At 42.5% G+C, this 72,089-nt stretch overlaps 1 protein-coding gene across 2 annotated transcripts; it reads left to right on the top strand.

Moving 5' to 3' along the window:
• The first annotated feature begins 27,902 nt into the window (after window positions 1-27,902).
• On the top strand, window positions 27,903-52,940 carry EDA14 (embryo sac development arrest 14). Of its 2 annotated transcripts, XM_087700624.1 has the most exons (8): window positions 27,903-28,156; window positions 28,280-28,370; window positions 29,027-29,118; window positions 29,211-29,304; window positions 29,426-29,505; window positions 51,862-51,948; window positions 52,172-52,271; window positions 52,365-52,935. In XM_087700624.1, the coding sequence occupies exons 1-8, from the start codon at window positions 28,101-28,103 to the stop codon at window positions 52,455-52,457; spliced, it is 693 nt and encodes a 230-aa protein (XP_087556750.1). In that variant the 5' UTR covers window positions 27,903-28,100; the 3' UTR covers window positions 52,458-52,935. The 2 variants fall into 2 exon arrangements, with proteins under 2 accessions (XP_087556750.1, XP_087556751.1); XM_087700625.1 differs by lacking the exon at window positions 51,862-51,948 and having other exon boundaries at window positions 52,365-52,940.
• Window positions 52,941-72,089: the final 19,149 nt, after the last annotated feature.

Genomic DNA, 72,089 nt, shown 5'->3' with positions numbered 1-72,089 from the left:
CTGACAAGATAGGACAGTATCTTGTCACTATTGGCTTTCAGATTTCCAAGGCAGATTTCTCACTTTATGTGAGAAAAACAAAGAAAGGTATTATGCTACTTGTCATTTATATTGATGATTTGATTATGACAGGTGACAGTGATGAAGATATCCTTCATGTGAAAATGCTATTGAAGCAGAAGTTTGAGATGAAGGATTTGGGAGAGCTGTGTTATTTCTTGGGCATTGAGGTGATTAGATCACCAAGTGGGATACAGCTCTTGCACAGGCAATATGGATTGGACATGCTGTCCAAATATGGGATGACAAGCTGTAAGCCTATTTCAGTTTCTTTGGAGCAGAATGTGAAGTTGAGCGCAGATGCAGGTGAGCTTCTCGAAGACCCTACTATGTACAGACGCAGAGTAGGAAGTTTGATTTATATGACTATTACCAGGCCAGATTTGAGCTATGCTGTTGGATTGGTAAGTCAGTTTATGCAGGCTCCAAGGAAGCCACATTTGGATGCGGCTAGATGCATACTCAGATATGTGAAGTCCACATTGCAGTATGGACTATTTTATGAGACTGGGGTTCAGATACAGTTGCATGGATACACTGATGCTGATTGGGCTGGTAGTATTTCTGATAGATGATCTACCAGTGGATATGTGTTCTCTTTTGGGAGTGCTGCAGTCACTTGGAGCAGCAAGAAACAGCCTACAGTTGCCTTGTCGAGCACAGAGGCTGAGTACAGGGGTGCAGCAATGGCTGCATTTGAGGTAGCTTGGTTGCATAAGCTAGTTTATGATATGCATTAGCCTACAGATGGGCCAATTGTCATTTATTGTGATAACATGAGTAGTATACACTTGGCAAATAACCCATTCTATCATGCTAGAACAAAGCACATTGAGGTGCATTATCACTATGTGCGGGAGAGGGTTTTACTAGGTCTTATTGATCTAGTTTATGTCAGCACAGAGGATCAGGTAGCTGACATATTTACGAATGCATTGGGTGCAGAAAGTGAAGTTAAGAGTGTTTCATCTAGTTCTTGAGAACTCGTAGCTTCTAATTGATCTCTATGTTGCCCCCTCTTTTCTAAATTCCGATGATCGATTTTAGTTGATTTCAAGTGTATTGAAGCTTTTGTTCGAGAAGAACATGACTTGTGAAGTAATGAATTCATTATGCTCTCTGCACTAGATTCTATATCCTTGTGTGAGACTAAAGTACTAGAGGCTTGTTCTTTAGCTAAAGTGATAGTCTTGGTCACATCCAAGGGTTGTGAATGTATGGGTTCCATCTCAGAATTGGAAGTAGTAACTTTCGATTCAGTGGAGTGGTCAATTATGACAGTCAAAGATGACTAAGTCGAAGCAGTCATGGTCTTGGGAGTTCCATATTTGTTTGTGACAACACTCATAGAGGGAGGTCATCGCTCTTTTGATGTTTTTGTAGTTGTTCCTCCTTGTCGATCCTTTTTCTTAGATTGAGCAGCTACATTTGCTGCCAAGTTTTCTATTTTGGTTTGGGTGACAAAGGTTCTTGGTTTTGAGGAGATTTTGGTTGTTTTGAAGAACCAGCAACAACCTAGGGTTGTTGCTTAACAGTTGAGGACTTTATCTCATCTATCCTTGGACTTCCATTTCAGCTTGAGCAACCTCACATGGAAGTGGTTGCTTTGGCTCTAGCTTTTCCTCCTTGCTCGATGACTTTTTAGACACTACCACTTCCTCGTGTGGATGACCAGCAACTTCAAGTGGTTACTCTTTTGGAATCGTGGGCTCAAGTGTCACAGCCATTTGGAAAAATAGCCTAAATAATATAATAATTAACTATTCAGTGAAAAGAATCTTTCACTTGAAAAAGGATCATATGCCTATCATTAAGAAAATATTGTAATTATGGTTTATTTCATGATATTTATTGTTATTTCATTAATGATGCATGTGATCGTAATAACATAAAAAAGGTAGACGGTGTTAGGGAAGGGAATATTTTATAAATTTTCCTTGAAAGTAACTATCTTCATTTCATTTTGCTAATGATAAACATACACATATGAGTTTTATAATAATTTATAGAAAATCATTTAGATAATACAATGAAATAATCAATGCATTAAATTAATAGTAAATTATATAAAAATATATATATTAGACACGCATAAATTAGGTACATAGTAACATAATTCGATGTTTGAAAGATGAAAAAAAATTGCACTTATGATTTTTGATTGCCTAGAATAAAGTTTTCAGAAAAACAATCAGCATTGGACATAGCTAAATGAAAATTGTTCTTTCTAGATAACATTGAAGTTCGGCGTACATCGTCGATTAAACCATAGAATATGAGTAGAATAAAATAAAAATTATTTTGTTTTTGAAAATACACGCAATGTTAATATTAATGATTATATTAGTGAGAGCGTTAATATCATGAGTTGACCCATGTATGAATAAGCGAGTAAACCTAACCTAAAATATCAAGAATGTTGAAGTAAAAACAACTATGAAATACTCGACAACCCTGAAACTATCAATATCAGGAAATTAAATAAATATCATAAGTCTGTAGAACTTATTGGACATTGAAAAGAATTTGTCAATACAAATTCTAAAGTTTAAATAGACTTGGAAAAGTATTTGAAAATCCTGCTAGCGCAGGTTAGGGCAGGGTGGCGCATGAATTGCATGCCATAGGTATAAATGCCCATGTTGTCTTTTAGGGCAGAAATACCAAATTATTCATAAGGATAAAATAGACTGCATATTTGCAAAATAGCTTGCAGATCCTAAAAAAGAGTTGCAAGTAGAAAGCAAAACCCTAAGATTAAGGTGGAACCTTAAAAGAGAAACCCTAGATTTGGGTGGGGTTGCTTCCTATGCTAAAAACACTCGTTGTTGTTTCTTTTTTTATTTGTGCATGCATTAATGGTTGCACAGGAAAGATTGATTGTGCTTGCAGCTGTTAGATCTAATTGTAAATATATAATCAGGATAATAAGAGGAAAGATCGTGCATGCCTCCCTCATGGCTAAACACGGAACCCTACTCCAAGGGGGATTGTTTTGTACCACCATGAGGAGCTTTGGACCAGCCCCGACGGTGAGAGGTCACTCGGTGAGAGGAATCTGTTAGCCAGGAGGAGGTAGGAGTGCCAGGGGGGACTCTAGTCGTAAATCTCTTGATCGCTCCTGGGAACTACCTTGCCCTCACACGAATCAGGATGAGATCGTAGAGTCCCCAGTCCTAGTGAAGGGATGGAAATCTTGGAAGGTTTGTTTTCTTTTGCATAGATAGAAGGGATTTTCCGATGAATGGAGGTTTGTCTTCTGTGTAGACAGAAGGGAAAAAGCATTGTAAATAACTTTGCGACATATGTTTTACCAAAAGATTGTTTTCTCTATCTTTGTGTTGTGCCGTAAAATTATGTGAATGAACTTGTGATAACGTGTTCATTAACAAAGTTACTTTCATATATAATAACTTAATGTGGTAGGTAATTAGAAAATTAAAGAAAACCATTTGTGGGAAGCGGGTGGGCGAGATCCCTGATGGATTCGTCCTACGGATGGATGGTCCCGGTAAGCTAGGAGCTTCTCTTAAGAGATTGAATGAAACATTAATTAGGAAAAATTAGGTAGAACCGAGTGTTGATTTACCTAGGGTTAGGTCTTAAAACCTTGATCAATAATTATCTTAGGGAAAGGTGCAACGGTTGTGCTAGAACTATGTTAAGATTGAATCCTAACCAGTTGCTGGAAAAAAGTGTTGCACTCCATGAACCAAGGGTAACTACAATCGCTCCAATCAGACGAGAAGCCCTTGTGGGACACCTCCGATGGAGCTAACTAATGCATTGAGACCTCAATTTTCAAATTAGGACCTCAAGCTTGCAAGTTGATCCTCGTGGGGATGGCCAATATCTTTCTCTAGGAAACCTAGACGATAGACCCTATGCATTCTCACTAACTTGTATGGTGTTGTCTCCTCAAATATCTTGGTCCATGACCTAGATTTGTGTCTAGATCTCTTTTGATTTCTCTTGGATTTGAATCGGAATTGGTCTTGGTCATTGGAGGTGCCTTTGTGGGTGGTTTTGGTAACCAAATCCAACAATTTCCTGCATAAAACCCTTGAGCACGGAGCAACACTTTGGACATCCGTCATGATCTTGTGCTAGCTCTCCATCAATGCTTCCGATTACTTGCCCTAAATCTCTTCCCCCTTCTAGATGCAGTTCTAACAACTTGAGAAGCTGTGGTAGTGTTTCTAGTAGCTATGGTCTTTCCTTTGGTTCCAAGAGGTTCCTACTAAGTGGTTCTCTCTTGTTCTCGTGTGCCTTGAGTAGTTCATTAAGAACTCTCTGGTTGTCGTCTCTAGGCATTTGATTGACTCTAAGACAAGCTTCTTGCCCTTCTCTAGAGAAGAGACAAGGTCCCCTTTGCTGAAAGTAGTGACTATCTCCACTTTTGGTAAGATTAAGTGTATATGGTGTGCTTCATAGTCCACAATGCATGTGGTTGCACGCTTGAAAGGTCTTCCGAGCAAGACTTCCTTCCCATATCTTCTCAATTTTGAAGCACACAAAAAATTGTGGGAATGCTTTTGATCTCAATACTTAAGAGAATTTTGCATCGTCTTAAGAGGGAATAGGTTGATCCTCCATAGGGCTTGATAGTTGCATTGGTTGGGAGGACGAGTTCAAGTTGTCTGATCTCAGTCCATACCTCATAGGTTAAGATGTTGTAATTTGAACCTTCATCTATGAGACCATCAATGATGAGCTCTTGCTTGGTAGTTAGTTTAACTCTAAGATATGCATGAGGGATTAGCTTTTCATCTTTTGGGCCTGTGTTTGTGGCTTTGGACCTTTGCCTTTCCATCTTGGGAAATCCTAATACATATAAGTGACTCTGCACTCAAGGCACTATTGGTCCATTTCATTCTCATTAGACTACTCTTGTCTTTTAAGACAATGTGAGGACACTTGTCCTAGTTGTCCATTCCAACAAGTTGATCCATCAAGATAAGATGTCCCGCATTGTCATAGCAAACAAGGGAGTTCTTGTACTCTTCTTCCTCTACTAGTTCTTCAACATAATGAATATGAGAATTAATAGGAGGGTGAGTAGTGATCATGCCTAGGTTCTTGGGATTCCTAAGGGATTGATTTTAGCTCTTTGTGTTGTTTGTCTCAGTTGTTGGGATGTCAAGCTTCACATCAGTTGACATCTACTATGCACATTGATAATGTGGCAGGACTTTACTCACTAGCACATTAGGTGACCAACGTGGAGGGTATACTAGTGATTCTATAGCTAGACTACACCCAGATTGTCTACTCTTGGTTTTAGCACATTCATTGTGCCACCTCATCTATCCTTACCAAATTTATACTTAGTGATTGCATGTACATATGTTCTAGTACTTTCATATTAGTTTTGTATCATGTTGTAGACTAAGTTTTTTTGTGTAGAAGAAGAAGAAAGAATAAGAAGAAGATTGTGGCCTTACTTCTTTGTGTACTCAAGTCTCCATTGTGTATGTGCTCTCTCTCTCTCTCTCTCTCTCTCTCTCTCTCTCTCTCTCTCTCTCTCTCTCTCTCTCTCTCCCTCCCTCCCTCCCTCCCTCCCTCCCTCCCCTCTCTCTCTCTCTCTCTCTCTCTCTCTCTCTCTCTCTCTCTCTCTCTCTCTCTCTCTCTCTCTCTCTCTCTCTCTCTCTCTCTCTCTCTCTCTCTCTCTCTCTCTCTCTCTCTCTCTCTCTCTCTCTCTCGTCCATTTACATAAGCTCTCAGGGAGTTGATAAGGCTAATGGTGGTGCTAATTGTGTCTATCTTGGATAGTTGAGGCTATGACTAAACTCTTGATAGCCATAATATAGGCTAGGGTCTAGGATGTTATTGTAAGCTTCAATGTTTGCAAGTGTGTATATGTGAAAGCACTCTTATGTACTTAAGATTGTATGGTGCATGAATATGGATGAGACATGTGGAGTGAAGTGTGCCACACAGGGCACACATGAAAAGTGTGGCTTATATGGTGCCACGTGGAGACACACATGGAAAGTGTGAGGGATCATTAATAGAGCATCCTCCTTTATATATGTAACCAATTTATGTAATAAAAGATAAGGGAGAACAACTGTTGAGTGTGAATATTGTGTATCCCCTCTATCTTTAGCAATGGAGTTCATTATCTATTACAATCCACCATAATTATGTGTCAATCATTTTGTACACACCATGATCAAACCCACATTGGAATTTTTGACATGGTATCAGAGCCGTGGTTAGGGCTCTTGATCGTGGTGTTTTTTAATGTATGTAGCCTATATCATTGTATGCGCTTGGTATGTTTTAGCCATTCTTTCTTAAAAATCTTGCACACTCATTATTATTGTAATTGCAAATGAGGAAGATAAATTTTTTTAAGGATGATGAAGAATCAACATCAAATGAAGAAGTTCTGTATTATGGAGGCTAGAAATGAAGTTTTTCACAACAAGTGAGTAGAGCCATCATCATCAAAGAAGCTGTTGATAGAAGTCAAAGGTATTTGGCCATTTTGCCTCTTTAGTTACTATTTTTGAGCATGGAAGAATGCTCAAATAAGAGAAGGGACATTGTTGTCCTATTGGCTCTTGCTATTGAGCAAGGAGCATATAAAGGTGTATGCTTGTTGTCATTTGAATGGCAAGTAGTGTTGGAGCACATGCCAATTAGATGCATGTCTCATGTGTATGATCACGTATGAGCATGTGGAGTGGAAGCAAGAAAAGCTTTCGTATAGTTTGCAACTTGGAGGCTTCTTAAGGAGAAAGCTTGTGAAAAGGACCCTTGAAGCACATTGGAAGAGCATGTAGATTTGAAGCTCCTACATACAAATAAAACTTACCCATGATAAAACAAGACGACTATACAAAAGAACAAAATCACTATTACAAATGATAAGGCAAGGCTAAGAAAGAAAGAGATTGACAAGATGTTGTCCTTAGTACTGTTAGGTATGGCTAAGACGTGCTACAAGAGTTCAAAATCTTAGATACAACTCTATGCTTCCATTCCATGGCTTTAGGGTTCATGTTTAAGAGGTCAAAGTCAGTAGCATGTTGGAAGGTGCCAATGATAGCATGGAAATTGTTTGAGGCTCCTCCCAAGTTTTTTTACAATTGTCTTAGGTAAGGTGCTCATGGTCTCTAGGTTGATTAGTTAAATGACTTGTTAACTAGTTCAATGACTTGCTTTATGAGATCACGGATAGGGGTGATGGTAGTGGGTAGGTTAGTCAAGTGTGACTCTCTGTGTGTGATGGAGTGATATTGAGGGGTCAATATGCAAGGGTTGTGTGTACAATAAGTGTGTGTACTAGGGTAAGTGCACGAAGGTTATGGTCTAATAGTGCACATGTGCAAGAATAGTGTACCAAGAGTCATGTACTAGTGCACTAGTGTACTAATGCAGTACACATGCATTAGGGTTTGTGAGTGACTTGTGATGGTTAAGTGCACAAGTGCATACTAAGTGTGCACTAGGTGGTCTATGCAAAAGGAGTGCACAAGATGATACATGCACTAGTGTGCAAGGTGTGTGCATGTCTATGGGGTGTAGTGCACTTGGGGCATATTAGTGCATGTGTGTAGGGTGCTACTACATCATGGGCATACTAATACATGTGTGCTAGTAAACAATGAAATGAGTGTTGCGATGTGATCAAGTGCACTTATGGATTATGGAGCACAAGGGGATTTGTTGAAGTGCAATGGTGTGTACCCTAGGATATGCATAGTGGTGGCTATGGGGCATATTAGTGCACGTGTGCAAGACTATGGGGTGTAGTGCAATTGGGGCATATTAGTGCATGTGTGTAGGATGCTACTACATCAGGGGCATGCTAGTACATGTGTGCGCCAGTAAACAATGAAATGAGTGTTGCGATGTGATCAAGTGCACTTATGGATTATGGAGCGCAAGGGGATTTGTTGAAGTGCAATGGTGTGTACCCTAGGATATGCATAGTGGAGGCTATAGTGGATTAAGTATAGGGTGGTGCACTAGTGCACACGTGGGCTTATGGTGTATGGGGGATATGCAAGGTGCACACATGCACTTGTGTACAATGCATTATGTTATAAGGTACTAGGAATGCAAAGGTATGGTGAGGCTAGTGAACTAGAGTCTATCTAATGCATGATGGCTTGTACTAAGAATGGGGGCTTAGTGCATAGTCTAATCTACTCACATGCATAAGCACAATGAATTAACCTACCAAACGATAGATAAATTTGAGTGTGAATGTATCGAGCACATGTACAAGTGTTACTCCACGATCCACATGCATAGCTCTTTGCTTATGATCTTGATTTCATTGTTGCCCACACAAGAGAGAAATTGCCAATGATGAGCTTAAGGAGATGAAGAGAAGGAGAGAACTTAATATTTCCATGTTTCTTACTCCTTCACACTCTTAACTTCACACACTCATGCTCCAATACACAACTCATTAATATAGGAGGGAGAAGGAGAGGAAAGAATGCAAAGAGCTTCACAACACCATGTGTCCCTCATTCCCATACTCTCTCACATTCCCTCCCCTTCAATCTCATGCTTAGACAATAGAGTGGTAAGAAGATAGTGTGAGCAAAAAATTACACAATGTGCATAGCTTGTTCCATTTTTTAAAATCCTTTTAGGTTTCCACCTTCTCCTTGGACACCCAACCATTTCCAAGTCTCTTAATAGGAAATTCTCTATCTTTGCTCAACACTTTAATGGTTTCTTTTGCATTGAATTATTGTCACACAACCCATAAACAATTCATTGATTACCAACTTTCAGATATAATGGCAACAAAATAAAGTTATGAATAATCATGGTTACGTTTGTTAATCGAATACATATGGGAGGACAATGAGCCATCCTTAGTAAGAGGAATAATCATTGGAGTCCTGAATGTTGAGATATTTGCAATCACACCTACTTCAGTCCCTTTGTGAGAAGTAGTGAGGGCTCAGGACCAGGATCCCATATGCACAGTAGGAGAAAGTACCACCACTCAATTCCTATAAAGCATTGTGCTTGCACTCTTTTTCTAATGCAATGATAGTACTCTTTTCTTTCCAATAAAGTATCATGTCACTCTCAATACACAAGATTATGTTTATGAGTCCAAGTCTCAATCTTGGAACCTAATTCACTTGTGTAACAAATTGTCCTTATCAAGCTCAATGTCTTCATGAGTTCCTTTTTCCTCTTTCAATCTCCATAGCTTCAGCATCTACCATGCTCTAGATCCCGCATATTTTAACATGGTATCAAAGCCCAGTCGGGCATGGCACTGCTTCTCCAGCTCCATTCTATTCTCATCTAGCTTAGCTTGAGCTTAGTCCTCAGGCTAAGTCTAGGAGCTCATCTCCTACTTCTTCTTCTCCATTTGACCTTGTGGCAGCCATAGCCACCCTGCACCTATCCTGCCTCAAGCTCTTAGATCTCTTCAAAACCAGACAAGATCTTGACAAGCTTTCTTTTGGAGAAGTGTAGCCCTACTCCTGGAGCTCCTCTCTATCACCTCATAGCTCAAGATTAGGCCATTTCAAGCTCAGCATTGTGATTCTTCACAATTGCTGCCATGTGTGTCTGCCATAGCCAGAAAGACCCGACCAAATTTGAGCATCTAGGTCTCCCTTTTTAGGCTATTATTCCTCATGCTTCCTTCTGAGGAATCATTCCTCACATCAGGGTGCTTCATCCTGGCATGAGCAGCCCCAACATTAGCATTTCTACATCCCAACATTATGTGATTTTGCCATTGCTGCTAGAATTGCGCCTGCTTGCAGCTGTACACCTCTTGCGACTCATGCATGCCATGATTCGACATGTAGCTATAGGAAATTTGAAGCCCATTGTATGAGCTATCTCACCACCAGAGGGTTCTTCAAAAGATGCACTACATCTCCTGCTACAAGGAAAAAACCCGTTAACCCCAAGTCAAGAAGGCAAAAAAATGAATGAAAAAGCGAAAAAAGGATGGAAAAAGAGCAAAGACACACAGGCAACCTCTAAAGCTAAGCTGGGGCCAAAAGCGTAATTTTAAATGAAAGGCGCCTCAAAAAACTCCAAAAACTCGTGTAAAAGAGCGCCAAGCTCCCTCTTGTGCCAAGTGTAAAATATTAGATGGGTGTAAACTAGAGGCATAATGCTAGAAGAGGAAATAGAAAAAGGACCTTGCCACAACGGTCGATCATGTAAAAAAGGGATGGGTGCCCATGGGATTTTAGAGCTTGTATATAAAGTTCAAAAAGTGAATGAAAGCTCATTCTTTGGTGTGTGGCTAACAAGAGTTCTCTTCTTCTTCTCTTCTTCTCTTCTCCTTGCTTATGTCTCTTGAGAGAGGGAGTGTGAGAGAGTGAGTGTGTGGGAGTGAGGGATTAAGAGGGTGAAGCTCTTCACCATCTCCTCTTCTCTTCTTCTCTTCTCTTCTCTTCTGTTTTCTCGCACGCGCGGCTATGGTGGATGGAGCTTGGAGATGGAGGAGGCTTGAGGATGCTTGAGCTAGCATCTAGGATCGTAGAGCTACCGGTGTGTGCGAGAGAGGAGGCAACTCATATCGGCATCAAGGTAAGCTCACTACACTCGTAGGATCGACGGTGCATTGGCTAGGTGAGAGATAGCCATTAGAGCTCGCTTGAAAAGCTTGAAAAAATAAGCGGTCCGTGGGTCTTGGCAGTTGAGCGTGAGCTCCCTCTATATTTTTGGTTCCGTTGCTGAGACCAACGGATTCAAGCTTGAGCGCTTGCGCTCATATCGAGCATCGAAGTTAGGGATTCATCCCCAAAACGGAGCTTGAGATAAGTAGGAAGTTTGGGTGTTTTGATCTTCGAAACAAGTAAGTATTTTGGGTTAGTTAGTTTGTTTGATGATTGGAAAACATGGAGAAATCATTTCAGTTTGTTGCTTTCGATTCTTGTTGCATTTAGCGTAGGATAGGATTAGGAAATCAAATCGGGAAAGGGTAGGGTTTACCATTGCAAAACATGGCAAAACAGGGCATAAATCATGCAAAAAATTGCAAAAAGCTTGCTTGGGATTCTTAATGTCGGCAAGTGAGTGATTGGGAGTGTCAAAACCTTACCCGGGAAGGGGTTTAAGAGCCAAGAGGCCAAGGGAGAGCTCATTTGCAACCATTGCAGTGAGAGAGAGAGCGAGAGAGAGAGAGCCCCCACAAAGATTCGATTCGATCTCGTCATCGGAGAGCCTACCGCTCACCTCAGGTATACCAATCACTTCCATTGGTACCCTAGTTAGGATCTGAAAGTTTGTGCTTGGAGTGATTGTCTAAATCATGAGATTACTGCATTCATCACGCCGCCTTTGGCCCGTTCGAGTAGCCGTTTCTGGGCCGAGTCCCAGAATCGGCCCTTGGCCCTTGCCATTCGATCGACTCGGCCCGAAAACCCTAATCGGCCCTCAGCCCAAAGCCTACTCGGCCCGTCCAAGTGACGGCACTCGGCCCCATTGACCAACTCGGCTCTCGGTCCAAGACACGATTCGGCCCTCAGCCTCCGTCCGAATGATAAGACTCGGCCAGTGTGATTCGGCCCTCGGCCAATGTGTCTCCGCCCGTTGGAATCACCCACTCGGCCCCTACAATTCGGACTGATTGGGCCGAGTGTGAATTTGTCTTGAATTTTTAGAAATTTGACCTGACCCGGCTAGAGCTCAGCAACGCAAATTGTTGCAAGTCCTCCTGATGCTCAGAACTTGATTCTGGCGCACAGAATAGACAAAATCGTAAGGCGTAGCCACTTAGCAGCTTGAGTAGGCTGTCGTGAGACCTAGAGACCTAGAGGCAACCCGCTGAGCCATAAAACCTTGATTGGACCAAAAAACGAGCAAGGCAACGTAATAGAAAAACCCTAAACCCTGTCAAGACGGCCAGAGAATTGAGCGACAAAGCCTATCAGGCCCAAAACGAAGCGAGAGTGCATAAGACGCTTAGAGATTGTTTGCCGCACTCACCTTGAATTTTCGCACTTGAAGTACATTTAAGGAAAACTAAAAGCGTGATTGAGCACAAGTGCACTGGAAAGAACACACACACGGAGTGGAGATAAATTGAGGATTGTATTTAATAAGTCAAGGAACTCACTCAGATAAACCACTTAAGGAACCCACCAATAGGAGAGGACCCAAAGACGTAGACAAACCATCAACACGCAAACTAGGACCAAGCAAGCGGCGCCAACGAAGTGGATTTGACAAACCTACTCAACCTGATCGATAGCTTGGTGGAGCACGAGAACTCGACTATGGCAGAAGAAAGCTCAGACCGCAAGTCTAATGAGGAACTCGACTTAAGCGTCTTCCTAGAGGCTATTCAACACAAATGGTCAGTAGCTACGATGCACACACCCCGTATGATCACCACGGCAAGACAGCAGATGCTATCATCACAGACTTAGAAGAAGAGAGAAAGCTAGCCCATAAGGCATTGCAAAGCACAGCCGAATATAATAGAGACCAGCAGGCTAGCAGCCAAAGGCAAAGCATGGAGTTGCATGAGGTGCAACGAGTGCTGAACTTAGCCGATAGAAATCAAACGGATCATGAGAGAGCCCTAGAAGGAGACTTAACACTGAGCGAGCTTCTCACGAAGCGACTGTTAGACAACACCGCAGCAGAGCAAAGTGTTGCAGCATTGGTGATATCACTACTGGCAAGATTAGGAGCAACCCAAGGCTCTAAGAGCCAGTCTAAAATCCCAATAGTCGCAAAGCAACTCGACAAGTACCAACCCCATGACGATCCATACAGCTTTGTAGAGCAGTTCGAGCAAGTCTGTGAAGCCAATGGCCTCAGCGACCTAACTTAGTGCTCTCAAGCACTCAGGCTCTACTTAGGTGATAAGGGTAGGACTTGGTATACAAGCTTAGATGCCGCAGAGTGAGCCAACTTCAATGGCCTCAAGTATCTCTTCATCAAGAGATTTGCCGAGCCTGGATACTTTGACAATCTACTAGTACGACTGATGAATATCAAGCAGAAAGAGGAGGACATTCGTGATTACGTAACCCATGTGAGGAGTCTCTTCAAGAGAATCCCTACGGTGACTGAAAGAGCCATTTCAACTATATTCATCAGTGGAATTCGAAACGAGGAACTGTATAAGGCTTTGGCAAGCAACTCGAGCTTGCAGGGAGACGCGCTAGCTAGGGTTTTTGAGAAAGCCATCAGAGTTGACGATCAGCTGAAAGGGCAGAGCTCCATGAGCTCAAACTCAGAAGAAACCAACTCACGAGTTCAAAGAGAGCGTCAGCCTCTAGTGAACGATCAGTCCCATCATCCCAAGATAAGAAAAAAGCCCCCAAGACAAACCAAGACTTGGCTGATGTCAAGATGGAGATAGCCAAGCTGTAAGACATGTTGAGACAACCAACGCGCCCACACATCCAATGCGTGTACTGTGACGGAAACCACTTACCAGCCGAGTGTCAAGACCTTAGGTCGAGACCTTGTGCTAACTGCGGTAGGTTCGGTCACGACGTCGTGCATTGCAGATTGCCGAGAAGACTTCCGTACTTACAACCATACGGCAGATTACCGAGAAGACTTCCGTACTCGCAACCATACAGCCAGCCTTACCTAGCGAATAGGCCATAGCCACTCTTCGGAAGGGGAGCCTCATTGGCCCTTCCTACGCCTGACGACATTAAGCCGGCTATTCCTAGGATGGACATAAACCCTACAAGCATACCTAGACCACCTGGTCCCTACGTGACCCATCCATCGAGTGACGCTCTAGTCCACTATGTGGAAGAGCCAAATGAGGAAGAGACTTACATATACCCTTACGTCTCTCATGACAACGAGGGCAATACAGTCCTTATGGACTATCGACCAGTAGCGGTGATGGCATTAGGGAGAGGACAAGGTAGAGGCCTAGGAGGGCAGACGCAGGATCCAATCATCTGTTGGACTTGTGGTCACCCAAGTCATGTCTCATCACATTGCCCTGAGAGGGAGTAGAAGAACAGAGACAAAGCTGACCTAAGGTGCATTGAGTGTGGAATCACCCATCTCTTCGTCGATTGCCCAAAGCGGAAACCTTCTTCAAGTTCAGCCAACGTACCATCTATCCCATTGGGACTGTTTGGTGTTGAGAACCTCGATGGGAAAGCCACACCTATCCCATTATGGGTCATGACCCGTGCCCAGACGAAGCAAGCCGGCATATCACTGCCAGGACCTAGCAACCTTGATGCAGCCTTGATAGGGAAGAAGAGCCGTAGGCGAAGAAAGAAGAGGTCGGAAGCTAGATTGCACTGAAAATTGAGAGTGCTACAACTCTATGTGTTGGAAAGAAGGTCACGACATAGAAACAGAAACTTTAGCCCCTAAGACGACCGAAAAGGGAAGTGCCAAGGTAGGGGAATACCCGCATCCGAAGCGCCAACTAGAGGCCATAGAGAAAGTGAAGGACTGGGTGAAAGAGGCCCAAGAGCACTTAAGGGACACTGAGCCCATCCTAGAGGACGAGATCGATGATCTCCCCAGCATAAGCACGCCAGTCTCACCCCCTCGACCAAAGTCAGGAGATGCGACTGCACCACAAGCAGCATCACTTAGGCCAAGCGTTGATACTGTGCAGGCCCGCAAACTAGTCACGGCCATTGGCCATGACAATCCGGTTTAGGAGAGAGACGAGCAGCCAATGACCTCCTTACCACGCTAGTGACCACCCATGTGACATTAAGCCTGGGAGACCTACTTAAGCAACATCCCACCCTATGGCAAGACTTAAAGCAGTGGGTTGAGGGGTCACGAGAACAAGCTGCTGATCTACACGACCATGATGCAGAAACACAAATATGAGTCTAACATTGCACTCTGTGCTAAAATCCTTGCACGTTAATGCTTTTTGGGAAGGCACTGAGATGCATGCAGTATTACTGGTCCTAACCCTAGGCGACACAACGAGAAAGGGGATCGTAGACACGGGAGCTGGGGGGTTAGTATGCTGAGCCACGCAGTACTTCAGACTTGGGGAAACCCACCTGTTGAGACCACTCGTTTAATGTCACATTAGCAAACGGCATGAGAGTGAAGCCATTCGGGGTACTTAAAAACTGGCCAGTGAAAATCGCAAGTGTCCAATTCTCTGTCGACTTTATAGTCATGAAGGGAGTGGACTATGATATCCTATTAGGCCAACCCTGGATGCGCAATGCCAGAGTTATCAAAGATTAGGGTAACATCTTGATCTTCCTAGGCAACAGAATGGAAGCCGTGAGGGTAGAGATGGACACTTGGAAGACCTCACCTGTCGACTTGGATGCCATCTTCGCGATGCTCAAAGGTAACGCTCTAGTCAAGAAGTCTTATGGACCCTTGACCAAGTATATCCCATGTCCAGAGGATGAGCGAGATTGGATGCATGTCCTTGCTACAATCGACCTGCCGTTCTCGGATCATGAGGCATATGAGAAAGCCTTCAAGATGATGGGCAAGTCTTACGACACGCCCTTCGTACCAGTTTGCATGATGACAGGAACCCTTCGTGGGAGACCTAAGCCCGTCACCTTCCAAGTGCCAAACAACAAAAGAGAACTCCAGGAGATTCTGGAATACTTAACAGACAAGCTAGCTGACAATCCAACAGCAAACTTCAAACAACTCCAGGATGTCTTAGATGAATCCAAGTGGCAATGGACTAGGGTGCATGACTTAAACCTCATGTACAACTGGGTCCTAGTCCCTGATCAACGACAAAGAGATATACCAAGCCCTAGGAGACAACGAGCAGTTTGATATAGAGGACTCTAATGAGGAGTACGAAGACTGTCAATCCTTCAGTGACAAAAGTGAGGGTGAGATAGATACCGTAGACTACGACACTGAGGGACATGAAATAGAACAAACACGGGCAGACTCCAAGCCATAGAAAAAGAGTGTCTTCAGGATAGAGCGAGGGGTCATGCGCATGGATTGTGATCGCACCTGGTAGAACACGTAGGAGCCATAGACTTTGAGCAAGCAGGCCTAGCCCAACCAGGAACGACACCAGTGCTTAGGACAGAATCACCATCTAAACTGCGACCATTAGGGGAGACCACCTCTTCTAGCGAAGACGGGGAGTTCGACTCTAAGTCGGAGGTAAGTTCAGATAGCGACCCAAAAATACCTAGGCCACCCAAGACCCAACATACCAAGGGGGACCTACCCGTCCACCTGAGGCGCAGACGATTGAAGTAGGAAAGGGCGAAACAATCCAAGGGCACGCGAATAGATGAATAGCGAAAACCGCGGGATCTCCCTAAAATATTTACAAAATTCAAGAAAGGAGATAGGGTAGTGATCCTGTTGGGTGTCAAAGGGCAAACAAGCGAACCAATCGAGGGACCAACCAAGGTCAAGGAGATGAACCTAGCCCAGGAAGGGGAGACACCCCGACCAGCCTTCATTGCCGATGACTTGATTGAGGAAGAAGAAACGAGTCTTGTCGCTCTCTTGCGAGAGTATATAGACGTATTTGCTTGGTCCTTGGAAGAGCTCAAAGGGGTAGATCCGAGTGTAGTGACTCATTATATACCCATGACACTAGACGCAACACCGGTGAAGCAGCGACCGTACCCTATGAATCCAAAACACGCTCATGCTGTCAAAGGAAGAGATTAATAAGCTAATGAGAGCAGGATTCATTTACAAAATTGAGCACACGGATTAGGTATCACCTATACTCATCGTGATGAAAAAAAATGGAAAATTCAGAGTGTGCCTCAATTACAAGAAGGTGAACGCTGCTACTAAGAGGGACAATTACCCATTGCCATACACTGAGCAATGCTTGAAAGAGTGGTGGGCAAGGAGGCCTATAGTTTTTTGAATGGCTTCTCAGGATACAAGAAGGTGCAAGTGCATCCTGCCGACAAGCGTAAGACTGCCTTCGCCACTGAGTGGGGCATCTTTGCTTACATAGTCATGCCTTTCGGGTTGACTAATGTCCTTGCCACTTTCCAATGCCTCATGTACACCATATTTAAAGACATCCTTCGCAAAGTATTGGAAGTCTTTGTCGATGACCTCTGCGTTCACTCGACCTGGATGGAACACTTAGACAAACTCCAAGCAATCTTTGAGCGGTGTCGCCTATATCATCTCTCCTTGAACCCCTTAAAATGCTAGTTTTGGGTAAAGCATGGATGCATTAGGCCTAGGCCATGTGGTGTCAAAGAATGGCATTGCCACTGACTTCTCGAAAGTCAGGGTTATTGTTGACCTTCCATCCCCAATCAACTATAATGGAGTCCAATGCTTCTTAGGCCATATGGGATACTATCGACGGTTTGTGCTGAATTACGTGTTGATGGCCAGACCTTTATACAAGCTATTGATTGTCTTTGAATGGACTGAAGCATGCCAACGAGCATATGAAGAGTTGAAGAAGGCTCTAACCACATCACCAATTCTACGAGCCCCAGATTGGACCATTATCTTCCACGTGCATATCCATGCTTCTAAATTTGTTGTGGGGGCAATGTTGTGCCAATCTGGTGAACACAACCTAGACTATCCAGTGAACTTTGCTAGCAGACAACTTATGAGATGGAAATGAACTACTCGACGATAGAAAGAGAGGGCTTGGCCATGGTATTTGCTGTGAAGAAGTCCCGGCATTATCTATTGGCTACACCCTTTATCTTTTTCGTGGACCATCAAGCCTTGCTATATCTAGTGAATAAACCTTGCGCTACAGGATGCATAGCTCAGTGACTCCTTTTGCTTTTGGAGTTTGACTTCTTCGTGGTTGTATGGAAGGAGAAACATCACTACATGGCTGACCATACGTCACGCATCCCCACAGGAGAAGCCGCTAGAGAAGGCATTACCGATGAATTGCTAGACATCCATCTCTTTAACCTTTCTAACGAGAGAGATTTATTCAAGGCCGATCTAACGCCATATTGGGCAGATGACATAGTCCAAGTGCTTGAGCACGGACTACCTAAGTGACCGATAGAGAAGGCAAGACTTAGGCGACTCATTCTCAAGATCCAACCCTATCAGTTGATAGCATGCCAGCTGTATCGCGTAGGGCAAGATGGATTGCTGCGTAGATGCGTGTGCGAGCATGAGATGCACGATGTGCTCTAAGAGGCACACAACAGAATTGCTAGTGGGCACTTTAGTGGAGACACGACGGCTCGCAAGGTACTGCAGTCTCAACTATGGTGGCCAACGTTGTTTCGTGATGCAGCACGATTTGTTAAGTATTGTGACGAGTGTCAGCGGACAAAGGTTCCGATTCGCAAGGATCAAATGGAGTTGACCCCAATCATTGCACGACAACCCTTCGAAAAATGGGGAATCGACTTCATAGGATCCATCAGCCCCGCTGCACAGTATTCGCAGGCCAAATACATCATTGTGGCCACATGCTACCTAATGAAATGGGCAGAGACGAGAGCAACACAAAAGAACGATGCTTGAACGACTGCTAAGTTCTTGTGGGAGCAGGTAATCTCACGATTTGACTGCCCCATCGAACTAGTCAGTGACCATGGCACACACTTCATCAATGAAGTGATAGCACATCTCCTATCCACCTTCCTAATTATCCATCAAAAATCCTCTCCATACTACCCTCAAGCAAACGGCTAGGCAGAATCCATGAATAAGATTCTTGTCAACATCCTGACCAAGGTAGTCTTTGCCTCGGGCAGTGACTGGGATAACAAGCTGATGGCAACCTTGTGGACTTACTGCACAACTTATAAAACGGCTGTCGACCAAACCCCCTTTAGGTTGATCTACGGAACCGAAGCAATTTTCCCTATAGAATTGTTCGTGCCTAGCCTAAGAATAGCACTTCAGGAACAATGGGAAGGAAAGGAGGCATGGACGCAATGCCTAGTTAAACTCGAACATCTCTCGGAGACTCGCCTTCTAGCCACTCATGCACTCATATGTGAGAAGGCACGATGCAAGAGCTGGTTTGACAAGCAGTCAAGCAGCGCGACTTCGAACAGAGTGACTTAGTGCTCCTATACTCAGTTAAAGGGCATAAGCAAAAAATGAAGTTTAAAGGTCTTGGACCTTTCAAAGTTCATGCAATCAGTCGAACGGGCAACGTCAAGCCCGAGACTCTAGACGGTGAGGGAATAGGATTCTTCAATGGCAATCGTATCAAGAAGTACTACCCTTCCATGCATCCTTTGCATGAGCCACCAATGTTGGAACTGCCTGTCAAAGTACGAGTAGCCACAATCACTGAAATCAATGATGAGGATGACGAAGTCGTAGAGCCCGCATACTTGCACATCACGGTCACTGCCAAGCAAACATGCGCCTTCAATGCCTTGATCGACGAGGGAGCAGACTTCAATGTCTTGACTCACGATCATTGGACCCAACTTGGCAAACCACCATTACAGCCCACTAACACCAAATTAAGCCCATATGGGGGCCGCTCATACGCACTTCTCGACAAGTGCAGAGTCGCCGTTTCTATCGAGTCTGAGACTATACCAATGATCTTCTACGTGTTGCCAAATGCCAATGACGCAGGCACGGAGTCACTGTTAGGGTGAATCTTCAAAAAGCAAACTCATTGCAACATTGATTATGAGTCGCAGCGCATCCACCTCGCCATAGGCAACGTTCGCATTGTTACGGCTTTCAGCAAGGGCTGTGCGACCTCATCTGGTGCGCAGATTGGATGTTGTACACTCGCGTAGTGAATGCCGAAAGGTCCCCAAGAACAATAGAACTCTACTTTTTGCACAAATTACAAAGTAAAAAGCATGAACGACAAGAGCAAGAGACCAATTGGGTGCAATCTCCCCCCATGCCTTGTGTGCGCTCCACAAAGCATGTATTTTATGTATTATTCATCTTCAAGCTCAAATAATAGCCCAAATTACAAAATAGCAAGCTTTTAGCTTTTGAGTTTGCTTTAACACAAAAATAGGAATAAAGCTAATGGACGGTGCCCAAAGAGTCTGGCACGCCCAATACAATGTCCAAATAGAAATAACATAATCGTGCGCCCATGCGCATACAAAATAATAATAATAAATATCCGACACCTCAATAAATAGGCGTGACAAAATATAGGCGCCATGCCTAAGGTATGCGCCCATCAAATATAATCCATAAATCGAATACTCGTTATCCTCCAATGCTTTCCTCCGCCACTGCTACTATCTCTACACATCAACTGAAGCATTCACAATCGTTAGTAAAATAATACAATTAAACCGACAAAAGTGAATACCTAGCAGTCTTCAGCTACATAAATAAATCAACTGGTTAGAAATAAATCCTAACCTTAATTTATTATGAGTGCGCACTCTAAACTCATAAACGTTTATTAATTTAATATGCATTTTGCGGAATCACCCGCTATGGAATCACCCATGTACACACTAAATTAATGAAACGCCCGAAAAGGACAGGCGTCCCCATCAACTTCTCGCACAAAGAATCCACTTTGTGTATGAGCCCCGGTCATCAAAGTTTACGGAATCCACCGTAAAACCTCACGGAATCCACCGTGAAATATGCCTCCTGGCATCATCATCACAGTCCACAAGGCCACCGGTAGAAGTATTAGCAGTCAAATCTAAGGAGGGGGTAGTGCTCGGCCACCACCCACCAATTCTCAAGAATCGCTGCTCATAACAGCAAAAGCTAAGGCCCAACAGCCTAGGTTTCAATAGAAGCCTAAATAGCCATAACTGTCGCCTAGGAGTCGATGCACACATCCTCATAAAACCCGAAACTCTAAGCCTAGGAAACCAAGGCGCGATCATAGAAATCGACGCATGATCAAGCAAAGATGGGTCCCTAAAGCCCTCTTGCACGCGTAAGGCTACTATGAGGGAAATGCCTAGATATGGATTCCTGAAGCCCACACGGCCAAAGGTACCACTCGTACGCCGCCCTCAAGCTTGATCACCCCAAGTCCCATAGAATCTCAATACCATAAGCCGCAACGCTTTCCAGACCCACATCCATCAAGCTCATCCACGCATATGCCCAAGAGAGTCAAACAAGCCTATCGGCCCAAATGACAGACATCGTCACATGAGTCATCACCCACTAGAGCCAATCAGACTACCCTGATCCATTCTGAAGGCAACAGTCCATCGGATGTCACTGATACTTCCCCAGCCCTAATCCAAGAGGTCCAACCACAATCTCAAGAACACCCGCAACCACAATTGTTCATTGTCAAAGGCTCTAGTGCTATCAAACCCCAAGCACCAGCACGTCTTAAACCCTCCTAGAGCGAAAATCATTTTTGACACTGGCCTCAGATCTAGCCAAAGATAGGGGGTGACGTGGTTGATTGCATTAGACAACTAGATGCCACTTTCAGAGAGCTAGCTCTGAGCTACGACCGCTTTCGCAAAAGCAGTTAACTCCGCTGCTGCTGAATTGCTCAATAGCGAGATCTCCAACGAGCAAGCCCTCAAACAACACCTCATCACATCATATGATCAGCGAACCACTTTTGCCATCACTGACTAAGAAATTGCAGAATTATCAAAACTTGCTGATACTGAATCCCGTTCTTGAGGCACTGGTACACTCTTAGGTTGCAATGGGAAGTTGAAGGGTGCCAAGTCATGACAAACGCTGAGCAGCGCCGTGCAATCAAAATAGCGGAGTACGATCCCACTTACGTCGCGCCAACCTCGTATAGAGCGTTAACCACTATTCGCGGCCGACCCATGGAGGAGCGCATCAAAGGACACCCTTACCTCGATCGCCTATTGACTGAGGAAGAGTTACATATTGCTAGCCGCATCGCTTCCGGTGACTTTCTAACAGATGTTCTCACTTACATCACACACGTGGGCATTCGACCTTTTGATCTAGACCGCAAAGCTCAGTTAGAGTACAACCCCGATTTCTACACTTGGTTCCTACACCGGTAACTCCTAGACCCATTGCAGAATGCCCTTGACCTTCTAACCTTCAATCCTAGAAAGGATTCTTCTCGAGCTGGAAGGGGGAGGGGATGAGGTGAATCAAATTAAAACCAAGGAAAATCAAGCAAAACGCATAAACACGTAAACAACAAGCGAGGTAGGAAAAATGGCACAATAACTTTGAAATAAAGGGCAAAAAGTTAAAGTCTGAAGAGAAGATTCTACATTGGATTGGATTTTAATGATTTCATTCAATAAACATATAGAGTCTTTCTTTTCCAGCAAATTATGACTTTTTCAACAAATTATTATGTTGAAAGCACTAATGGAAACTTGAGATCATGACAGGAACAAAAGATGTCATAGCAAGACCACACCCACTGACTTCCGTTCACGAAGGAGGAAAGAACGCAATATTGTAGCACCCTTGAAAACCACACCTACAACCAGCTTAAGTTCCGAACCATTCATAACATAGAGGGTGTGGTGGCCAAGGAGGAAGCGGCCAAGAGAGTCATCGAGCAGTGCAACCTCACCAAGTACCTTGAGAAATTTGCGCAAGAGCGTGACCACATGAAGTGTGTGGAGTTTCTCAAGACATACGACCCTGACCAGGAGTGCGGCACCATGACGGTGGGAATGGGAGAAAATGCTAAACAGGTGCATGTTCACTTAAACCCGGCCTTGGTGGAGAAGGCGTTGGGATTGGAGGCGAAGATAGAGAAAAAGCATAAGAGGGATGTTTATGCCATGCTGAAAATGAAAAGGAAGGATGTGCTAACTAATGACGGCATCAGCATCCAGGACATTCCTGATGCGAAAGCCAGACTACAAGCGAAGCTAGTGCACGCGCTCTTCTCTAGCCAGCGCTACAACTCCTTAATGCATTGAATCAACGTGCCTGTGCTGGAGAATGTAGCAGCTCACACCTTGGATGAAGTCAACTGGAACGAATATGTACGCAAAACCATTGACCAGACGGCTAAAGCAACATGGCCTATGGAAGCCTTAATAGAAGCTTCCAATAGAAGCTTCCAAGCTTCACAGGCAGATGACGTGGAGAGAGAGTGATGATTGGGGATGATGATGGAGGTGATGACGACAGTGAAGATGACGATGATGATGATGATGACGATGATGATGGTGGTGGTGAAGGCGACAGTAGCAGTGGCCTGGTGGCTGCAGCCTGCGGTGGCAGTATGGCGGCGGCAGCTCTCTGGCGGGCAGCACGACAGCACAATCCTCCTCTCCCCCTCTCAAGCTTGGGGAGGGGGGGTTTCATATATAGTGTGAAGGGGGGAGAGGGGGGGGGTAGCCACACAAGTGGCCGGTAGCATGTTCCCCTCTCCATGCTCCTCCCTACTCCACACATACTCCCTCTCTCCGCCATGCAACAAGTGAAGGAGAGGGAGTCAATACATAAAAAAATTTGCAAAAATTATCCCTTTTTTTCCCTGTGAAGGGGTGTTCCTGCGTGGGCTACGATTTTTGGCCACGGCTTCCTACACACGACGTGGGGCTGGTGTTTATTGATGCACGCAGAAGGAGCACTTAACCCAAGGTTTTTCAGAAAGTACACTAGCAGCTGGGGAGTCCCCAGCTTCCAAGGCCATAGAAAGAAAGAAGGCCTCGTCCAAGGCCTCATTCATTGGCTATGGAAGCATTTTGACTGTGCTTATCCAGGAGGCAGTGAAGGAGACACAAGATGCAGAAGAAGGAGAAGGAGAAACACCTGACAAGTCACCCCTTCACCGGGACCAATAGAGGTCTAGTGTGACAGGATCGAGAATGATGAGGAAGGGCATGAATAAGAAGAACAATCGGGCAAAAAGCATGCCAAGAAACCCAAGAAGAAGACGACACAAAAGAAAATGAAGCAGGATGAAGGCCGCAAGAAGGAGAAAGAGGATTTGGAGATGGCAAAAAGAGAATCCCTCGAGGAGGATCTAGCCCTTTTTGCTCTCCCACTTCACGCTTAGGGCCCATCAAGGGCAGGACATACCTAGGGAGGTAACACTCGCCTATGGTTAGACCTGTCACCCTAAGCTACTTGCACCGCATCTCCCTTTGCACGAATAGGGTCCTCAAGTGTAGGACATCACCTAGGCTAGCCTGTGGTTAGACCCAACTCCCCATTCCACCAGCATGAGCACAATGCACTACACAATAAGGTAGATACCGCCCTTAGGTAGAGCACCGCACCTTTTCCTTTTAGGCATCATAAAGGCAACAAACCATCGACTTCAGAGGCCCTCGTCATCCACTTGCTATCCATTTGGCTTCTCCAACAAACATCATTACCAAGCTTCCACAAGCACCCGAGTTTACATGTGGCCCTACCCTCACACGATTACTTTGCCCAATTGCCTATTAAACCCCAATAGCAGCCAAAAGTGCCATGGGACTGGCACCCATCTCGGAGGGGAGTAATGTTAACCCCAAGTCAAGAAGGCGGAAAAATGAATGAAAAAGCGAAAAAAGGATGGAAAAAGAGCAAAGACACATAGGCGGCCTCTAAAGCTAAGCCGGGGCCAAAATCGTAATTTTAAGTGAAAGACGCCTCAAAAAACTCCAAAAACTTGTGTAAAAGAGCGCTAGGCTCCCTCCTATGCCAAGTGTAAAATATTAAACGAGTGTAGACTAGAGGCATAAGGCTAGAAGAGGAAATAGAGAAAGGACCTTGCCACAATGGCCGGTCATGTAAAAAAGGGATGGGTGCCCATGGGATTTAAGGGCTTGTATATAAAGTTCAAAAAGTGAATGGAAGCTCATTCTTTGGTGTGTGGCTAACAAGAGTTCTCTTCTTCTTCTCTTCTTCTCTTCTCCTTGCTTGTGTCTCTTGAGAGAGGGAGTGTGAGAGAGTGAGTGTGTGGGAGTGAGGGATCAAGAGGGTGAAGCTCTTCATCATCTCCTCTTCTTTTCTTCTCTTCTCTTCTCTTCTTTTTTCTCGAACGCGCGGCTATGATGGATGGAGCTTGGAGATGGAGGAGGCTTGAGGATTCTTGAGCTAGCATCTAGGATCGTGGAGCTACCAGTGTGTGCGAGAGAGGAGGCAACTCATATCGGCATCAAGGTAAGCTCACTACACTCATAGGATCGACGGGGCGTCAGCTAGGTGAGAGATAGCCATTAGAGCTCGCTTGAAATGCTTGAAAAAATAAGCGGTCCGTGGGTCTTGGCGGTTGAGTATAAGCTCCCTATACAAAACCAGTCGGCCTGTTTTACACTAAAGGGCAACCATAGCCCTTGAGCTCAAAGCTCATAAGTCTATTCAATTTCTCATTCCTTTGGGCTCAACCAGCAATTTGCAACTCTGATCTACTCAGTGCCTCACTCAAATCAATAAGAAAGGGAAGTTGTGAAGATTCTTTGAAGATCATCAAGTCATCAGCAAGGAGGGGACTCAACTTGAAGGATAAGACAAGCATCAAGAATCAAGTCAAACTCAAGCAACAAATATCAAAGTTCAAACTAGTATCTTTTGATACTACACTGCCATTGCTTGTGTCTTTTGACACATTAAAAATCAACTCTACTACTAAAATCTAGTGCTGATCTACTGTTGCTCTAGCTTTCTAACATGGGAAAAGACTCTCTAACTACTTGCTTCAAAGGAGTCGGGTTTCATACTTGGTAGACCCGCATCAAACTCATCCTGATGAAGAAGGGCCTCTAGGCCATTACCACTGGAAAAGAAAAGAAGCCCCATGATGCGGATCTTGCTGTCACTTGGCAAAAGAATGATGATAAGGCTCAGGCCATTATCAAATTGGAGCTGGACGACAGCTATATCCACCATGTGGATAACTGTGAGACCTCACAGGATACATGGAAGAGACTTAACACTTTGTTCGGTGCACAGTCTAAATCATCAAAGTATGGTCTCCTAATAGAGTTTTTCAGGCTTGAAATGAAGTCTAGCACATCACTTGCCACACATCTAAATTACATGGAAGGACTTCTAACCTAACTTATAGGAATCAACATTAAAATGGAAGAAGATGTTTGCATCGGTGTTCTACTTAAGAGTTTGTCTCCTGAATATAATAATGTATCAACAACTCTAATTAATATGCCAAACCCTGAACTTGTTGATATCCAGGCATCACTGTTAGAGGAGGAAAAGAAGCTAAAAACTAAGGAAGAACCAACATCTCTAGAGATGAGCATGATTATATGTTGGCAATAGGTACAAAGGCAAAAAGGATCAGCTCTTTTGTGACTTCTGTGAAAGGACTGGAGACACCGAGAAGTTCTGCCACGCCAGAAAGAGGTCCCAAAAGGCCTATCTAGTTGCAGTCAAAGAAGAAGAAGAAAACGGAGCAAAGGAAGAAGAAGAATAAGAAGACCACCAGGAGAAGGACAAACCTCATCAGTCCTTCTATTCAGATAGACTTTTTTAGTTTTGTTTTCCTAGCCCTAATGCCTCAAACATAAACTTGTAAACTCCTCAGTTATCCTTGTACTACAGTCTCTGTACACTTTGTGAGGCCCCTGCTACAGCCTCTGGATGTCCATCATGTTTGTGCTACCCACACTTAGCCTTTTCTGCGATAGCCTCTAGTGTTTTGCCATGTTTATGGTGTGCCCACACTTTGCAGGTGTTGCTTTCATTAAAGCCTCTATACACTTTGTACTTCTGGTTGTGATTGAGGAGGGGTGTTAAGATATTTGCAATCACACCTACTTCAGTCCCTTTGTGAGAAGCAGTGAGGGCTCAGGACCAGAATCCCATATGCACAGTAGGAGAAAGTACCACCACTCAATTCCTATAAAGCATTGTACTTGCACTCTTTTTCTAATGCAATGATAGTATTCTTTTCTTTCCAGTAAAGTGTCATGTCACTGTCAATACACAAGATTGTGTTTATGAGTCCAAGTCTCAATCTCGGAGCCTAATTCACTTGTGTAACAATTTGTCCTTGTCAAGCTCAATGTCTTCATGAGTTCCTTTTTTCTCTTTCAACCTCCATAGCTTCAGCATCTGCCATGCTCTAGATCCTGCATATTTTAACACTGAAGTAGTACCACATATTTCACAACATAAAAATTGAGGATTGAATTTTCCAAACCATGTTAATAAATGCATGGTGAAGAGGTGATCCCATTACATGGTCTAAAGCAAAAGAACACAAATATACATTTTAAAGAGGTGACCTTGTTACTTGTGACACATATATATGAATACAAAAACACATGCATATGCATGTATGCAGAACATATCATATGTTAAAGGGTTGTTTTTTTTCTTTTAATACATGATCTTTTTGTATCAATCTGTATTAACATGTCTCAATAATAGAAATTCAGTGCACGTGAAGTTTGATTGACTGTCCATGAGAGAGTGAAAGAAAGAAAGTTATATTAATGTCTACATAAGGTCAATGTGGTCTACGAGACAAAATCCATAGTACATCCATATCTTATGCCATCTCATCATTAAGATGGGGATAATGTTAAAATAAGTAGTAAGTGGCCTATGAAACAATATAGAGAATAATTGCATGATGGGACTGTGCTAAGAGTAGAACCATGTCTAGTGTTGTCCCATTGGTAGAAAGAAAAAGGAAAACCGAATCTAACACACACACACACACACACACACACACACACACACACACACACACACACACACACAGATTTTAAATATCATCATATCTTGCTTCTAAATGAAGACAAAAACATAGAGAGGTGAGGACTCGGGAGGCGTTAGGGTTGTTGGCACATGAAGACAAAAACATAGGGAGGGGAGGAGGCACCAAGGTCATGGCAGGACTCTAACCCCCATGTAAACAAATCATGGTTTTGAAAACCTTGAACCTAGCTGGAAATTATTCCCGGTGAGGAACCCTGGCAGGAACAGGTCCTAAAATTCTTTTAAAGATTAAAGTTTAAACCTCGTGAACCATGATTGTGAGAAGATTATTGTATTTGGGAAATTTTTGCAATTCATTTAACGTTAAATCGGTTGTTTTTGTGAAAGCTGGTGTCGAAGTATTAAGCGAGCGTCGGCACGAGCGGAAAATACACGCTCTCCTTAAGTCTGGTCCGTGTCTGCGTCTCTGTCGCCCTGGCTCAGTCGGAGGCTTTGCACCTCGCAGGTCAGTCAACATCTGCTCCGTTTCGTCTACAAGTGGCCAAGCGCAGAAGGGGTGCCGATTCTTTCTTTCTTATGCTGGAATGTCGTCACTGAGAAATGCTATCAAGCGCCGCACGCACAAGGAGCGCTCGCAACCGTCAGTTCCCCTTCTCTCTCATCATTGTCTCGCATCTCTCCCACTTCAAGAACGTCTCCGCAGGCGCCCACCAACAGAAACCTAACAACGTTACGGGGCGATTGCTTCTTTTTTTTTTTGCAGAAGTGAACGACGGAAGTATGGGTTGCTCGAAAAGCACAAGGACTACGTTTTGCGCGCCCGTGACTATCATCAGAAAGAAGAAGCAATCAGGGTAACAGCACCAAAAACGCTTTTCTTCTGTCGTTTGCCGCTACGGATTCTAAATTTCTAAGTAGCTCGACCCTTGAACTACCAGTTTTCAAAGCTCTTTTTAGGATTTTACCATTGCCTGACACTAAACCCTAGTCACACTTTTGTGAATCTTGCTCGATGATTCAAGAGATCATGCATGCAATATGGTTTGGGCTACTTAAAACAGCTGGGATGTTAAACGCCGGTCGTGGACCCAGTTATGTGACTAATAGTCTAGGCTACATGCTGGTGGTGGTTAGAGTTTGGATTGTGTGTGTGAATGATATTCTCTCAACATTGCTTAACGAGCAATTACCTTCCAAACTTTGTTGGCATTTGTCCAGCACTTACTGTTGTATGAATAAGAGATAAAGAAGGTGCAGGCCACCCCCTTAAAACTCATGCATACTAAGTTCTGACTCACATCTCACTGATAGCACTCATAAAACCTTGCACATTGGTACGTACTTATTGAGAGAGATCCTAGTGTTGTCTTTTTCCTCAGATTTTTTATAGTTGATTCTCTTAGAGTTAGCAAAAGAACTCAAGTTTGAAGATCTTTTATCCTAGAATCAAGTCTTTGTTGTTGAGTAACAAAAGATACGTGACTCATCTTTTGCAAATATGCTACTGCAGATACTCAAGGAGAAAGCTGCAAATCGAAATCCAGATGAGTTTTACTATAAAATGATAAAGTCAAAGACTGTTGATGGGGTTCATAGGCCCCAGTAAGACTGGTTACACCTTGAATCTTCGATTATTTGATTATGTGCTCCACAATGGGTGCCTTTTACATGCATTAAATATGAGATTGGTGCAGGACATCTGCAAAAGAATATACACAGGAAGAATTAAAGTTAATGAAAACTCAAGATGTAAAATATGTTCTAAACAAAGCTCAGAGTGAACAAAAGGTATGGAAAGTGTTGTGTCCAACTAACTTGAAATTCCTTGATCTTATGGAATGCAACTGCATATTGCTCAAGTTTTCGATTTGTGTTTTGCATATTTTTGATTTGATGACACAAAGTTCAGAAGTGTGAGCGACTCCAAGCTGCACTGCATCACATTGATCAGCCACCAACAAACAAGCATCTATATTTTGTAGAAGACAGGTAATTTGAACTTTGAAGAACTATGCAATTGTTGATCGAGTGTAATGAGGTAATGGAGTACTGATGATCCATAGAATTGATAAAAGTGTTAAAGTAGTATTGGTGCATTGTAGGTAGTTGGATTTGTTATTATTTTGATTTCGAAAACCTTGTGGCTTGATGATATGACATGTTTGACCTTACTATATCAAGGTAATCCTTGGGTGATTAGTTATGGTGTCCTTTTCCTTATATCCCAATGATGGACATGACATTTTGATTGTCTATTAGAAATTAGCAGTGATGCCTCAAGGATTTCGGAACCATAAGGTTTTGCCACGGTTTGTGGGATAATGCAATCATTGTCTAAGTCATATTGGCACCCAAGGCAAGTTTTTGAGAAGAATTGGAGCTGATTAGAGTAGGTTCAAATGCTAAAGTGGTAGTAGTATAATGTTGCAAGGGAGTTTTTATTTCCTCTAGTGAAGTGCTCAATCACTTAAGATGACAATTGTAGTTGTTGAATGTGTGTTGTTGTATTGTGATGTTTGTCCAATTGACCTTGCTTTTTGTCTAGGGTGTGTGAGGATACACTAGGGTTTGAAGAGAAAACACAAAGAGTGTAGGAGCATGATTAACTTCATAAACTTGCATAAAGCACAAATGAAGAGGAAAGGGAATGGATGATATTGAATGAAAACTCAATGAACAAATTGAGTATATGAGGTGTGACAATATATATAATCAAGGAGCGGAGCTATTCAACCTCCTCTTCTAGGAGCAGGTTCAGTAAAAGTATCATCCCTCGAAATGATCCCAAGCGCAACAAGCCTCCAATGCTCAATGTTGGATGAAGAGGAGAAAACACAATTAGCTATGCAAGAAATAGGAGACCTAAAATATAGTACCCCTTGATGGGAGGACATTGAGACCGAGAAGATATTTGATAGCAACAAAATGCAGTAGATCCATCAATGAGCAGCGTGGCATAGTAATATAGCCAGCAATGTTGAAAACTAGTAGAGAAGAAGGTTGGAGAGGCCAAGGCACAAGTTGGTGTTAGAAGTGGGTGCAGTGACGGAACCATAGAAGATTGTTGTACTAGATTGCACAACACAAGAGAAATGAGAAAAAAAAAAAGAAAACAAAAAAACACAGCAAAGGGAGAACTTCGAGATATACTCGGGAAAGGGAGTCCATATACCAAACACGAGATAGTTGTGTACAACATTGAGTGATTGGTTGTGCGGGCATGTTAGAAATGGTGCAACAATGGAAGCATAGATAAGCACTGAAATAAACTATCGAATACAAGATAGAAAAGAAAGAACATAGAAAAACATTGCAAAGGAAGAGAACTTAGAGACGTGCTCGAGAATTGGAATCCATATACCAAATACAAGATAGTCGCGTATAATAGTGAGTCATTGGCTATGTGGGCATTGGCATTCTCGCCTATAGCTGGTGGACCACTAAAATAATGATGAATTTGTAAGTGATGATGAAAATGATGTAGATTGAGAAGGGAGCCGGATATATAGGGATAAAATAATGCGAATAATATAAGAGGTTGGTTAGCATAAGTATGTAGTCGGCCAGTATTGAAAAATACCTAAAATATCCTATAGTGCCCAACCCACAAATAGACATACTCAAACTCACTCACTCATGAGTTGTCTAAATTGCTAACACCCTCTCTCATATCATGGGTGATCTGATACAATATAATGATAGAATGATAATGACTCATCATAGTCCATACTACAAACCCCACCAGAATGGGACCATGGATATCAAAGCAATGGGTGATCAAGTAGCCTCCAAGGTGTATCGGAGAGACCTTGATGCTGATGTCGATCATACTAGAACGTACAAATAGAGAAGAACCATAGTAGCTCTCTATGTTTGTCAACAATGCTTTGTAGTAGCATGCATGACCATCTTGTCATCAATGCCTTTGAATATATATGACCATGGATTCCTCGCTTTTAGCTGTGGACCACTAAAGTGTCTCCTCTTGTGAGCTTTGATTAGGAGTCAATTTTGCTCTTTGTTAAGTAATGTCCCATCATGAACTTGGAAGTCAATCCTATCTCTAGGATTTCATAACTTGCTAGACTTTAGTTGATGTGGAAGGTAAGTCTCTCTCTGGAGCTTTGGCACTTGTATACATGGATACATGAGGCTCACTTGTGCCAATCTTGCCCTTTGTCAAGTAGCGGCCCATTGTGAACATGGAAGTCAATCCAAGCTCCACAATTTCAAATCTTGCTAGACTTCAATTGATGCGGAAGGGAAGTCCTTCTATGGTGAATTATTCGACCTAGCAGTTTGCAGCGTCCATGGGACCAACCCTCAGAACTTGATTGAGAAGATTCTTCGCTCTAAAATCTATTAGAATACCTATTGGAAGGAACAATGCTTCGGCCTTATAGCTGAAACGTTGGTTGATGAAGTGATGGAACTAGACCATGTGACGGGATTATAAAAGCAGTTCCTTCACGACAGACAGCGGAGGATGAGATTAGGCAGCAATGGTGGACGGCGTACTGAAGGGCAATATGGTGGCCAAATTGATGATTAAGGCAAGTTGGTGACCAGCATGATACATGAAACTTGTTGCCGCCAATTCAAATTCTGGAACAAAGGCTCCAACAAAGGAGCTTGAATGTATCGACATTCTATTTGGCCAATATGCTGATAAGAATGAAGATCTTATGATAGGACCTGATGGTTTTGAACAACTCAGTCATGATCTTGGAGTGGAGCCAACAGACATATGGATTCTTTTATGGCATGGAAACTGCAGGTTGCAAGGCAAGGATATTTTAGTTTGGAAGAGTGGCAAAGAGGTTTGAAGGCAATGTGAGTGGATACCATTGATAAGCTGAAGAAAGCGCTTCTTGTTCTACAACAAGAGGTGACGGATAATATGGTAGTGTATAGGTAGCAGACAACATTAATGACAAACAGGATGATGACGAGGAAGACCATAAAAAATGTCGGCTTCAATTGTTTAAGCTATGAAAAGCTTAAAGCTTTGATTTTCCATAAACGTAAAGGAATGAGGTAAAAGCTAAGGCTTAAAAAGCCTTAGGCTTTAAAGAAAGCAAAAAGCAAGTGTAACGTGAGTACTCGAAAATACTATATAAGAGAAGGGTAAGTGGTGCAAAGGGCCTTACCCTACTTCCTTGAATTCATATATGCAACTTGAAGTGAGAGAGGCTAGATGTTGAGCTTGTATCCCTTGCCCTCTTCCAAGCTTTGCCAACAAATTCGAGTGAGAGGCTTGAGTTGAGCTTTAAGCTTCTCGTCTCTTCGAAGCTTTATCATTAAATTTGAGAGAGAGGCTTGAGGTTGAACTTTGTGTCTCTAGCCTACATTGAAGTTTCCGCCGTGAGTCGTTTATGAAGATGACTTGAGTTGAGCTTTAAGTTTCTTGCCGACTTTGAAGATTGTCATCAAGTTCTATGGAGTGACTTTGAGTCGAGCCATGAGCTCCTTGCCCTCTTCAATATTCTCATCATCAATTCTACAAGAGTGGCTTGAGTTTGAGCTTGGTGCTCCTCGCCTTCCTCGAAACTCTCTCCTTAAAACTTGACATTCCACCTTCTTCGCTTCTCTATCAATTCGAGATTTCGACCTTGTCTTCCTCGAAAATCTTTTGATCTTATCAGAAAGTCTTTTGAACCTGTATCTTGTCTATATCTTTAATCAAGAATTTGTTTTCTCATTCGTCTTGAATCTAAAATTCTCTTGGATAATTATCTTACGTTGAGTTCTCCCATCACAAAGCGTCCCTACGGCGAGCGACTGTCATGAACTCCCGCGTGTATTATTCCATGCGACGACGACTCCTTCCGTACTTTGGTCTTTGCCTTGGCCAAATGATCCGGATTGGAGTCGGAGTTGAAGGATGATTCATCCTATGAGGCCATAGCTTGCTGTTGCTTCTTCCTTGAAGTTGCCACTTACAATCCTTGCGCAAATGTCTTTTCTTACCTTAGTGATAGCATTGGGACTTTTGCTTCTTCTTGTCACCCCTCTTTGAAGTTGCAAATACCTTAGCTTGGCCACCATGCTAGATTGGAGGCCTCCTACGTAATCGCAAAGATGCCTCATGCTAAAGTAGCATTGAGGACATATGGGTAAAGTTCATTGGCATCGATGAGGATTGGCTACTCTAGAGGGACCTCATGGAGAACAACCCCCACAAGATGAGCCTTTGGAAGAGTAGACTTGTTAGAAGTGGTGTAGCAATGGAAGCATAGACAAGTGCTGAAATGAACTAAACACAAGACAGAAGAGAGAAAACAGAAGAACACTGCAAAAGAAGAGAACTTAGAGACGTGTTCGTGAAATGGAATCCATATACCAAACACGAGAATGATGTGTACAATAGTGTGTCAGTGGTTGCGTGCACACTAGCACCACCTCCTCTCTCCAACAACAGGAAGACCTCCTGAAGAATGACGATGATTGAATGGGAAGAGGATGTTAGAAGTGAAGCAACAATGGAAGCATAAGTATATGCTGTAATAAACTGCTGAAACACAAGACAAAAGAGAAAAGGAAAGAAATAACACTGAAAGACACAATACATATGAGAACTCAGATGTATGCTCAGGAAATGGAATTTATATATCAAACACGAGACAATCGCATACAACAGTGAGTCATTGGCTGTGTGGGCACTGGCACCGGCTCCTCTTCCTAGCAGAAGATCCACAAGTGACGATGAGTGATTGACTGACTAAGATGGAAGAGCCTGAATAAATAGGACAAAAATATGTCCCCAAAATGATTAGGTCAGTCAACATTTGATGCTGGTTGCTAGCAATAAATGCCCAATATGACCATAAAATGACACAAATAAAAATGCCTAAATATCCTGAATAATGTTCCCAACCTTTGCATGCACAGACCCACACATGAGCTGACATATCTGTTAATACCCTCTCTCAGATCATGGGTGATTTGATACAATGCAAGGGTACAATGATAATGAATCATAAACCATACAACATAGAACCACCAAGTAGGACCATGGATACCCAAGTAGTGGGTGATCAAGCCACCACAAAGGTGCCTTGGAGAGAACTTGATGTTGCTGTCGATCGTACCAACTCTTGAAAATAGAGAAGATCATAGCATATCTCTGTGTCTGTTTCAATGTCTCTCAGCAGCATACATGACCATCTTGTCAAGAATGCCTCTGGAACATACGTGACCATGGGCCTTTGGCCAGACTACCAAAGTGGTCCCCTCATTTGAGCTCAAGACTAGGAGCCAAACTTGCTCTCTGTCAATGAAACAGTCCATCATGAACCTGGATGTCAATCCTAGCTCCAGGTTTTGAACCTGCCAGACTACAATTAATGTGTCAGGGAAGTCCCTCTATGAATCTTGTGCATCTGTATAGATGTATAGATGAGGTGCGATTGCTCCATCTCACCACCCTCTCACACTCCCTCTTTGGCATTGGAGAGTCGTGAGGGATGTTGTCATTGCCACCACTAGAAAGCAGCTAAGGAAGGGGCCATCAATCCCTTCCCACGATCCGAAGAAGTTGATCCTTTCCGTGCCTTATTGGCCGGAGGATTGGAGTTTGAGTCGAAGGTAGATGATGACTCGTTGGAGGATTCCACATGCCGCTTCATCTTCTTCCTCTTCTTCTTCTTGGAAACCGCTAACTCTTTGTAGTCCTTCCGTAGATGACTTTTCTCCCCTCAGTGGTAACACTAGGTCTTCGACTTCTTCGTATTCGAACCCCTCTTTGAAGCTGCAAGAGCCTCATGAGAACTTGATGAAAGCCTTCCCGATAACTGCGTCTGTATATACCAAGCCTTCATTAGAGCACTCCATGTAAGATAATTAGATCCATGTAACTTATCATCAGTGGATGTGCATGGAGGAGCCATGTGTATAGGATTTAGAAGAGAAGTAGAGAAAAGAAGGTATTTGGAGAGGGAACACAACTAAACCACAAGCACAAACTGCAGAAAATGAGAGTTCACATGTAGTAAAATCTGACCAAAACAAGAAGAAAACTACTGAAAAAAGTAAAAAAAAAAGCAAGAAACCGCCTGAAACAGCAAAAACAGCCTGAGAATGTAGTCGCCCAGCCAGGAGGAGATGCAGAGACACCAAAACACAGGCTGGAACTGACACCCAAGCAGTAGAGGGCTGACGCAGGCGGTATGGATATTGAGGTCAGCAAAAACGCAAGTAAAAGAGGTCTCCTGATTGGAGTAGCAATCGCTTGACCAGCAATGGTCAAAACAGTCCTGAAATCAGCAAAGAAAATATAGCAGCAGCATAGAACCCGAAATCAGATACCATGTCAGAAGTGGAGCAGCAATAGAAGCATAAATATATGCTGTAATAAATTGCTGAAACACAAGATAGAAGAGAAAAAGAAGAAAGAACACTGAAGAACACAATACAGATGAGAACTCAGACGTATGCTCGGGAAATAGAATCCATATATACAACACGAGACAGTCGCATACAATAGTGAGTCACTGGCTGCATGAGCACCGGCACTGGCTTCTCTCCCTAGCAGAAGATTGACAAGTGATGATGAGTGATTGACTGACTGAGGAGGAAGAGCTTGAACAAATAGAACAAAAATATGTCCTCAAAATGATCAGGTCAGCCGGCAATAAATACTCAATATGACCGTAGAATGACACAAATAAAAATGCCTTATTATCCCAAATAATGTGCCTAGCCTTTGCATGCACAGACTCACACATGAGCTAACGTATCTGCTAATAGAGGAGTCCTTGAATAAATAGGCCCAAAATATGCCAAACATGGTAGTTGGTCGATCAACATTTAATGCTGGTTGATTGGCATAAAATGTCATAAATGCCACACAAAAATCACTAAAATAATGTCTAAAATATGGACTAAAATGCCCAACCCATCCGGCATGCAGAGATGCATACAAGAGCTGACAATCTTGCTAATACCATCTCTTAGATCATGGGTGATCTGATACAATACCCTTATACAATGATAATGACTAATCATAGTTCATACAACCAAAAACCTCGAGTAAAATCACGGATACCTAGGCAGTGGGTGATCAAGCCACCACCAAGGTGCCTTGAAGAGAACGTGATGTTGATGTTGATCGTACCAGCTCTTGAAAACAGAGGAGTTGTAACAGATCTTTGTGTATGTCAACAATGTCTCATTGAATATATGTGACCATGGATTCCTTGCCTTTTGCCAAGACCACCAAAGTATCTGTTGTCACACGGGGATGTGAAATTTTAAGATGCTTTAATCTTGTCGATAATAGTTGATGGAGTTATTAATCAAATATGCAAGGTTGTTTAGCGCATGTAATGCACATGGTAGTTATTTCATGGTAACAGGCCAAGGACCTTGAGGATGCAGTAGGTGTCAAAGGCAAAAGTTGTAATAAGTTATACTTGACAAGTACTAAGTGGTACTCAGTGTCAAATTTGGCCTAGACCAATTTATTGGCCACTAATGTTAGTGGTGATATTAGAGACTAGGCATTAATTGATTACTTAATGCTAGCCTAAGGGTCAATAATTGCTCAAGGATACTTGGAAGACAAATTGGCCTTGCCAATTTAATTATTGGTTGGTGGAATTAATTCTTTGAGCACTAGAATAATTATTAAATTAGTTTTAAAAAATAATATTTTGAAAATTAATTTAATAAGTGAGATAATGCTGAAAAATGGGATTAAAAGGTTGCTACTTGGCAAAACTTGCCCATGCAAGTGGGAAAAACATTTTTAGGGGTTGGTGGAGGCTATTTCAGCCATTGTGAGAAAGGAGGAGGTTGTTAAAGAGCAAGGAGAGGTTGCTGATGTGATTTGTAGCCACTAGGGATTAGTCCTCTACATATGAGAGCAGTTTGGAGCGCTTTAGGAGTAGGTGACAGTAGCCCAAGGTCTTTTTGGTGCAGATGACAATATATCGGAGAGGGCAGTAGTCTTTCAGGTGGTCCTCAGCTATAGGTGACAACTTTCATGGCTGTTTGAGCAGCAGAGTAATAGTTTTTCAGCATTTCTCACGAAGAAACTCTAAAATTTTTCTCTTTATAGCATTCTCTCTCATCCTCCAGTCATTTCTCAAGTTATCTCAGTATTTTTTAGTAGTGTGAGCCATTAGAGGAAGAGATTTCGCAAATCTCTGCTGTAAACTCTATTTTATAGCAGAAATTAGAGTTTGACAGTCACTCGAGATGCATTCTCAGAATTGAGAGCCTAGGACTTGAATTCCAGCAGAAGAAATTGAGAAATTTTAAGGAGATTTAAGAGGCCAGCTAGCCAATATCAGATTTGGGGCTGAATTTATATTGGCTCCCAAGATTGGACCTATATATTTGTATAGATGAGGCTCGAGTCCCCCATTTGACCATCGTCTTATACTTCCTATTCAGCACCGGAGAGTTGTCAGAATGATCACATCATCTAGACTAGAAAGTAGTAGAGAAAGGGATTTTGGGAATAAAGGCTCACCGTGCCTATTACGGTGTTAGGATGTGCATGTACCCTTACACATGTACTTTATATATATTTTCAAAAAATCTAAAGTGGTACACTTAGTCATTGTATCCACATCGAGTCTCTCTCTCTCTCTCTTCCCTACTCTCTACTCTGCACTTTCTTCCTCATCGTGCATATCTCAACTGCCGTACTATCTCGATTCTCGTGTACTCAATATCAAACTAGTATCAGAGCAGACAAGAGGCAACTTGGGAGCACGCTTCTCAAGGCATAGTGAATATGTGTGAGCTGAGTGAGTAGGCAACGGCTTGCCAAGTGGGTAGGTCAACATGTTCAAGCAGGTTGGCTTGGTGAGTAGCTAATAGATTGCGACGGCCAGGCAATAGGCTGCAAGGGCCAGGTGACGGGTTATGCCAACTAGCGAGAAGGCTATAGGCGCCGTAGGACATTGCAGACAACGGCTTGCGACCAGGTAGGCGACACGTAAATAGGCGGCGCATGTCCAGCGGTGGGCATCGGTGCAACGATTCGATTGGGCGGAGATCATACCTGGTCAACGTTTTGACAACCTTGATTTTTTCGTCATTTTTAAAAAATCTCATGCAATTTGTTCACCTTTCGTTGATGGACGTGCACATGTCCACACACATTGCGCAATTTTGACCTGAAACATTGGGGCTTTTCCTAGATTTGGGGATTTTGATGCAGGATAGGAGAATCTGACATAGAAATTCAAATTTGGTGCATATTTGCTTGGGAAATTTGGGCTTTTCACATTTTAGTGAAATTTTGTGAATTTCACTAAAATTTGTGTACATTGGACATGAGAAAATTGGGGCTTTTGCAGAATTTCATCAATTTGTGCAAGAATTGCCTAGTAGATGCAGTTGGGTATATGTATTGATGCAATTTGGGTAGATTTGCCTTTGAAAATTTGGGACTTTTGACCGAAATTGTCAAATTTGTGCCTGAAAATGCATTTGGAGTAGAAATTGCAGCTGAATTTTGGGGATTTCACATGTAATTGGTGCATTGGCCTACAAATGTGGCTGTAATTGATTGTGGAGTGTAGTAACATACATTTTTTAATTTTGGAAATCAATTTGCAGATCTGAAATTTCTTCAATTTCTTGATTTTCACTGCTGGTTAGTACTTGCAGTGACCGTGGACATTTGGGCTTGCATTTGTTGACATTTGAGTCAATTTAGTGCTGCAAATCATGGCTGGAAACAGTGACAGCAGCGACCTTTTGCAATCAAGAAGCTTGAGGGTGCACACAATTTTGCAATATGGCAAGAATAGTGCTACAATGTCTTGGTGCAGAAGAAACAAGTGAAGCCCATCAAAGCGAAAGGAATAAGGCCAGCAGGTATGGAATAAGAAGAGTGGGATGATTTGGATGGAGCTTGCACGCTCTACCATAGAGCTTTGAGTGTTAGACAACTTGCTTTTTAACATTGAGAAGCTGAATTCTACATATGAAATGTGGCAAAGACTTGAGGAATTGTATGCTTAGAAAAGTGCAGCCAGGAAGGTTTATTGGCTGAAAAAGTTGATGGACCTTCGCTTGAAGGAAAGCACAGCCATGTTTGTACATTTGAACAAGTTCAACTCAATTTTTAGCTAGTTGATTGCTTTGGATTTTCACATTGATGATGAGTTTATGCCTACCTTCTTGCTATGCACTTTACTTGAAAGTTGGGATACTTTTAGGACAGCTTTGAGTAACTCAAATGCTTAGCTGTTATATTGTGATGTGGAGAGTTCTTTGCTGATGGAAGAACTCAACAGGCAAAATAATTCTACAAATAAGTCTTCTAATGCATTGCACCCTAGGGGTAGATTTTAGCAAAATGGCAGTTCTGAAAATAGAGCACGCAGCAAGTCTCATGGCAAAAATGTGGAGTGCCATTGTGGCAAGAAAGAGCACTACAAATGGGACTGTTTTCAATTGAAGAAAAAGAAAGGCAAAAGCAAAAACACTAAAGACAACAAGACTGAGAAAAAGGATAGCCAACTTGCAAAGAAAAGTAGTGTGAAGATAGAGGAGGCAAATGTAGTCACTCATGAGAATGACAGTGACAGTGATGTACTTCTTGCTTCTTCTTTGAGTGCACATACATTGATTGCAGATTCTGATGATGACATGCACACTTACTTGATTTGGGTGCATCTTTTCATGTTACACCACATTATGAGTGGTTTTCTGATTACAATGGTGGTGCATGTGGTGTTGTCCACCTGGGGGATAACTATGCATGTAAAATTGTAGGTATTGGTAGTGTGAAATTGGAATTTCAGAATGGCTTTGTGTTTGTTTTGCTTAATGTGAGGCATGTGTCTCAACTCAAGAATAGCTTGATAAGCACAAGCAACTAGATGATGAAGGCTATCGCATCACCTTTGGGGATAGCAAATGGAAAAATTTGTAAGGGCTCTCGCATTGTTGCCAAGGGCTCCAAAAGTGATACTTTGTATCCTTTACATGTATCTAGCGTGCGTGACCATGTAGTTGCCATAACCAAGCAGCCAAGTGTTTCTTTGTGGCATAGCCGATTGGGACACATGAGTCAAAGTGGAATGAAAGTACTTTCTTGTTTGGGCTATTTGCCATTTGAACAATGTGATTGTTGTATTTATGGTAAGCATGCTCTAATGTCACATTAAAAAATCTCTCTTTAAAGTCTTCACCCTTAGAGTTAGTACATCCAGATATATGTTAGATGCTAGGGTTATTTGTAGGGGGAAAGAAGTACTTCATCACTTTTGTTGATGATGCCACACGTAAAGTATGGGTTTATCCGAAGTTGACTATACTTTAAGGATGCATTTTAAAGCGCCCAGTCATGAACCATAAAAGCCATAGTTCATAGGTGAAGGGCAAGCTGAGATGCTAGCTTAAAGCATGAGAATGCAATGTAGATTCAACAATAATCTTGAAGAGAGGATGCTCTTTTGCGAATGTCAAAATGGTGTGAAGCAATAGAAGCAAAGAGTCTAAGCTTATAGAACTATTGCAAACACAGAGAACAACAATAACACAATGGACTCCAAGAGAATAGACATGGAAAATGAAATTCGTGGTAGCAACAAGTGCATTCATAGATTTGTTAATAAATTGAGATGGTAATCTCCGTTATTAATGCAAAGCAACCTTAGTCTCAAGGAGAATCAAGGTCATCTAATTAAAATTGATAGGTGTCATTGATGTTTGAGCTGGTAAGGCGTTGGCGATACCATAATACTTTGGAGGTAGTTTGTATAAGATTGAAACTAGCCTTTCTCCTTGGATAGGATGGTAAATAATCTAATTAGACACTAATTACAACAAGCATAAAATTCATATAAATTAAAAACACACAATTTATCACTTTAATCTTGGACATTGGACACCTTGTTGGCCCCAAAATTGGCGCCCCTTGTGGTTTTTGTTTATCTTATATTGGAAATGGAAAAAGTATATCTAAGATCCTTTGATTTTCTCCGCTAATCCAAGTGCCTCTTGCTGTCAAAATTGACCAGAAAGCCTCCAAACTAATTTGTCCCTTGGTTTGCTTGGGGATTTTGGCCTTCAACCTACTCCTCGAAAAACGAATTTAGCCCCAAATTTAATATTGGTTGATTGGCCTCTTGAATCTCCTTGAAATTTCTCAATTTTAGCTACTAGAATTTAAGTCCTAGGCTCTCAATTTTGAGCATGCATTTCAAGGTGGTTGGCAAACCCTAATTTTGGGTTTACAGCAAAGATTGATTGAAATCTCTTCCTTTGATGGCTCAAAATGTTGAAAAATGATGAGATAACTTGAAAGATGGTTGGGGGATAAGAGAGAATGCTGTAGATAGATATTTTAGAGTTTCATCGTGAGAAACACTGAAAAGCTATTGCTGCTCTATTCAAACCACCACGGAAATTGCCTCCTATAGCTTAGGACCACCAAAAAGACCACTGCCTCCTCATGTGTGCTGTCATCTGCATGAAAAGGAACTTGGGCTGTTGTCACTTGCTCTTGGAGGGCTCCAAATTGCTGTCATATCGTAGGATTGATCCTTGGTGGCTGCAAATCACATCAGTAGCCATAGCAGCTAAGAAACACGTTTCTTTGAATTTAAAACTTACGAAATGTTTCTTAAAGTATGAAACGTTTCTGAGAGTAAAAAACGTGGCCTTTTTTTTTTGGTGAGTTGGAACCCAAAATATAGGTTTTTTGACAAAAACTATTAGGCAATGTTAAACATGATGATGATGATGTACAATGTCTCGTGAGGGCTCAAGATTTTGGACGAGAGACTGATTTCTTGTGATTTTGTTTAGTTATTGGGCTTTGTCAATCTAGTATCTATTCTTATCTTGAGAATTAAATATTATACGAATTTAGTCTCATATATGAGTTATTTATGATATATTATAATTCATTCTCGATTTTGATATTTTGTCAATTTCTTTTGTAATGAGAATCATGATGTTGCAACTTGACTTAGTCCATATTGTAGATATGCTATTTACATGTTAACTTCGATTTTCTTTGTATGATATGTATGAATCATAATATTTGAGTTCTAAACCATAGTATGGCTTGGTCCAAAGACTAACTTTGACATAAGTGACAAGTCAATAATGGATCATGGATATGTATCGTATTATTCCCAATTGACTCTATTATCACTCAAGCTCAATTGGCTATTCTTTGTTTAAGAGAGAGTTTCATAGAGGTTTAGAACCTCTTTCCCTGGTCAAAACTGTTAAAAAAACCCTATATAAAAAAACCCGCGTTTTTTAATTTTACTCCCTCTTGAAAGAAACTTACGAAACACGTCTTGGCGTTTCGTTTCTAAACGTTTCTGACATTTTTGGCTGCTATGTCAGTAGCCTCTCCTTGCTTTCTAACAACCTCCTCCTCTCTCATAATGGTTGGAATAGACTTTCACCAACCCCTAAAAACGTTTTTTCCACTTGCATGGCCAAGTTTTGCCAAGTGGCAGCCTTATAATTCTATTTTTCAGTATTATCTAGCTTATTAAATTACTTTTTGAATATTAATTTTAAAAATTAGTTTAAAAATTATTCAGCTGCTCAGAAAATTAATTTCACTAGCCAATAATTAAATTGGCTAGGTCAATGTGTCTTCTAAGTATCCATGAGCAATTATTAACCCTTAGACTAGCATTAATTAATTAATTCATGCCTAGCCTCTAATGTCACCATTGACATTAGTGGCCAATAAATTGGTCTAGGACCAAATTTGACAATGGTAGAAAAGAAAAGAAGAACAAGAACACAATGAACTCAAAGAGAATAGACTCAGGAAATGGAAACATACCAAGGCTCAAGAGTGTGTATAAAGGTATGGGTTGTTAAGAAATACTCTAGCACAGAAGATAAATACAAAGTGTGCAACAAAACACAATGATAATTAGTAGAACTCAAATGTGAAGAGTAACTCAGAGTAAGAGAAAAATGAATGGATAAACACACTATGCAAAAGCGAATACAAAGCCTCAAATCTCCGTGTCTTAGAATGGACCGATGTCGTGATGTTATGAGGACACAGTGTGAAAAAGTATGGAATGCATCATCATCCGGCTTCTCTATTGATCTAGAGAGTCAATGTGATCTGAGCCATTAGTACTAGTGTGAGTTGCATGGATTATCCGAAAATACTAGATTTTTGGATAATTTTAGTCTATTTTTGATATTATTTATTGTAAAAATCTGAAAAAGTTAGAAAAAGCTTCTAGATTAGGATGGCATGCAAAAAGCTAGTTGCTTTTTCAGCCAATTAGGAGATTTTTCATAAAAAAAACAGATTAACGAAATCGTGCGCGTCGCGATCGCTGTAAACAGGTTGAAAACTGTAGATTGAATTGAAAGAAGAAGAAGGAGTGATCTGGGAGATCCGTGATTAGATGTCCTAGGGTTTTACCCCCCTTTCGGAGTCAATGGAGCCATCAAATTTGGGTTTCGGACAGCAGAGAAAGATCTGATTTTTTTGATCCACGTTTTTGGTCTACGAAGAAGCTCCAGGAGAACTAATGCTTGGAGATTGCTTCTAAGTAGTGCAAAGATTCCAGGTTCTTTCAATACATATTGATTCAATTCATTGTGATTTGTTTCTGTCGTGTTTATCACTTGGGTATTCTCTATCTTTTCTTCCATCTCCTGTCTCTACTTCCTTTTACTTCTGATCCCCGGTGGATTCAACCTTTCGACAAAAACCCCTCCCACATTGGTAAACCCGATGTGAAAGGTCGTCATAGAAGAAGGAAAGATAATATGGGAGAACCTTCGAATACAATCTCCAGTGATGTTTTGCAACAGTTGGTGCAAAATATGAATATGCTTATGCAGATACAACAACAATAACAGGTGATGCAAGCTTCAACTCAAACAGAAAGTGTTGTGATGAATGCTTTGCAAGCAGTTGAGCGTGAGGTGAAGTTATTCAATGGTAGGAATGTATCTGCATATGTACATACTTATGCTTAGAAGATGGAATTCTTTGGGGTGGCTCAATCTGCATGGAGCCGGTATTTTGTACGTGTTACTGTTCATGAACTGAAAGCACGGATTATTGAATTATACTTGCAGAATGTTGACTGGGTAGCCTTCAAGAAGACACTCAGGGAAGAATTTTACATTGAGGACACCAGTTTGATTACGCGCAAGACTTTTCAGGAGTGGGCTAGGCTACAGAATTGTTAAGAGAATTTGAAAGTAGATTTGAGCAGTTGGATCCTACAGAACAACAAGCTTTTGCAAGTCAGAAAGTTGAATTGTTTCTACAGGCAGTTGATCCTGAGCTTCAAGAGAAGCTTGATGATTTGTTGGAGGATTAGGCTACAGAGACAGGTTTGAAAATAGAGTAGAGACATGTCAAGGAAGCTGTTACTGCGCTTGTGAAGAAGCATAGAAGAAGAGAAAGATTGCATGTCTCTAGCTTGCCCATTGTTACGGGTAAGATAGTTGAAGTATCCAGTAAGCCATACGCTTCTGTGGCTAACCCTATGGTTGTACCTGCTATTGTTCCCTTTGTTAGGGAAGATGTCTTAGATGAATTGGTTAAAGGGATGCGGAATCTTCAATTGAAGGTTGCAAAATTGGATGAAAAAGGATAAGAGGAAAGAGGAAGGACATCAGTCCCTAAGCCTGGAAAAAGATATATGTGGTGTGACAATTTGCAGCACGAGAGAAAGGATTGCGCTGCCTATCAGGAGGCCTTGGCACGACAGCTTATCTTTTGGAAAGATGGCAAGATCCATGCACAAGAAACGGGATTGCCTCTTGCTTTGAATTTTGGAAAGGAAGATATGCAGAAGTTGTTGGAAGACTTGGCTGTCCGAAATGCTTATGTGGCGGTATATGCTTCTACTTTTGATCTACAGTTGGATAGAATGCATGGCCAAGTGATGGTTGGTCCAAAGGTTGAAATATGGACACATGCTTTACATGCAGCTGAAAAGAGAAAGGTCATTGATAGTGAAATGTCTCATGCAGGGCAAGACATTCGTGCCATAACTGGTTGGGAATCACCGGTAGATGCATATTCAGTGTATGCAGATTTAGTAAAGGTACAAAACATGGATGTACTTGTGGAAGAAAAACGAAAAAGAGATGAAGATATTGCAGGGACATCTAAAAGAATGACAAGGAGAAGTATGGATCAGCCTAAAGCTGCAAATTAGCTACCTCCCGAGCATGTTATGGAAGAGGTCAGTCAGAAGCAAAAACAGGATAACAAACAAGAGGGCAAAAAGAAGGGCAAGCAGCCAGGATATAAGTTGCAATCTGACATTGAGACAACCACAGATCTTAAGAAGGTTCTTGAAGAACGGATTTTAAACAGTCGGGTGGAATTTACCTTGGGAGAGGTGCTTGGCATTGCCAAGCGAGAATTTCATGATGAGATCATTGATATAATTAAAAGGAAGCGTCAGTTTCTTGGTGATACCACTAGTGCATTGCTGCAATTTGAAGAGGAAACTGGTTTGTTGGGTATTTGGGCTGAATATGAGCATGAAGTAAGTACAGGATTGTCTATGCAGGATGCTACTAATCAATGGACAGCATGTGGAAAAGAGAAGAAAGTGGCTGAAAATGCATTGTCTTGTAGCAATATGTATGGTGGAGTAAGGCAAATGCAACAATATGGAGAAGAGACTCTAGGATTTATTCCTCGAAGTCACTACACAAGAAATCATTGGGCTAGAGCTACCACTGAAACAGTAGTGAAAATAGGGGAACGTGAAACTCTTTGTGTTACTTTACTTGACCATGGGTTTGAGATAAATGTCATTGAGCGGGGATTGTATGAAAATGGTGCATGGCCTATGGACATTGATCATGGTTGGCGTATGAGGGCTGCAAATAATTCTTCAGGGGAGCTCTATGCTGCATGTCCTAATGTAAAAGTGACGATTGGTGATGTACAGGAAGAGCAATACTTCTTTGTGCAAGATAATTCCTCATATGCAGTGATTTTGGCATAGCCCTATATTACAGGAGTGCGTATGGAACAAAGGTACTTGATGATGGTTTTGCTTATGCAAGAGTCAGAAGCAAAGATGGGAGGAAAGCAGTCCAATTTCTTACTGTTTGTGTTAATCATCCTAGAAATCGTGATACGCTTCGAGAGTCTCCTTTGGTTCCAAATGCAAGGGAATTCAAAGACCTGGATTTTCATTAAGCACTGTTGTAATGCAGGGCTACAGTAGTGCTATTCAGAGGGTGTACTCGCCTCTTGATGAAATGAAGCATGTATTTACTATTGGTAATTCTCAGTTTACAGCAAACAGCTCCTGTTGGTTTAAGCCTATGGAAACTATGTGTAGGGCTGAACGCATATCTATGAAACGGGCTATTAAGAAACTAAGATCATTGGGACTGTTAGCTGAAAATGATGGCATTTCAGGCATCTTTTATGGGCTGAATATTACTGATACTATGGCCGAAATTTCAACAACTATACATGCAGAAAATGAGGCTGAAAACAGAGTGTTGTTATTATGTTCTTTGGATATGTATGATCTTATAGCATTGTTTCCTCAGCAGGAAGGATTACAATGGGCTGAAGCACTTGTGGAGACAAAGTATAAGACAGTTGACAAAAAGGTGAAACCAATTGCTTTGCCACTTTCACCAGAGAGTGAGGGTATATATGAAAAAGTGTCAAGGCAGCCAAGCTTACGGGATCCTAAAGATATAGGTCATCGGTTTACATCTGAAACATTACAGGAATTGAAAGTTGGTGCAGAAGGGTTTCTTTTGCCTGCTGAGAGAAACTGTTTTATGTAGATGTTGGCTAGACATGGGAAGGCATTTGCATTTCAACCAAGTGAAATAGGTTGTGTGGATCCAAATGTTGTCTCTCCTATGATCATATTTACTGTGCCACATGTACCATGGAACTTGAGGCCTATTCCAGTGCCTAAAGCTGCATATGCTCCGACGGATTGCATACATCAAATCTTTGAACCTTGAATTTCAGCATATTGTAGGAAGAGATAACCCAGTGGCAGACATGTTATCTCGAGCATGCTATGAGAATGAAGATGGGATGATGGATGAGGAGGAAGAAGATGACTTTCTTATGGCTGAAAATGATGTTGCAAGAGTGAATTTAGTAATGTAAGGTATTGCTACAGCATTAACAGAAGCTTGGACAACAAAGAGAAGACACTTTAGATGTTTTGCATCTTGTGTAGAAGTGTTTTTGGAAGACAAATATGCAGGAGAGTGGCTGAGAATTGGTCAATATCTCAGTACATTAACAAAGAGAGATGAATGGTCAAATGAGGAGTTTAAGAAGATCAAGAGGAAAGCCTATGGATTTTTCTTAAAAGATGGATACTTATGGAAACATGCTAAAAAGAAACAGGGTATGCCATTGCGAGTTTTGGGTGATAGAGCTTCACAAGTAACTGTTATGTAAGAAATTCATGAAAGCTTGTGGGCTGGTTATAGAGGTGTTTGGGGTACTTTTACAAAGATCAAAGAAAGATATTGGTGGTAGGGTATGTATAAGGATGTTGCTCACTTTGTGGAAACATGTACGACATGTCAAATGTATTCAACTGTGAGACATCGGGATGGATTGCAACCTATATATCCATTGTCTCTTCGTTTTAAGTGGGTGGTGGATTTGGTCACAATGCCTACAGGTCTTTGGCAAATGAGGTATCTTGTGCTTGCTCGTGAAGACTTGACTAATCAAGTGGAAAGGAGAGCTCTACGTACTAAGACGACAAATGCCTTATGTACTTTTCTCTTAGAAGAGATCTTTTGTCGATATGGTTGTGTGGGAAAAATTACAGTAGATAGGGGTGAGCTGGATGCAGATGAAGCTCATGATTTCTTTGCATGGTTGGGGATAAAGCTTGCTTTAACTTCAGTCTATAACCCTGAAGGAAATGGCAAAAGTGAAAGAGGTCATCCACCTATTGTGAAGGCATTGGCAAAAGCATGTGGAGAGAAGGTAAAAGAGTGGCCACGATTGCTTCCTTATGCTTTGTGGGCTGACAGAACAACTCATAGTGCCATTACAGCATATATGCTTGCAGAATTGATGTATGGTCAAAAACCTATCATGCCGATAGAAGAGATGACAGTCACATGGAGTGTGCTACCTTGGGAGGAGGAGTTGAATTGAGAGGAGTTATTGGCCTTGCGCATAAGACAGCTGGAAAAAAAGTTAGAAGACATAGAGGCAGCAGTTACAAAGTTAAGGGCAACAAGGATGCAGAGCAAGAAACGGTTTGAAAAAAGACATAGACTGAGACCAAGAACCATACAAGATGAGGATTGGGTATTGGTTTATGATAGCAGTTTAGACAACCAGTATAGTGCCATGCGTAAAGTTTTCAAAAGATGGTTTGGACCCTATGTGGTAAGACAGGTGTTTGATAATGCTACTTATGCATGAAATGAGCTGAATGGGATATTTCAAAAGGCGGGAATCTATTGCCTATGAGTTGCCAGAATTGGAAGAAAATAGTGGTCATGATATAGGGGCTAGCCAGGAAGATATGGAAGATGAAGAAGTGAAGGATATGGTTGCAAAGGATGAGGAGGACTCAGAATCCGGTGACAACTAGGATTTTGGCACATACCGGAGGATGTGTAGGTTTAGAGGGGATGGATGTCGTGATGTTATGAGGACACAGTGTGAAAAAGTATGGAATGCATCATCATCCGACTTCTCTATTGATCTAGAGAGTCAATGTGATTTGAGCCATTAGTACTAGTGTGAGTTGCATGGATTATCCGAAAATACTAGATTTTTGGATAATTTTAATCTATTTTTGATATTATTTATTGTAAAAATTTGAAAAAGTTAGAAAAAGCTTTTAGATTAGGATGGCATGCAAAAAGCTAGTTGCTTTTTCAGCCAATTAGGAGATTTTTCATAAAAAAGACAGATTGACGAAATCGCGCGCGTTGCGATCGCTATAAACAGGTTGAAAACTGCAGATTGAACTGAAAGAAGAAGAAGGAGTAATCTGGGAGATCCGTGAGCAGGTGTCCTGCGGTTTTACCCCTCTTTCGGAGCCAACGGAGCCATCAGATTTGGGTTCCGGACAGCAGAGAAAGAGCTGATTTTTCTGATCCACGTTTTTGGGCTACGAAGGAGCTTCAGGAGAACTAATGCCTGGAGATTGCTTCTGAGTAGTGCAAAGATTCCAGGTTCTTTCAATACATATTGATTCAATTCATTGTGATTTGTTTTTGTCGTGTTTACCACTTGGGTATTCTCTATCTTCTCTTCCATCTCCCGTCTCTACTTCCTTCTGCTTCTGATCCCTAGTGGATTCGACCTTTCGACAAAAACCCCTCCGACACCGGGGCATAGATGAACTCAAGAGTGTGTTGTACCCTGAATGGATCCTGAATCACAGCAAGTAGCCTCATTGCAATGATCAGCTGCTGCAAATGGTAATAGATAGCAATGCCGGCTGCACTATCCCAAAAACATAGGGTTGAATGTGTTGTAGAATGATTTGGTGAAGTATGCAGCAGCAAGGATGTAGGAAGGAATTCCTAGAAGCAATATAGAAGTAGGGCAGCAGTTGCAGGCTAAAAGTGCAGCCGGCTGGAGTGCAGACAACAGCAAGGAAGATGATGCCAGCTGTGTGTGGACCAGCCTGTGCAGTAAATGCAGGCTGGACAGCAGTCACTAGGTGGTAGCAGCTCCAGTCAGGCTGTCAGCAGCAAACACAATAGTTTGGGGCGGCTGAACAGGGCGCCTGGTCGATGGACAGCACAACAAACTGATGTATTTTCTTGGTGAGGGCCCAGGGGTGTAGACATCTTACAGCAGTGGAGCAAGACACCGATGCTAGGAGAATCTGCAAAACTTGGTTGACTAAATGGTTGGGTACCCTCCTATTTATAGATGCAGATCCAAAGTTTGGGTGACTGCTTATGGGACACATAAAGTTTGGTAATTTTTGAGAAAGTTTGGACTGTTTTAAGAGTTAATTAAGGTCTAAATGTGTAATGCACCTTTTTAGCTTAACAAGGGCTCTGAGCAAGCAATAAAGTGCAGGAGTCTCGCTCTCTCCAGCAGTAAGGAGACTCTGCCTGTTTAACTAAATAATCATTGGAGGAGAGGAGCTGCCAATAAATAGGCTGGGAAAATACAAAATAATTATCAAGTTGGCCAGCATAAAACTTGTATAGCCCTCTCCATCTCAAGTCTATCCTTTGACCAAGCAGATTGCTGCACATGATCCAAATTTCTGCAAACTTGTTGCATTGATTGGATCTCCTTTGCACCTTCAATGTTAAATTAGGGCTTGGAACAGTTGGATGACAGACCTCTGTAGTGGGACGGGTCCAATTTGTTAGTTGGTCCCCATGCCCCGCTGGTTTGCCTAAAATATGGTACTAAATGGTATCTTAAGATTTTTAAAGGTACAGTATGATAAAAGTACATTACTCTATCCAAAAAGCAACTTAAAAACTGAATTCTTTTTGACAATACAAGGTAGAAAAATTGTTTGAATCTCAAATAGCTTAATCCCACGGGAGAATCATATTAGAGTAAAGAGCGTTTACCTCACATCCCATAGTGTGCTTCAAATAGGAAAATATGTATATCATTAAGTTGGTACCTTATGGTACTAATAGATAAGGTGCGGTACCTAATGTATGGTATAGTACGAATCCTTTTGTATATGGTACTAGTGCAACTATGTGCCTAACTAATTATCCTACTTGTGTGAAGCATTTCTTCTGTCCTTGGCAGTCTTGCCTGCCATTCTAGCTAGTGACATGAAAGTTACCACTTTGCTTACTTGGGTAGTCACTTGGCTATCCGCTTAGATGCCGAACGTCCTTGCAAACTTGTCCATGTACCTGTTATACAGTTGCAGCCTGCCACCAGTCTCTTGCATCTGGCTTCTCTTCTATGCTCAAGTACACCTCATGCACACTGCATGTATGTCTGTTTTTGTGTGGTGTTGAGTTGCAATGTGCCCTAGTTGAGTAATTGGATCAGTTCCAGCTTATTAAAATTAATCAATGATCATTACATGAATAATGTGTGAAGTAATCAATATGTGTTGGAAATCATTAGAAGATTGCCCAAATAATGTTCAGGTTCACGAGTGATTGACCTAGAATCTTAGAATCATCGTGTTCTTGCATGCCATGACTCCACTAATATTGCACACCTGTAGTGTTGTTATTGTTCAAAACCTAGCTCTCTATCGGATAACTTTGGATAGCCAATAAAGTTGGAAATTGATGAATGCTCGGTTCTGTGAACTTTAAAAAGATTTATATGGAATTTCCCTTTGTCTGTTTATGTGAATATGCTGCTTTTGGTGGTTCTTTTTGGCACTTTTCCTCACATATGGTAACTTTGGGCTCAACAATCTGCAGCGAGGCAGCAAGGGAGGTGGGACCATTGGTAAATCCTGGTCAATCGACACCTGTTGCCATAAACTTCTTACCAAAACGGATAAAGAAGTGAGTCCATGTGTCTGATATCTGCCTACTGAAACATTAACAGCTAACCGTCAGTATGTTTTTCAGAAAGGATCTAAGAGACTTTAGGCTGCTAATGTTTAATGGATACCTCGTGCTCAAAGAACTGTTGTCCTAAATGTTTGATGCATAACTAATAAATGCATGATTGAAATCCTGGCTATGGTCATCACACGTCTAATGTTGAATAATATATTTAATGCAGGTTACGTGATGGTGCATACACAGAGTTACAAGATCGAGCAGAAAGAGCTACTAAATTGCGAAGTATGGTCATGGCCATGAATATGCAGAAAGAACTTATGGTGGGTTAATGAACAATATACTCTGGGATAATCTGAAATTGCAATTTGGTAAAATTTTGAAGGCACTGTCACTTCTACCACTTGACTTTTCAGGGGAAAGGAAGGAAGAGAAAGCTTCGGAGCAATGAGCTTGCAGAACCTGCAGAAGTGGCTGTTTACAAATGGCGCCAAGAACGAAAAAGATGAGTAACATCTGTGAAATCTGCAGGAATATGAACCAAGTGTATGTTTGTGACAGTATAAAGGCAACCTGCATCCTGTGCGACCAAAATGTCTGGAGTTTTCTTTATAGATGGATGCTAAAGGCTATGCGATGAATTATTGGTTTTCTACCATGATTCATTTAGTTCTGCTAGAATCTCTTATTTGGGTTCTGTCCAACATGGAGCCCCTCATTCTTGGACACTTCAGAGTGTATAGTCTGGACAAGTGCATTGTCGTCACACTGAGGATGTTTAAATAACTTGTATGCACTCATTTACAAAAGCGGATTTATGAGGGGTACTTTTTGACCACCTTTGAATCATATAACAAAAGATCATGTCGATTCTCTTGTATGAGTACTTTTTCGTTTTTCTCCAATTTGGTTGTCTAGTGACATGACATAGGCTGAACCCTGTTCTTTTGCTGGGCTCAGTCAAGGATTATCCTAATTAAAGATAATCCAAATGGTGATTTTGGAACATGTTAAAGTATGAGAACTCTCTCTTATTTTAATCTGAGTACTCAAAGATGTAATATTAGGTGTATGAATGAATAGTATGCCAAGAATGCCAAGGATAACTTTGTGAAAAGCAGGGGAGGCTGGAAATTTGAAAGATATTCCTCTGAGGTGTACCCAAGGTTTGTAAAAATCTTGTATGTTTAACAATTAGCAATATATCCAGCTTGATGAGACTTGGTTTCCACACAAGAAGTTGAACTTGGGACTGATCTTGCTGTTGGAGGACTAAGGAACGTGATCCTATGTGAATTCAGGGCGAGTAGGGCAAGTCCAGGCTTGCATGTAACCAAATAGTGATCTCCTTCCACACAGGAAAGAGCTTTAGGGAGTGAATGTGAATGGTTTTGAGTCTGAGAACAATAAATAGCACCAGCCCTAGTAAGTAAGCAGTTGACTATTGATAAAAAAAGCATAACAAGCCAGAAATGAGGGGGAAAGAAGAGTTGAATAAAAGGCGGATGAGGAAGATGCCATATCCTTGGCCATTGCTAAGAAATTATTGCAACATGTTGCTCTTGAAAGACCATTCAGGAGCAACATGCTTACTACAGGAGGGGCAGTCCTTCAACTTAGAGGATGAGCTGGACCTAGATGATCGGCATGCAAACAAGAAGGGTGCCACTACATTAAGGGCATAATTAGAAAGAGAGATTTTTGAAACAAGACCTACCTGATAGCCGAAACCGTTAGTTGGAACCAAACACAGAAGAACAACGATTGCTAGAGTGAACTCCTCATTGGTTAGCAAGGTAGGCATGGGCAATTTGGGGAGAGACAATAAGAGAGCACACCTTAGTGAAGTGGATAACCAAAAAAGTTATGCCGAGCAAATAAAGAAGCTAGGAGCCACCCTACCAAAAGAGGAAGAGATGCTGCATGGTCTTTACATGTTGGCTAAAGCCAGCAACAAAAGGAATGTGCTGGCCATACCAAGTTAACAGCTTAAGAACAGTAAGTTTTTGCAAAATCCTTGCTTATATGAGAAAATGTAGGTGGAAAAATTGTATAGGCAAGAAGTAAAATTGTTATAGAACGATCACTCTTGAGGTTCTCACAATGTTGGATTAAGGTCTTTAATCAACACATTATGGTCAAGTGTTTCTAATGGCATCCTATGACTTGTCTTTAGAATAGAATATTAATGTTTGCTTCTCCCTTCCAAATGTAATTACTTGTTGCCTTGCAATAAGCTTAAACCACATTGATAATCATGAAGCAAGGATATTCATGGTGTTGAAAGACATATCAACAAGTGACTTGAACTAGAGACCCTATTCTACTCCCTAAAATCTAGGAGGTTGTGCCCAATTTGTTTCTAGGGTCGTTACACTTTGCTAGCTCCTTGACCGCCTAGGGTAGAACTGGGAGTACTTTCTTTATAGCGAAAATGCTTGCCTTTTGTCCACAAAGTGGGAATGCTTTAGTGGTATAGCTAATCAAGTCTCATGGGAGTACTTTGAAAACAAATCCTATTGATTATGCTTGACTTTTTAACATTGAAAAAGTTTATCCCCATTGGGTTGGGCATGCATGACGCAAGCAAGGTGGGGAGTATTGCCATCCAAATGTGTTCGTGGCTTGTAAAATCAAGCGTCTATATGACTGTCGTGTGTCAATGCAGCCCTTCATTTTTTTTTTGTTTGGGTGGGCACGCTCAATGTGTAACCTCTTTGAATATATTAGAGCCGCGATGATGCCCCTCATTTAATTTGAACCTATAGATGTTTGGGGTGTTTTCCTTGTAGTATCAATAATTGCCATGTAGTATCTTTTTTTCTTTTGGGTGGGTGTGGGTTTGCTCTCAGTGTGTAATCTCTTTGAATATATTAGAGCCACAACGATGCCCCTAATTTAATTTGAACCTATATAGATGTCTGGGGTGTTTTCCCTATAGTATCAATAATTGCCCTACCTTACAAGGGTTATCAGAAACCTTGCAATCCTTTGCTTATCCATTTTCTTGCCAATCTAGGAACAAATCTACCTCAGACATCCACCATATGTTGCATCTAGCTTTACTGTGGCCATTTTGATTTTAAACCATATGTTTCTTAAATGAGCTTGTCACAATGTTATTCCTTTCATTGTATGCATACATTTAATTAATAGAAAATAGATTAGCATAAAGAGGAGGAAAAAAAAAGAGAGGAGAGCACGAGTGAATGGATACAATCGCCCCCTAGGCATGAGTGAGCACCTCTCATGCATATTTTTATGGATTTCTATTTCTTAGCTTTTTGTGCTTAAAAATCATGAAAAGTATCCTTTTGGCTTTTTGCTTTCCTTGCATGAACAACATGTTTTGCTACAACAACTTTCTGGGACCTATCTAATAAATCAAATCTGACAAGATTTGCTATCTTGCCCTTAGTCCATATTACAAAGGTTATAACAATAACGAATAATTCCATGCATAAGTACATAAATAAATCCATGTAATGGTAGTGCTAAATATAATAGTAACCCTACAAACTAAATTTACTCCATTGGTAAAAGTAATCGCATATGTGTAATCTCATCTAATAAGTTGCTCACCCAAAATACAAAACACTAATTCCTTGTTGCCATATATCCACTATTTTTACATGCATATGGAATTTGCAACAAGTCAGTATTATGTGACATTGAAAATATATATTACAAGTAGCTATTATGTGGCGAATAGATAAATGAGAATCTATAAAATAAATAAATAAATAGATGATTTCGTTTGTATATTTATCGTAACGTGGTGACTTATTGCATATTGCACACGTGTAACAAGTCACTATTATGTAGCAAATAAACTAATGAATATCCACAAAATGAATACGTAAATAACATCTTATTTTGATAAAGGTCAAATAAGTTGTCATAACAAGGGCGAATAGAGGGGAGATATTTTCTCCTTTCTAATTAGAGGTGATATGAGAGTAAATGATAAAAATTAATTAAGGAACCATTCATGTTTTGCTTTACTACATGATGCACTGCACTATAGTCTAGGCTAGGCATAATCTTCTCAATGCATCCATCTTTTTATATGCAACATGGAGTGATTGACCTTGCAATCATAATTTTTCAAAATTAACATATTCAAGGAAGCACAAGTGTTTAAGCACAGTGTGTGCATGCTATAGGTATTGGGATTGATGTGCAACATGTGGGACTTAAGATGGGCTCTTATTATTTCAAGATCCTTAACCACTTAAGTTGGCTACTTCTCATGTAATCATTCTCATGCTCAAGTCAAATCGATTGTGCACTCACCCTTTCTATCCTTGGAGGTAATAAATGCAAAATTGGGATTGGGATGTGGTGAGCACACAACTTACCTCATTCATTATAGTCTAAAATCCAAGGCTAGTTGAATACTCCTAATCCATGCAATGCTCTACAAGTATCTCCATGCACTTTTCACTACCTTTGCATGCCATGTACACAGAGGAGATAATAGAGACGAAGAGGAGAAGAAAAGCAAGAGAGAACTTTATACTCCAACCTCATATACAGTCTCTCAACTCTACCTTTCACCATACGGGGGATGTATAAGAAGAAATGAGAATACCAATAGCTTTACCCTAGCAAGAGTGAAACTCTACACTCCAACCTCATATACAGTCTCAACTCTACCTTTCACTACAAGGGGGATGTATAAGAAGAAATGAGAATACCAAGAGCTTTACCCCAATAAGTCCCTCACTCTCACACTCATATTCACTCACACTCTCTCCTCTCTCAATAAGAAAGTAATGAGATAGCAAGAACTATAGAAACTCCCATTTCCACACAAATGAATAGCTTACTCTATTCGCAAACTATTCTTTTTCATCCTTTTTGAAATAAAAAGTTAGATTTCCATCCTTTTTGGGCATCTTGCCCACTTTATGGGCTCATGACTAGTCTTCCTCATTAAGCATACATTTTCTATGGTTGATTTGATTAGTCTAAGATGGAAATTAAATACACCATCTCATTACAACTATCATATCTTTGTGAATTGATGAGCCTACGAGGGAGGGAGAATTCAATTTGCATGGGAATGAACCCAACTCTTACAATAATATAACAATTTTGCAAAATTACAAATGTCTAAGATAATCCAATCAAATGAAAAATTTAATGTATCTTGGAAATCGTACTTGCCTCATTTTCTTTCACTTTTTTTCGTTAACATTAAGCCCTCCTAGATGTGTGTCTGTCCCATAGCACTCACATTCAAGATGGCAAGCTGTAAACTCTATTGAGATGCAATATGATGGGACTATTGACAATGAAGTGTCATATGGTGGGAGGAGTGGTAATCATTGTTGATGATTAGTAGTTGTGTTTGTTATGTTGATGCTGATGAAGACTTAAAGTTACTGAAGAAATCCACTTAAGAAGGAATAATGAATGATGGTGGGAAGAAGCGTGGCTATCGATATTGACGGATTCTCTTTATTAAAACCTTATGTTGTAGGCTTGTCTTTTGTGCTCTCCCTATGGGTGTGTCTACCTAACTTGCATAGTGTGAAAGGTGCTCATGTGAGTGCGATTGGGAGATGGGTTGAGAACTCCAAGAAAGCTCGAAATCTTATCCCACACTTGAGGACATAATTGGTGGTGTTTATCTCTTGGCTATTAATCCTCTTTAGAACCCCCATTGCAAGGATACATCATGAAAATATATCTCATGCATAACAAAGAAATTTCTCTCTTGCTAAAGGTAAAAAAGGGCGAGGAAGCTAAAAACAAATTTTTAAAAAAGAAGACTGCTTGATTGAATTCTTTGAAAAGTAATGTGATTAAGATCGCATGTGTTATACAAACTCTCATTATACTAATGAAAAACTTCATATTGACTAAAATTTGGACATTTTTCAATGTTTTCTCAATCTATTACATTCTTTTCTTAGTGTGCTACCATGTCTTTTAGTTATTCATATATTTCTATGTTTTCTTAGGTTGCAAGTCGTTTTGTAACCCAGATCCTATGACATGAAGGGAGCCATGTTGAGAGTATTGGATTGGCTCCTTGCACACCATAGGGTCCATGTGGCTAGGAGCTCTATGGTCGGTCTAGCTTAAATTGGTGCATTGTGTAATATGTTTGTTAGTATACATGTAGGCATCCAAAATGCAAACAACACTTTTCTATATGGTTGGAAATACTTACAAGGAGCTTGAACAAGCCAAATTAGGGGTGACTATCCTAAGTGTTGGGGGTAAAGGTTGTTAGATATGATCAATGCCCCACCCTCATTAGGTGCTACCAATGATCCATGGTGCTCAAAGTTGTAAGGCCCCCATTATGAGGAGAAGCCAAATGTGAGCCCGGACATTGGTTGAGTCCTGACTTGTATATCAGATGAGGTCTATGTGACCGGATGGCAAAAAGGTGACTGTTGTGGGTCTAATCTTTGGGTTAGACGGAGTGGTTAAGCTGGTAGCAACTCGAGGCACATTGCATTGAGTTGCGTGGTAAGGGAGTTAAAAGGGGCCCCTATTGTGGGGTCCGGGGGCCGCGGAAGCGGCCCCTGGCTGGGGGGTCCCAGGGGGGCCAGCGGCCCCCCTGGCGGGGGTCCGGGGGCAGCGCCCCCGGCCCGATGGTAAAGGGAATATTCCCTGGAATATTCCCTGGCCGACTAGTGGAGGCTCATATGGTAGGTCGGTCAGCAGGCCGACCTAACGACCTTCGCGGGCTATAAAAGCTAAACCCCTTCGCAGCCATCTGACACTCATCTTTCACCCAGTCAGAGTTGTTGTTCCAGCTAGCCTTAAGCTCTTCACCTATCTTCTGTCTAGATCGCCATCTAAGCTTCACACAGTGGAAGCGCACGGGTGGACAGAGCCATCTTTGTATCAGTTGTTTGGAGTTAAAGAATTTACTGATTCTCCTCTTATCTGTTGTGTACTCTCTATCTCTTTCTCAGATTCTGTTCGCTGCGCCGTGTAATATTTTACATGGTATCAGAGCCCAGGGGGCTCTAGAGATCGGAGAGAGTGCAAGAGGCAAAGGCTTCAACAGCAAAGAGAAACGATGTCGACTCCGGGAAGCAGTTCTGGCGCATCAGGAAGCGGTGCAGGAGGTGGTGCTGCTGTACCGGCTATTCAAACACTGAGGATTCGTCCACCAACCTTCAGCGAAGGCAAGTTAGATGGTACAAACTACACCTTGTGGAAGTTCAAAATTACTACTATCCTTGATTCTTATGAGCTTCTGGAGACTGTGCTGGGGACTGACGCAGAACCACAGCCTACCCCCGACCCATCAAATCCTAGTGTGATGATTCCTCCGAATGCAGATCTTCTACGAGCTTGGAAACGAAGGAATGCAGATGCATTGTGTGCCTTAGTTACAAGCTGTTCTGACAGTGTTTTGACTCTGATTCAGCATACAACCAAAGCGTCAGAGGCTTGGAATGTACTAAGGAGTCAGTATGAAACACGAAACCAAACAAGGATTCAAAACTTGGAGAATCAACTAGCAGCGGAGAAGTTTGCTGAAGGAGAGACGGTTGAAGCATTCATCACTCGGATTAAGAATCTGCGCGACCAGATGGCTGGCGCTGGGATACAAAAGACTAGCGAAGAGCTAGCTCGGAGGTGTCTTCGGATTTGTCCACAAAAGTTTGATGGACTAGTAACTGCCCTTAATACTCAGGTGAGACCTCAAGCTTTGACTTTTGAGGAGTTTTGTGCATTATTAATGGAGGAGGAGTTGAGGCTGAAAGCCCGAGAAGGAAGCAACAATGGAGATGCTGCATTCTCTGCCAATGCAAAAGGCAAAGGTGTTTCCTCCACCAAAAATGATGGTGACAAAAAGAAGAAGGGCGGCAAGAAGAAGTTTCAAGGAGAGTGCTTCTACTGTAAGAAGAAAGGACATGCAATTGCAGATTGTCGTGTCAAGAAGGCAGATGAAAAGAATGGTACCCTTAAAAGTAAAGGGAAAGAGACAGCCAATACGGCTGAAGCAGAGTTGGAATTATTCATGGCGACCATTGAGGAAGTGTGCTCCTCGGCGCAAGAAGAATCTACCACTGACTCTTGGGTGTTGGATAGTGGGGCCTCCCGTCACATGACCAACAAGAAAGGTCTATACAGTTCTATGCAGCCTCTACAAGAATCCATCACTGTGACGGTTGGAAATGATGCTAAATGCCCTGCTGCGGGCACAGGTACTATTTCTTTTGTTGCTGCAAATGGTGAAGTCAAAAAGCTTTCAAATGTGTTGTATGTTCCCGAAATCAGGAGAAATCTCTTATCAGTTGCTGCCATAACTGATCTTGGTCATGAAGTGAGGTTCAAGAAGACAGGTGCAGAAATTATTGATAGTGCTGGCACAATTGTTGGCAAAGGAGAAAGAAGGAACAACCTGTATGAGCTAAGTGCTCTTACAGCCACCGCTGGAGTGGGCACAAGTAAGCTTTGGCATGAAAGGTTTGGACACATCGGATTTGCAGTATTGAAGGAGATGCAAAAGCAAGGTATGGTTGCTCACCTACCTACAATAACTGAATTGAAGGAACCATGTGAAGCTTGTATGATGGGCAAGCAACAGAGAAAGGCATTTCCACAAGAAAGCAAGAATAGAGCACATGCTCCTCTAGAGTTGGTGCATGCTGACTTGTGTGGTAAGATGCCTACACAGGCCTTGGGGGGATCTTCTTATTTTATGTTGATTGTCGACGACTACAGTAGGAAGATGTGGGTGTACTTCCTTCGTGATAAGGCTCAAGCTTTTGGTAAGTTTAAAGAATGGCTAATACTTGTTGAGAATGAAACAGGGAAAAGTGTGAAGAAATTTAGAACAGATGGTGGTGGTGAGTTCAACTCAAAGGAGTTTGAAGGCTTTTGCAAGAGCAAAGGGATCAAGCGTCAATTGACGACGCCTCACACACCTCAGCAGAATGGTGTTGTGGAACGCAGGAATCGTACCATTGTGGAGATGGCAAGATGCATGCTAAAGGGCAAGGGATTGCCTAACCATTTTTGGGCTGAAGCTGTTAATACTGCAGTCTACATTCTAAATCGGAGCTACACAAAGGCTCTCAAGGGAAAAACACCTCATGAGGCTTACACTGGTAAGAAACCATCTGTTTCACATTTCAGAATTTTTGGATGTGAATGTTATGCACATGTTCCAGATGAGAAGAGAAACAAGTTACAACCAAAAAGCAGAAAATGTATCTTCTTGGGTTATAGTGATGAGCAGAAGGCTTACAAGTTATATGACCAAGAGGCAAAGAAGATCATCGCGAGCCGTGATGTGGTGTTCAAGGAGGAGCCTCATACAGTGGAGGAGGAGAAGGCAAGGTCTTCCACTTTATCATCAAGCGAAGAAGTAGTCCACTATGAACCTGTCCCGAGAGCTATCCCTATCCTTAAGGAGGAGGAAGCATCATCTTCAGATGATGAGGAAAAAGTTCACCAACCTGACATCACCCCACCGGAAAAGCCATTGCCGCGCTGGGTGAAGCAGCTCTATGACCACAATAATCCTATGCCTGCATCTGTTGAGGAGAAGGCAGACGGACCAAGGAGGTCTCAGAGAATAGAGGAGCAAAGGAGGGCTTCTGCTCACATAGTCAACATGGCCTTGATGGTTGAGATTATGAGAGAAGTAAAGGAGCCAACTGACTTAGAAGAAGCACTTGCAGATCCATCATGGAAGGCTGCTATGCAGGCGGAGTATGACAGCATAATGAAGAATGACACTTGGGAGCTAGTGGATCGGCCAGCAAAGCGGAAGATTATTGGCACCAAGTGGATCTGGAAGGTAAAGTACAAGGCTGATGGTACCTTAGAAAAGTACAAAGCTAGACTGGTTGCCCAAGGATTTTCACAAGTTGAAGGGTTTGATTTTCAAGAGTCATTTGCCCCAACTGCCAGAATGACCACTATTCGCACGGTACTTGCAGTGGCTGCCCACAAGAAGTGGCCAGTGTACCAAATGGATGTTAAGTCAGCGTTCTTAAATGGTGACCTCAAGGAGGAGGTGTACGTGGCTCAGCCACCAGGGTTTGAGGCCCCCCATTCTGAGAACAAAGTGTGTAAACTGAAGAAGGCATTGTATGGGCTGAAACAAGCCCCCAGAGCATGGTACCAGCGGATAGATAGGTTCTTTTTAAACCTAAACTTCAAAAGATGTGCCTCAGATGCTAACTTGTATGTTTACAGGGATGGTAAAAAGTCTGTAGTGATTGTCCTATATGTGGACGACCTTCTTATTACAGGTGACTATGAAGATATGATCAACCAAACTCGAAAGGCTTTGAGTTTTGAGTTTGAAATGACAGACTTGGGCTTGCTGCACTATTGTTTGGGGATTGAAGTCTGGCAAGAGCCAGGAAAGATCTTCATCTCTCAGAAGAAGTATGCATGGGAGATCTTGAAGGCATTTGGCATGACCGAGTGCAAGGAGATAGCTACACCTATGGAGGTGAATGTAAAGTTATCCGTTGAGGATACATCAGCACTAGCAGACATTGGGAGGTATAGGAGGTTGGTCGGCAGTCTAATCTACTTGTGTAACACCAGACCAGATATCAGTTTTGCTGTTGGTGTTTTGAGCAGGTTCTCAAACAAACCTCATGAGAGTCATTGGAAGGCTGGGATGCGGGTGCTCAGATACTTGAAGAAAACTCTTGACTATGGTATCACATACAGTTTCGGAACTTCTCTTGTGGGGAACTGTGACTCAGATTGGGCAGGAGACATTGATTCCAGGAAGTCAGTTTCTGGTTATTGTTTCTCTTTAGGTTCAGGAATTTTCTCTTGGATTAGTAAGAAGCAACCAACAGTGGCATTGTCTTCTACCGAAGCAGAGTACAAGGCAGCTTGTTTTGCTGCATGTGAGGCCGTATGGTTGAGAAGGATTCTATGGCATATGGGAGTGCAGGATGAAGAACCAACTGTGCTGAGATGTGACAATCAGAGTTGCATCGCCATTGCCAAAAATCCAGTGTTTCATGCACGCACCAAACATATAGAGATCCAGTATCACTATGTGCGTGATTTGATGGAGGATGGGATAGTGGAATTGGTCTACTGTCCAACGGAGGAGAATGGAGCAGATATCTTCACCAAAGCACTTACGAAGGATCTGCTTCAAGTTCATCTTCAGAGACTCGGCATTGGGCCGAGGAGATAGTTCACCTATGGGTGGACATTGAGGGGGGGTGTTAGATATGATCAATGCCCCACCCTCATTAGGTGCTACCAATGATCCATGGTGCTCAAAGTTGTAAGGCCCCCATTATGAGGAGAAGCCAAATGTGAGCCCGGACATTGGTTGAGTCCTGACTTGTATATCAGATGAGGTCTATGTGACCGGATGGCAAAAAGGTGACTGTTGTGGGTCTAATCTTTGGGTTAGACGGAGTGGTTAAGCTGGTAGCAACTCGAGGCACATTGCATTGAGTTGCGTGGTAAGGGAGTTAAAAGGGGCCCCTATTGTGGGGTCCGGGGGCCGCGGAAGCGGCCCCTGGCTGGGGGGTCCCAGGGGGGCCAGCGGCCCCCCTGGCGGGGGTCCGGGGGCAGCGCCCCCGGCCCGATGGTAAAGGGAATATTCCCTGGAATATTCCCTGGCCGACTAGTGGAGGCTCATATGGTAGGTCGGTCAGCAGGCCGACCTAACGACCTTCGCGGGCTATAAAAGCTAAACCCCTTCGCAGCCATCTGACACTCATCTTTCACCCAGTCAGAGTTGTTGTTCCAGCTAGCCTTAAGCTCTTCACCTATCTTCTGTCTAGATCGCCATCTAAGCTTCACACAGTGGAAGCGCACGGGTGGACAGAGCCATCTTTGTATCAGTTGTTTGGAGTTAAAGAATTTACTGATTCTCCTCTTATCTGTTGTGTACTCTCTATCTCTTTCTCAGATTCTGTTCGCTGCGCCGTGTAATATTTTACAAAGGTGCCTCCGCCGTGCCGCCCCGTGTATTACTACACTGACAGTACCCGCCACTGCACACTGCAGGTGGCGGGCACCCGTCACGTCACTTTATTCTTTATTCTTTTAGTGACAGTTTGAATAAAGGAAGGCCCGGTCACACATTGTGACTGTTGGAGTTCCCATTTCTTGTCTCTCTCTTTCTTGCTCTTGCTCTTCCGCCATAGCTCGTGTGTAAGCTTCGATCCTTCTCACCTTTCAACTGGTATCAGAGCTTGGCATTCTCTTGCTCGAGCTCGACTCGGTGCTTCTCGACCTTCGCATCGACTCGCTTCACGCATTGGGTCTCCATCCCAGCAGCCATAGCCGACCTCTTGAGCTCCCGACTCTCCCCGGCTTCCCGAGCTCCATCCCGGCCTTCTTGAGCTTCATCAGGGCCTTGCCCTTGAGGTATTGCTTCAGCATTTGCAGGCATTTGAGTGTATTCTCAGTTTGAAACAGGGCAGGAACAAAGGGCAGCCACTCTTCTTGAGCTCCATAGCTCATATTTTCCCTCCCCTTTGCATTGGGCCTTCATGGCTTGGTATGTGCCTACCTTGGGCCATCATTGAGCCCCCCCACACTCAACATTCAGCCACATGATTAAAGCAGCACTCCAGGCCTCAACACGCTGAATATGGCGCCCATTTTCAGACTTTGACCTCCACGTTTTACAGCTGAATGCTTTGTTGCTCATGGAGCACTCATCATTGGCCTATTTGGAGGGCATTTGAGCCATTTTTGGATGTCATTTTGATGCTTTGGCTTGACATTGAGGTTGGGAGCTGATCATTCTCAGTTTTGAAACTGTCATTCATTGCATAACAGTGCTGGAAACAGGGCAGCACCCCTGACACTGACATTTGTTGCTTATACCTCATTCCATTGGAGCTATTTGATGCCCATATGCGGTCTACTTCCTACCCGGATGTATGGGGGATGTATGCATTTGGTTTGACCATGATTTTGGCTTGAATTCGGGGCTGAAATCTACTGTTTAGAACAGTAAATACATGCTGGAATAACAGTGGGCTGAAGGTACTTTACATGCTTTGGCACTTACCTATCGATACCGGATGTATGCTTTGAGCTTTGGCATGATGTCTTTGACATTTGGGGACGACTTGGAGCATATGTATGAGATTATGGGATGCTTTTGAGCTTCGCATTAGCTCCGTCTTCATTGGCATTTGGACCGACTTGGCATGCTCGTGGACCGCCTATGCCTCATGTCTCTGCTTGACAGTTAGGCTTTTGCATTACATGCTTTGGTTCGTGACATATGCTATTTGGTTCGTGTATGCCATACCGACATTTGGAGCTTGGATTTGGATGTATTTGAGCATTCCCGGCTTACTTGATCACTTGGTTGCTATTTGGATGTCATTGAGTTGACCGAGAGCTTATTTGGGCTTATGTATTGCTTCATGGTTAATACGACCGGTGCTTCATGTATGTCATGCTTTCTTGGATGCGCTTGATGCATTGACAGGGTCACTTATCACTGGTGCTTTCTCTTGGGTTGTTTGAGCTTCTGAGCTCGCTTTGTACGCCTTTTGTGCCAGTGGGAGCATTTTACATGCTTGCTTGACCTTTGACAGTTGCATGCTATTGGAGCACTTACATGTATTTGGAGCAGTTTATGTCTTGAGCAGCTACATACGCGTTGAGACTTTGGGATCATACTCCGATCTTTATGGATATGCATTGATGTACTCTTGGTTCACAGGATGCTTATGAGCTGAGTCTCATATTTGGATCTTTCTCTTTGAGCAGACACCTATTTGTGTCAGGTTTTGGCAGTTACAGGAACACTTTGCCTAGAGTGTCTGGGGGTGTGCCTTTCATTGGCAGATGTTATTTTGACATGCTTCGGTGTTGAGCTCATGTTCTTTTCACTGTCATTGGCCTTGCTTATGTCCGTTTCATGCCGGCTTTGGACCTAGCATTGTTTGCTTGACATTGGATCCTATTTTGGGACAATTTGCTCTCTAGACTGCATACCTGCAATTTATTACAGCAAGCAGTTATTGGTGGACTGAGGTGTACTTTTCATGCTGAAATATCCTGATTTGGTGTACCGCACCTAGTACTAAGTGGGCAGCAACTTTTGGCACACTTTGCTCGCCCTTTGGACCCCGTTTTGGTCATTTTTGGGCAGTTTCTGCAGTAAAACAGCAAGCAATTTTGGACTGTTTGGGCATTTCCAGCCTGCATAATGGCATCATCTTCGCATGATAGTGCCATCTTTAACATTACAAAGTTGGATGGTACCAACTACTCTTACTGGAAGAGTCAAATATAGCAGGTTTTGGTGCAGAAATCTCAGATTAAGCCACTTCGGTTGAGTGGGGAGCAGCCTGAAACTATGGACAATGACGATTGGCTTGAACTTGATGAGCTATGCAAGTCCACGATTGTATTGTCTCTCACTGAACAGGTACATTATAATGTATTTGAGGAAGCACAGAGTGCATGGGATCTATGGAATAAGATCAAGAATCTTTATGATAAGAAAAGTCCGGCGAGTCAGATATACTAGTTGAAGCAGCTTATGGATCTGCGCATGAAGGATAATGCGACTATGTCTGCTCACTTGAGCCAGTTCCATGCTATACTGAAGAACCTGACTTCGCAGGATATCACCTTTAGAGAGGAAGTAACTCCTCTTTTCTTGCTTGGGACTCTGAATGAGTCATGGGATGTATTCCGCACTGCTCTTTGTGCCTCTAGTGCTACTCTAAAATTGGCAGATGTTGAGAGTGCTCTTCTTCAGGAAGAGGTGAATCGCAAAAACTTGGATGCCTCTCGTGGTAGTCATGCTTTGACAGTTAGAGGCAGGAATGACAGGTATGACCGTGGTAATGGCCGAGGCCGTGACTCGCAGAAGGGTCGGTCTAAATCTCGTGGCAAGTCGCTTAGTAAGTCGCGTGGGCGCAATGCAAATGTCACTTGTCATCATTGTGGGAAAAAGGGCCATATTAGACCACAGTGCCATGAGTTGCGCAATGAGAAGCGCAAGGATAAGGGGAAAGATAAAGTGCAGGAGAAATCCTCTAATTGCAGCATAGTACCTGCGAAGTCCAGCGTCAAGATTGAGGAAATTAATGTCACGCAGACTGAGGAGTCCGATGGTGGTGATGAGTTTATACTTGCAGCTAGTTCTTCTGATGCTTCACACTTGACTGAGACATCTAGTATGTATGCACAGTGCTGGTTATTGGATTCAGGTGCGTCCTTCCATGTGACGCCTTACCGTGAGTGGTTTCACTCTTACCGTACTGTATCTGGATCAGTCAGACTTGGAGATGACAGGTCTCTTGATATTGTGGGCTGTGGAGATATTCAGTTGCAGTTTTCCACTGGCAGTTCCTTTTTGCTCAGGGATGTACGTCATGTACCTGCGCTTACGCGCAGTCTTATGTCTGTAGGACAGTTGGATGATGCAGGGTTTCATGTCTGTTTTGGGGATTCTGCCTGGAAAATTACCAAAGGCAGCTTGCTAGAGGCGCCAAGGCTGGCAGCCTCTATCCTCTTGTTGTATCTGGGTCTTCTGTAGACCATGTTTTGGCAGTGGGCTCTATCCCACATGTATCACTTTGGCATGCCCGTTTGGGGCATATGTCTTTGAAGGGAATGAAAATGTTATCTGGTTTGCAGTATCTTCCGCCTTTGGACTATGCACGTTTTGACTCGTGTGATCATTGTCTTTATGGTAAGCAGAATAGGTCTACGCATAAGAAATCGGGTAGGCCACGCATGAGTGAGCCCTTGGCATTGGTGCATTCCGATGTTTGTGGGCCTATGCCTTGCATGTCTATGGGTGGCGCGAAGTACTTTGTTACCTTCATTGATGATTTTTCTAGGAAAGTGTGGGCTTATCCCATAAAGCAAAAGTCCGATGTCTTGGCAGTCTTTCAGCGTTGGCTTGCTCTTGTTGAGAACCAGACTGCGTATAGGCTGAAATGCCTTAGGACTGACAATGGGGGAGAATATGTCTCACGTGCTTTTGAGCAGTTTTGTGATGACAGGGGTATTAAGCGTCAGTTGACCGCCCCTTACACCCCACCCCAGAATGGGTTGGCTGAGCGCATGAACATGACTATTCAGGAGCGTGTGCGCTCTATGCTTAGCCATGCAGGCCTACCCCAGAGTTTTTGGGTTGAGGCAGTAAGTACGGCAGTGCATGTCATAAACCGATCGCCTTCCAGTGGATTGGATTTCCAGGTTGTAGAGGAAGTTTGGGCTGGTAAGCCACCCTCTTATGCGTATCTCCGTGTCTTTGGATGTGAGACATTCTGCCATGTGCCCAAGGACAAGAGGAGTAAATTGGATCCAAAGAGCATTAAATGCATATTCCTTGGCTATGGTGAGTCAGGAGAGATGGGCTATCGCCTATGGGATCCGCAGGCGTGGAAAATAGTACGTAGCCATGATGTCGTCTTCCATGAAGACAAGATGCACAGGCAGCCTGAGAAGGTGGTTGAGATCCACAGAGTGATCTTTCAGGAGGAGCCTAGAGCTCCAGCACAGCCAGTAGTACATCCTGCAGCAGTTCCTCCACAGGGTGAGGGTGTTGGACAGGCAGTTAGACATGCAGCAGAGCCTGCGGTGAGACGGTCTGCTAGAGACAGACGTCCACCTGACAGATTTCAGCCCTCTATGCATTATGTTTTGGTTACAGATACAGGAGAGCCTTTCACTTATGATGAGGCTATGCGCAGGGGTGACAGTCACTCCTGGGAGAGGGCTATGCAGTCTGAGATAGACTGCCTGCATAAGAATGAGACTTGGGATTTGGTTGCCTTGCCTAAGGGCAAGAAGGCTTTGCCATGCAAGTGGGTGTACAAGCTGAAAAGTACCCCTGGACACCCCAAGCCGGCATACAAGGCTAGATTGGTAGCAAAGGGTTTTAAGCAGGAACATGGTGTGGACTTTGATGAGGTCTTCTCTCCTGTGGTTAAGATGACCACCCTGCGCTTAGTCTTGGCTTTGGTTGCACAGCTTGACTTAGATCTATATCAGATGGATGTCAAGACGGCTTTTCTACATGGGGACTTGCATGATGAGATCTATATGGATCAGCCTAAGGGCTTTGTAGAACCTGGCAGGGAGCACCTAGTGTGCAAGTTGAAGAAGAGCTTGTATGACTTGAAGCAGGCACCTAGGGAATGGTATCATAAGTTTGATGCCTTTATGCAGCCACAGGGCTACAACAGGAGTGCTATGGATCCGTGTCTTTACACGAAGAAAGCCCGTGATGGCAGTTTGCTTATCTTGGTACTCTATGTTGATGATATGCTGATAGCAGGGAAAGCTCATGATGAGCTAGATGCTCTTAAATCTCAGCTGAAGAAGAGCTTTGAGATGAAGGATTTGGGACAGGCCTCACATATACTTGGGATGCGCATTAAGCGCGATAGGCATCAGGGGCTTTTGTATCTCTCACAGCGGGAGTACATTCATAAAGTCCTTGAGCGCTTCTGCATGCAGGACGTAAAGCCTATTGGCTGTCCATTACCTTCTTATGTGAAGGTATCACAGGCCGATTGTCCGCAGACAGATGAGCAGAGGGCCGAGATGGCCAAGATCCCTTATGCTTCAGCCGTGGGCAGTTTGATGTATGCCATGATAGCCACTCGTCCAGATATTGCGCATGCAGTTGGTGTTGTGGCACGCTATATGGCTACACCTGGCAGCAGACATTGGGATGCCGTGAAGGGTATCATGAGGTACCTGAAGGGCACAACAGATATGTGTATTTGCTATGGCAGCCAGGATACAAGGGTCGTGGGGTACACTGACTCCGATTATGTAGGACATGCAGATAGTAGGAAGTCCACTTCTGGCTATGTATTCACCTATGCTGGAGGGGCTGTCTCTTGGATGTCCAGGGTTCAGAAGTGTACGGCTTTGTCTACCACTGAGGCCGAGTATGTTGCAACCACTGAGGCTTGCAAGGAGGCCATATGGTTAGGCCGTCTAGTTGCTGACCTTGGGATTGATGCTACACCTACACTGCATTCGGATTCTATGAGTGCCATTCAGTTGGCTAAGAATTCGGTCTTCCATGCGAAGACGAAACACATTGAGGTGAGGTATCACTTCATATGTGGTGTCGTGGAGGACATGTCTGTTGACCTTGTCAAGATCTCCACTGATGAGAATCCTGCAGATCTGCTCACGAAGAGCCTCACTACTGAGCACTTTGCCTTCCTTAGGAGGTTGATGGGCGTTGGATGAGATGTCGCCTTTCCTCATCCCTTGTACCTATGTACATTTGTACTGTCTTTTCTTTTTCTTTTCTCTCTCACTAGGGCAGATTCGCCTTTAAGTGGCAGGTTGTTGGGGGTAAAGGCGCCTCCGCCATGCCGCCCCGTGTATTACTACACTGACAGTACCCGCCACTGCACACTGCAGGTGGCGGGCGCCCGTCACATCACTTTATTCTTTATTCTTTTAGTGACAGTTTGAATAAAGGAAGGCCCGGTCACACATTGTGACTATTGGAGTTCCCATTTCTTGTCTCTCTCTTTCTTGCTCTTGCTCTTCCGCCATAGCTCGCGTGCAAGCTTCGATCCTTCTCACCTTTCACTAAGAGGATTGGCCACCTAAAATGTGAGGTATCATGCTAGCTTATGTCAATGAACCTCATATTCAAGAATTTGGGAATTTTCATAAACATTTGGGAAGTATATAAGTAATCCCCCCAAGTCCCACTCTCAAATATGGGGTTAAGATTTAGCCACTTGGTCAAATCTTTACTCCTTATTTGAAAGTGGAACTTGGGAGATTCCCAAATTCTCTAATATGGTATTAATGTGGTTGCATCATAGCTGTGCAATACCTTCAAAAAATAGGTGTCTACAAATTTGTGTGAAGCAAGATGTTAAATGCCATCACCCCCTTAAAAAAGGTTGAATGATTAGCCTTCCTCACCAATGGAATGTTCTAAATGTACTTCTACATGATGATGATGTTATGGATCATCTTGCACTAGCTAGCATACATGTTGGACTTGTCGTTTTTAATGTCTCAAGATGGTGTTCAACAAAGTGGTAATCCTAGAGGCTTGTTAGGCTCTATGTAAGGCACCCATACATTAGGAGGTGGTCAAGTCCATGGGTAAGGAGGGTTTAGATACCCATTCTTTTGTGGTTACTTCTAGATCTTGAAGCTAGATAAAAGAGTTTAGGACACCTCTATAAGGTTTTAAGAGATTAATCTTCATTCTTCATGGTAGTATGTCTGTCATTTGTGAAGATGTCTAGCAGCATACAATTTAAAAAATTAGGTAGTCTTATTCATTAGGCAACCCATTGATTCCTAGGGTTTTTTATTTTATTAGGGATTTGATCGTATTGGTTGGTTCAACCCTCCTCAAAATATGCAACTAGTATTATTTCTATCTCTAATAGGACTACTTTTTTTTGCACCTGGCTATGGGCTCTAGTGTTGGTTCTCCTTATGCACCTTACTTGGTTTCCTAATCAATGTGTAGATAGATGGCCCCTCCACATAAGTCTCCAAGTCCTCAATCAAACATATAATACTTTGTTCTTCTCCCATCTTCCTCATAGCATGGATCCACCCAAACCTCTTGCCTCCAAGTGTACATATTTACGAAAATTCATAGTTTGGCAATAAGAACATGTTCATTTTGTATTTTCATTTTATCATGTGCTACGTACAAAGTGACAAGTCTTTACAAAAATACATACCTTAAGGCCCTGAAGGTTGGGGTGGATGGTTTTCTTGAGGGCATGGACAATTGTGTGAATGGTGATGAGGTTGGATAGGAGGTTGTGTGTGGCAAGGAGCTTGGACAAGAGGTTGTGGGTGGTGGCAAGGTGGTGATTGGTGGCAAGGTTGGAGAGGAGATTATAGGTGGTGGCAAGGTTGTGATTGGGAAGATTCACGTAACATCTCCTTTATATCATGCCACATTGCATCAATTCCTCAATCTTTGTTTGATCTATCTCAAATAGTTGCATGGCCTTTTTTTATTATTGCACACTCCTTTAGCTAGTCTTCATCAGCATGTCACCTCATCTCCTCTCTATCTTTAGCAAGTTCATTTGCTTGGTCCAGCTCCTCTTTGTAGTGCTTGACGATTGCAGATGCAAAATGTTGAATAGAAGCAACTTTGACTTTATTTACAGCAAAATTGGTATGTTTATACATGAGTACCTTGCACATTG

The sequence above is a fragment of the Lygodium microphyllum genome, chromosome 19 (assembly GCF_053477565.2).
Source record: "Lygodium microphyllum isolate KBCC chromosome 19, Lygodium_microphyllum_v1.1.10, whole genome shotgun sequence".
In the NCBI taxonomy this organism is placed as follows: Eukaryota; Viridiplantae; Streptophyta; class Polypodiopsida; order Schizaeales; family Lygodiaceae; genus Lygodium; species Lygodium microphyllum.
Note: the sequence above shows the minus strand (reverse complement) of the source record. Positions and strands in the feature narration are given on the sequence as shown.

Coding starts and splice junctions, on each gene's coding strand:
- EDA14 (XM_087700624.1), top strand. CDS start 28,101: ATGTCGTCACTGAGAAATGCTATCAAGCGCCGCACGCACAAGGAGCGC. Junction 28,371..29,026: donor AGAAAGAAGAAGCAATCAGG/GTAACAGCACCA, acceptor ATGCTACTGCAG/ATACTCAAGGAGAAAGCTGC. Junction 29,305..29,425: donor AAGCTCAGAGTGAACAAAAG/GTATGGAAAGTG, acceptor CACAAAGTTCAG/AAGTGTGAGCGACTCCAAGC.